Genomic DNA, 52681 nt, shown 5'->3' with positions numbered 1-52681 from the left:
TCAATGAGTTGATATGGTTTTAATAAATAAAAGTGTAACGAATGACTCATGAGGATGAATAGTTTGGCACTGTTTTCTCTTAAGTGAGGTGGAGGGTTCCATCTTTATAAATGAAGCAAATACTTGATGAAGGTATATAAAATTTAAAGGCTTTCAAGTTACGTTTTGAAAATGGTGAGACACATATGTTGATTTTGACATAATTTAAGGACTCATTTTCATTTTTCCTGAATAGTAGATTTGATTTAAATAATTTATTTTTAATTTCAAAGTATAAATAAAATAGGACCTATCAGTTCACATAAATAATTCGAACCAAATCAATTTAGTTCGATTTTTCTATTTTAGCTACTTTTTACCTCTTAGCTTATTTGAGTTCAAAATTCGATTTAGGTTTTCAATTTTACATAATTAAAAAAACTAAACTAAAATATTCAACAAAACTATTTTTTAGAAAATTATATACCTTAAAAATCAAACTAACTAATTTCTCATTGATTTTTTTGGTTCGGTCTATTTATACTCGGCCCTGGAAACAATGAAAGTAACAAGTGATATTGTATTAATATTCTTTTTACTCTAGCAATATTAATTTGATTAATGTCACTAAGTGAATTGTAGATGTCTTCAGTAATTTCATAAATGAAATGGGAAATTTCAAATTGCACCTTTGTGAGAGCTTAGAGGGAATCCTACATTTGTACGAGGCATCATTCCTTTCAAACAATATCTTACCTTGCAAGACCTACATTATTGACATTGACAATCTTGGATATGGCCTTTATGACAATCTTGGAAATTTCAAACCGATTACAAGTGTCTCTTTTTGCTTGTAATAATGGCTTTCGAGGCACTGTTCTTGCTTATGAGGTAGAGTTTGGCTCCTTCACTAGCAATGGCTGTGAAACACCCCGTAATTTTATTTTCAAAACTTTTAAATTTTTATTAAAGCAAAAATCAGAAATTTTGATTACGTGGGCTACAAATACTGTGTAATCTTGTCTGCGTCCGAATTCGCGAGTTGGGCCGAAGCCCAAAGTATAGTATCGCAACTCCTAATCGAGAATTTTCGAAACTTCTTAAGAATTATATTGGGTGTTAAATTATAAGTCAATTAAAATTAATTAACCGGACCCGTAAACCAGTTTGAAAGTCCTGAAAACCAAGTGAAAAATCTGTAAACCAAGCAAAAATCGAATATAATCACTAAATCGAAACAAATGAGTTCGAATTGAACTAGAATGGTCTAGAAGCTTTGGATTTTCCCTTCCTTTCTTTTTCTTTCCTTCTCTTCTTCTTCTCCGGCAACACACCCCCTCCTTCCCTCTCCTTCCCTTCCCGTTTCCGGCCACCGAAGCTGATCGAGCTCACCTTCTCGCCGTCGCATCACCCCTGCGATTGCTTCGGCCTCCCTTCCCCTCTCTCCTTCGTTCCTGGTGAGCATAGCAACTGCAGGAGGGGTCACGATTTCGCTCGACAGTGAAGTTGCTCCTCCAACTCGATTTTTCGGTGATTCCAAACCACGAGTCAAGTGTGACCGACCTTATCCCTTCCCCTGCTTCTGTTTTATGGCGTCAGTCTTGAGTAATGTCATCTGGATCAGAAGAACCCAAAGAAAGGTTGCTGGCCGAAGGTTTAGAGGCAATTTTCGACCAAACGGGGCACACTCAACTCAAATTGGTTATATATTTGAGGTCCTTGCATGATTTTGAGCATTTTGTGTGCGGGTTGCTCGAATCTAAGCTGTTTGGATTTCTCCGACCCTTGTGGTGGGCAGCGGTGCTCCGGCGATCTGCCGGCGACACTCCGGCAAGGTCCCAATAGGCAAAAACATCTCCTCTTCGTGCGAATCATGGAATCATAGTTCGATTTTTGAATGGTACGCTCTAAAACATAGTTTGCATTGGTATTGTGGTTTCCGATTATATAATTAGAATTGCTTATTGGTATTGTGGTATATAATTAGAACTGCTTAGTCACTTAATTCTTTGCATGTGAAAACACAGCTAATAGACTAGAATAGTTAATTGAATACGATTTGTGTTAGGGAACTTCGATAGATAGACTTATTTAATTCTGAAAATTCGAAATATAAGTTATTTTGAATATTTTAACCTTTAAGTTAGGTTAATTGAATATTGAAGTAGATATAATTAAATAACAAGAACTTAAAATATTTGAATAGCAAAAAGCGTGACAGTAGAAAGACTTAGCCAATTGTTTAGATAACTGTTAATTTAGTTTAACTAGGATCCATTACCTGGTATATATGAAAAGATAGATAACTATACATGTATACAACATCACTGATGAATTTGAATTGGAGTAAAATTTTAGCAAATGACGGAATGCAAACGGGTGAACGTTGAGTTATGAAGATGGCGGTTGGGGTATGATTGATGAATATGATTATGGCGGATGAGAATTTAGTTTGATTAATTGCCCGATGTATGAGCTTTGAGAATTGTGGTTTAGTCAAATTTTATTGGAGGTTCTATCGTAATTTCGATAGAATCCAGGTTAGTCGTAATTAATAATAAAGTTAATAGGTTTATTTAGATTAATTCTTTAACTTGATATATAATAAATAAAGTTCTTTATTTATTTTATTATTGTTTATTTATTTATTTATTTATTTTTCAAGGATCAATTATTATAATATATTGTTAATTACTACTCCCTTTATTTAATTTTAACTGAATATGAATGTCTAATTGTGCATTTGCATCATTATATTTAATTGCTTGATTTGCTAGCATTTAATTACAATATTTGATTATTTGTATTGTGGCATTGCTATGCTTTGTTTGGGCGAAATTGGGATGAAGTGGATTACCATGGGTTTGTGAGGACAGTCCTGAAAATAATGAAAATATGGAATTTGACCTTCAACCAGGTATGGGGAGATCGGCGCCCCCGTGTGCACCTGATGATATGATATGGGTGATACCTGATGATATGGTATGGATAATTTAGAAAACCACAGGGTGGCATCCTGTTGGTATGGAAAAGAAAAGAGGGTATAAAAGAAAGAGAGGGCTAGTCAAGTGAGGATTAGACCATTCGGCCATGTCTGGGGGATCGGCTCCCTGGTGCGCATGTCATAAGAGGATGGACCATGTGGGAGGATGGACCATGTGGGAGGACGGCTCATCGGGGGTTTCGGTGACGCCACAGACCAATTTTCACGTGATGTGATTATGTGAAGGGGTTAATGCTTGTGAGTGTTGTTGTTATGCCAATTGTGTGACTATCTGCATGACCATATAATTAGTCAGATGACTAGATTGACATATTTACATTTGTGTGAATGCATGTGCGTGCAATAATTATTATTCCTTATAAACTCACATGTCGTTGCTTAACTTTTCTAGGAATTAGATACTTTCGTGTTCCGGTTAAAGCTCTGTCTCTTTCCCCGTAGAGCTAGACAACTTTTAGAGTTAGCAGTTATTTAAATTATATAGCTATATATATTAAAACTTGTTTATGTTTATCTGTTAGTGAACTTCGTAGTTGTAGGAATAAAATCAATAAACTGATGCAGATGTTTAAACAATCATTTATGAGAATGTTTGAATTTGTTAGCCTACATTATAAATGTATTGTATTATAGTTGGGTCCGAGCTATAAAATTGTATAAGATGTTAGATTTGGACCAAAAATATAATATAAATATGTGACTTATTTTGTATAGTAATTAATGCTTGAAATTTACATTGACATAGTTGAATTATGTAGTTAGGCTTACTATGGGCCTCGGAGACCTAAACTTTATTCAACTCTTTATTCTCTATGGATTTTAGATATGCTTATTCAACTTAACTTTACTTTGTAATTAAGATAGTTTTTTTTTTTTTTTTTTTGAGCATTGTGAAGAGTTGGATGAATTTTCTTTTTGAGTAGGTTGATAAGTTGAGTCATGCTTGAGGACAAGCATGGAATAAGTGTGGGGAATTTGATATGTGCATAATTTGTCACTTTTATTCTCAATATTTTTGGTATTTCTGAATTATTTTTAAGTTTAACTTAGTTGGTTAAACTATTTTAATCAATTAGACATGATCTTAGTTATTTTTTGAATAATATCATTAAATTAAGAAATTTCTAGCATTTTTATTGTCTTGACCTTTGTTTGGTTTTTCAGGAATATTTGAAGTTGTAGGCCTCCAAATTGGAATCTGTTTGATTCACTGGAAAGATGAAACAAAACTCTACAAATGTCTAAGAACAATCAAAATAATCCATTTTAGCCTCAATGTTGATCAAAAGTAGATCTGAATCTAGGAGAAATGTTTAGAATGAGCATGCACAACAGGTTTCAGTGTTTAATTCATATTTGGAGTTTTACATGTCCAAATAAACTCAGCCTAGGCCCATTTGAACCTTAACAGCCAGATCTACAATTGTTATGAAGACTACTAAGTGAAATGACGTTGTTTTGAGTGTTAAAAATGACAGACAAGTTGATCATTCTGCTGTAACGTATGTTGAAGACCTATTTCGGTGTTTTTACCATATCTTGAGCTGTGAGTATCCATTTTGGGAGAATGATAGCTGGTTGGAAAGCTGAGAAGGAGATCTTCAAGTTTATTGAAGAATTAGGGAGAGATTCGAAAAGAGAAGGGCTGAAAAAGGGAGAGAAATTATAATGAGAAGATTTTCAATTGATTGCTTTCAAAATCCCTAATTAATTGGGAATTTTCTGTTGTCTTTAAGGCTATAAAAGGAGTGATTTTGGGAGCAGCAAAATATTAAGGTTTTTACTTAGCTCATCATCTATTTTGAGTATCTTTCTTTATTCTTTTGTTTTAGTGATTGTATGCCATGGGCATGAGTGGCTAATTTCTTAGTTCAATTCAAGGGCTTCAACATCCATTTGTATATTTGTGAGACATGTTCTTACTTTAAATTGATTCTCTTTGAATATCTATTGTTTCTTGCATTTAAGGTGTTAGTTATATTGAATGACTTGCTAAAAAGACCTATTAGTCAATTATTTTGTATGATTAAATGTTATTTCATCCTCATAATCCGTAATTGTTGTGTAAGATTGAATGTTAGTAGCAATTAGGTTTTACTGATTATGTTCCAAGTTTTCGGTAATAATCTAAAGAAACAATAGGGTTGAATTAAACAATTCATGTTTTTTAAATTGTTATGCAAGTTTAACTACTTTCCGTTCTTAATGCTTTTATTAGATTGAAAATGATTGCTTAATTCCGATTCATTTAAAAATTAAAGTTAATGAGGGTGCTGGGCTCAAATTAATGATAATAAGGAAGTCAAGGAATTTATCATGCTTGTTGGTAAGTTTCAGTTAAGTATTCAAAGAATAATTAATTCATAATTTGTCTGTGATCATTTATGCATTGGATTACAAATCACCTTGAATTGAATGTTTGTTAAATTCAATTCCAAATTTAAGTTTATTAGTTACTTTACTTTTGATTACCTTGATTGAATTTCCACAAAACAACCCCCTTTTTCTCTTACAAAATAACACAAAATTTAAGATTTCAGTCTCTGAGATTCGACTTGAATTCATCACTTCTGCAGTTAAATTCAATAATTAATTTTTGGTGGAATCGACAAAAATCACTGCTAGTTCAGCTTCTATTTTTGCTTTGGGACTATCTCTTCTTGTTTACGTGTGAAGGGTTTCTATTCAGCATTAAGCCGTCCTTTGTTGCATCTAATGTTGACTTTGTTTGAGTGTTGGCATATGTTACAATGGCACTATTCTTTTCTTGTATAATTAACTTTACAAATACCATGTTCAAGAATATCATAAACCCAGAAAGTTTTAAAGCTCAGATTCATCTTCTAATCAAACGTACGACTTAAAATGAAAATAATATATAGATCGTAAGGTCAATTATAATACGATAATGCCCTGGTAAGTAAGGACCAAATAAATCAACAAATTAACAATCAATTGTGGAGGTGGAGAAAGAGATCTTACCGTGGCAGAGGAAGAGGAAGGTGTTAAAACTTGTGATCTATTGCATTTGTTCACAGTTGTTTCTCGTGCCAATTCATTTATAATCCTAATAAATAAGGGTGAAAATTCGGTTCGTTTATGAGTGTTAATACAATTAAAATTACAAGCCTATTTAGTTGAAATTTGCCTTAGTTCGTCATTAGTTGTATTCTTTTCTCTAATTATTTTGATTTTTGATTTTGATTTGCTCCAAGATGGACATGGACTAGCTTGACCAATATGATGTGGCAGATTTAAAGCTTTAGGGATTGAGAACTTGAGGTTCTTCAATGGAGGTGGAGGAGGATTTTGATACTGGAAATCTAGGGTTTGAGGTGGAGGTGGCTAAGAAGGATTGCATATTAACGGGGGCGAATATAGTATTTTTATTTTTAATGTTAAAAATTGAGCAAAATGGACGGAAAGATAAAATTATATAACAAGGTAAACTTTAGGGATTTTGTAGTGTATTTTTAAAAAATGCAAGGACAAATTAGTAATTTGTGGCAAACTATAGAGACAAAATTATAATTTTTTCTAAAATTAATTAAAATATAATTAATTATAATTATAGCCCTTCTAATATTCACTTGTAGTAAAACTAAAATACAAGTACTGACATTTTAATTATAAATTATAAATAGTATTAAAGTCAAAGTTATATTAAAATTAGAGATTTTTTTTTGAAAAAATTTAAGCCAATAGAAAGATAGTATTATAAGTTTAATTTTTCTAAATATGAGTATGATAATTGAACAGTAAAATTATGAATTTATATTTAACGTGCTTTACATAATCTTATTCAATGTTTTAATTTACAATTTTTTTTTTCTAAATATTCCATTTGTAAATCACCAACTTTTATGAGAAAAAGCCACTTTTTACAAAATTTAGCAAATATTACAAAAGTTTTTCAAATCAAACCTATTATTTTGTAAACCACAAACTTTTACAATAAAAAGCTGGCTAAACAGATATTTTTGCCCTTCAACTTTAACAAATTTGCCAATTGCATCATTTTTTCAAACATTTACCTATTGCGACCTCGAACTTTGTCTGTGATGCACACGCGCTCCTTTTAAAGAAAGTTTTACAGAGCGTGCATTTGGTTCACAAATTGAGCACGTCTGTCATTAGTTCTCCATTACTCTTTAAAACGTCATCGGTTTGTCATTCTTTGTTCGCCTTACTCATCATAAAACTGCACTGTTTCACTAAAAAAATTCAGCCCCGTCCACTATCAAAATGACGCTGGCTTGACATGAAAGAAACCCTAATTAAGAGGATGCAATAACCAATACTACGATGCTTTCATATTTGAGAGGTTGACAGACTAAGACAAAAACCCTAAAATATCTTTCCCTTTTCAACTTTATGTTTATTCTCTCTCAAGCGACAAAAAGGGTAGCTCCAATTTCTTTATTGCAAACAAGAAACTGGGATAATCAGTTACGAACCTTTGTTTCGAAGCTTTAATGGTGCAGTAACCTATATGTGGAGAGATCTTTTGGCATTGGTGGACCACAAGCTGCAGGGTTTTTGCGAGAAAGAGGTCAGGTCATTTTTTAATGGGGTTTGTTGACATTTGAATGTTTGTTTATTGTTTGTTTGTGAAATGCTCTTGGGTAGTTGCTAGTTATTTCGCGACATTATGATCCATACAAAGCATTGATTCCATTTCATTTTTTGCCAAAAAAATAATATTAACTTGTGTTTGTTGGGATCTCAAAAGAATTTTTTTTATTTTAAATTTTTTGTTTTCAATGTGGTTACAATAATATATATATGTGTGTCTCATGCAAATGTAAGGCTAAGTGGTGCCCGTGCAAGTAGAAAATATATTTGAATGCGTATTTGAATTGTGAAATTGCTGTGTTTTGATTTTTTACAACTTGTTGAGAAATTTCATTATTGTAGTGCTTGGTTGTTGTGTTTGTGTTTATTTATGCAAAATGGCAAGCATTAATGTGAAATTGGTTATAAACCACAGAGGTAGGTTTATAGTAGAGCCAATCAAATGGGTTTATTTGGGGGGGAGAAGTCAGTGTGGTTAGTGAATCATTTGATGTGGATTTGCTGTCTTACCCAAACCTGATGTCCTATGTCAAAGATTTAAGTTATTATAGGATATATGGTCTATATCACAAAGGGTTAGACAACTCAAATTATGGGTTACTAATGAATGATGAAGTAGCATCCCATATTGAGTTATCTGCTTGCGATGGTGACACAATAGAGTTATAAATTGAACATATAGGTGTTTTAGGGATTGCTCAAGAAAGCTTAAGTCGCTTTCAAGCTCAACCTTTTCTGGTTATTGTATCTCACAATTATAGTGCCTCAAACAATGTAGCTATGGGGTATGGTTCAAGGGTGAATGAGTATGAGCAATATGAGGAGGCTGAGGAGGATAATGTCTACGAAGTTCCTGTTGAAGAGGACAATGGATTGAGTGATGATGATGATAAGGAAGCAGTGGCTGTTACGAAAAAATTTAGGGAGGTAGTTTTAAAAAAGAAAAGAGTTGAGGAGGAAGAATGTTTAAATAAGGGAGATGAAAAAGATGATGCACAAAATGAAGAGGGTGAGGATGATGAGAATTGTGAAGTTGAAAACACTATTCAAAAGGGGGTAGGGATGAGGGTAATAATTCAGAATATTATGAAACCTCAGACTTGGGTAGTTATTACAGAGAGTCCGATGATGATTGTGTTGATGATGGTCTTAAGAAAAAAATCATTAAACCTCAATTTGACCCTGCTTCTGAAATCCCTAATTTTTGTCTAGGCATGGATTTTGCAAATGTAACGTAAGTTAGGGAAGCTATTGCTAAGTATGCTATTAAGAAGGAGGTTAGGATACGCTTTACAAAAAATGAGCCAAAAAGGGTTAGGGTGAAGTGTAGAGAGAAGTGTCCTTGGCATTTTTTTGCATCTAATGAGAGCAATGATGACACCTTAATTGTTAAGACATATAGGCCACACCATAAATGCTATAGGGTGCAAAAAAATACATTTGCCAACTCAAATTTCCTAGCTAAGCAACTGAAGAATAGGGTAATGCAACAACCGAACATTACTCTTAGGGGACTAAGAAATGTTTGCAAGACTGAGTTGAGGGTTAATGTTACTATGACTATTTCTAAAAGGACTAAGGATAAAAAAATGAAAGAGGTTATAAGGAATTACAAGACTGAGTATGCATTATTGCATAATTATGTAGATGAGATTTTGCTGTCTAATCCAGGTTCAACTTGTGTCGTCAAAGTTATTAAAAATGAAGAAATAGGAAAGAATTAGTTTTGTAGATTCTACGTTTGCTTTAATGCTTTGAAAAAGGGATGGTTAGTTGGGTGTAGGCCTATCATTGGCCTTGATGGGTGTTTCTTGAAAGGCATTTATAAGGGTAAATTATTGACTGTTGTGGGTAGAGATGGAAACAACCAAATGTTTCCATTCACTTTGACTATAGTTGAGATAGAAAATAAGTCAAATTGGGGTTGGTTTTGTAAGTGTTTGAAACTTGACTTGCCATCTTTGAAAGATGGAGATGGCTACTGCATCATATTAGACATGCAAAAGGTATGTTATTTATAAATCCACACTTATTTTTCACAAGTTTTTGTTTCTTAGTGCACACATGTAATGAGAAGGTACATACTGACATTCCTCTCCCGTTATAGGGTCTTGACAGTGCACTCAAACAAAAATTTTCAATGGTAGAACACAGGATGTGTGTAAGACATGTCTATGCAACCTGAGCAAAGAAATGGAGAGGTCAAGAGAGGAAGTTGGCTTTTTAGGCTTGTGCAAAGTCCACCTTCATTCTACAGCTGAAGTACAACCTGGATGAGCTGGACAAATTTGGGGAGGGCATATTGGATGATGCACTACACCACCCATTGCATACATGGACAAAGGCTTTCTACCAAACAAGCTTCAAGTGTGATGTTATTGACAACAACTTATGTGAGACCTTCAACGGCTGGATCCTTGAAGCAAGGCACAAAGCTATTATTACAATGCTAGAAGAAATTACAATTGAGGTGATGAAGACAGTCCTGAAAAAAAGGAGTGCAGCAAACTTAGATTAGTCATATTTCTCCAAAATCAATGGAGAAACTAGAAAAGAACAAGGCTATGTCTTTTGATTGGTACATTGATCCCAATGGGGATGATGGATATGCGGTTTGCGACATTGATTGTGTGCACATATCCAAGAAAACTTGCACATGTAGAGGGTGGGACTTCAGAGAAATCCCCTGTACACATGCCATATGCGCAATGTCTTCAGAAGATTTGGAACCAGAATCGTACATTTCTGAGTGGTATCACAAGGAAACCTACCTAAAAGCATACCAAAACTCAATGCAACCTGTTAGAGGTAGAGTATTCTAATCATAGTCAGGGGATGAGGTGATTGAGCATGCTGAAATTAAGGTCAAGCCTGGGAAGAGAAGGACTATTAGGAGAAAGGGGCTTAAGGAGACTAAGAAAATTATATATAAGGTTAGTAGGGTTGGTAGAGTAATGTATCGTACATCATGTGGTGGTAAAGGCCATAATGTTAAAGGATGCTCTAAGAAGAAAGGACAACTAAAGGTAATGTTAAATGAAAACTTTAAATGTCAATTGACATTTCTATACTTTATACTAATATGGTGTGATTTATTGTGCAATCTGCCTCTAACTTAAACCCTAAAGGAAAGCAAAAGGGACAACACTCCACGACTCAAAAAAAGAGAAGCAGGAGTGCCTCTGCTGCAATAGTTGACTTAGGGACACCATACCACAGGTTGCTGCTCCTCATTATGCTATTTTGTGCTTCAAAAATATTTGAGTTAAATGTTTTTATTTATTTGTGTGCCATAAATGTGTTGAATGATTTAAGTGCAAATCCAAAGGGCAAGTAGAAAGGGTTTGCTAAAGGGACAGATGCCTCAAGCAAAAGAACCACAGGCTCAATTGGAACCATTGACCCGTTAGAGAGAGTACCACAAATGAGGAACAACTTCATCAAATTTGGAGGACAGTAGCATTGCACGTGATGCAGAGAGCGCCAGAGACTCTAAATCAAAGACTTATTCAAGAAAGATCTGAAAACTTGAGGAATCACATCAGTATTGGAAGATATGACTTGGTGTAGATTGTAAGCATTGGCTTTCTTAATTTGACATTTTCATGTATTCTTGTAAGATGTTATTAATTAAAATGCTTTAATGGATCCAGGCAATGACTGTAGAAAGTAGCAGTTTGGCTACAAAAGAAAGCCTATAATGTGGAGGGGAAGGCTTGTTGTGACATCTTCTCAAGTATAATTGCTGACGAATACAAGAGCAGCATAGACCACCAAGGGCAAAGACAAGTACAGAAACTTTAAAGCAACTCAGTGAAAATGACTTTCGTGTTATGACTATGTTTTGCATTACGTTAGCAACACATTAACTAAAAATGATATTGTTGTACCTATTGCTACAATAGGAAGTATAGGTTTTTATTGCATTTGCATGTTACTGAAATGTGCAAAGTAGGGTACTGTTATTGATGTAGTGACTTTGGCAGGTTTTATGGAATGAGTGATATTATACGTTATTGTCTATTTTTACAGCAAATGTGCACTTCTTATATTAAAATATAATCATTTTTGTATATTTCAAAGGTAATAAAATTGTATCATTTTTGTCATTCAAAGCCATTAAGTTGCATTTATAATAGAATCACACAAAAAAAGATTAACTAATATCTTTAAACCAAATATTCAGTAATAAACCAAAGGTAGCAGTAGGCAATACAAGCCAGAACATCCATAAGTGCTCAAATAGTGCAAATAGCACAAAAAACACCAAAACCTGAGGCAACATCCAAAAGCAAGACAACTACAAGGGCTAAGATCTACCTAAGTGTCCAAGACACCTACAAACAAGCCTGCTGCTTTCTAAAAACCTTTTCACCAATACATGAGACAACCCACAGCAACGAAGCATAGAGGGAGTATGACTTCTTTATGGTTCCACCCACCACTATCCATTTTGAGCTGCTTCTTCACTTCCAGCAAATCCCCCTTAAGTGATGCAAAGTGGGTGGCAAACTCTTAACTCAAGGATTCCATCCTCTCCTCCATCTCATGCTTGGTAACAGCAATAGCAGCAACTAAACCCTCTGACACGTACTCTTTGATATCAGCAATATCATTCCTCAACTTCAAATTCCCGTAATCATCTGTTCCAGCTACACTTTTCTCCACCCAAACATACTCTTGTGCTAAAACCATGATTTTTCAATTGTTGTGGTTGAGAACCTCATCATCCCATACCCCAAAATCACAAGCTCTATCTTCCAAAGAATAAAAGAAATTAAAAAAATAAGTTCCATTTTAACGATCTCAGCAAATAAAAACCCTACAATGCAAACTTACCCCAATGTCAGAGCATTTATGCAATATACGACCTGGCCACTCGACACTCTTCGATACAAAGCTTACACAGTGCCTCCTACAAAGACAAAGAATGATGCATTTCTTCTTCCCTGCATTTGGAACATTGGAGGACGACATCTTGATAATGCCCTAAACGTCAAAGAAAGGAATGTGGTTGTGCTACAGGGAATTTGCTTCTAGGTTATGGAGGATGAGTTTTCTGTCTGTTAATGGAGGGATAATAGCCAATTTAGGGTTATATGGTTTCATCTTGGGAAAATAGCATCGTCTTCATAATGGAGAGGGGTGAGGTTTCTAAGTGAAACAGGGTCATTTCACTTCTCACTGGAACGAACACTCAATCACAAAAAATGGCGGAGTTTTAGACGGTAATGGACCCTTAATGACAGGTGCGCTTAATTTTTGAGCAAAATGTCACGCTCTGTTAAACTTTCACTAAAAGGGCCGTGTGTGTATCACGGACGAAGTTCGCGGTCGCAATAGGTATATTTTTTGAAAAGACGATGCATTTGGCAAATTTCGTAAAGTTCAAGGGCAAAAATATGTGTTTAGCCATAAAAAGTTTACACAATATTAGAAAATATTACTCCCTCTGTTCTCTTTATTTAGAGAAAAAAAAAAAGCTCTTGGTTTAACAAAGTTAGCTAAATGAAGTTTTCTCTTTAAAATGCCCTTCATTTCTTCATTAACTATGGGAATAATAGCTGACACAGAAGGCAGTCTCAAGAAGTGCATTTATTGCTTATTTGTATCATTTGGGCATCACTTTCAATCTTATTTATTAACTCCATTACATAATGGAGATATTTTAAGTAATATGTTCCCAAAAACGAAAAAATTTTTGAAGCCAAATTAAAGGCCAAATCTTTGAATTTATTCATTTAAGGCCATAAATTTCAAAAAATTTAGATGAAAATAGAGGGAAAACTTAAATTTTGACTCTAACTTATTTAAACTTGAGTAGTTTTTCAATTTAAATTCAAAATTAAAAGAAAAAAAATTTGATTTCTCCAAATTTTAATGAAATTCAGAAAGTAATGTCCAAATGCAATACATTGCGGCCAAAATGAAATCGAATTTGGAGCCAAATTTTTTGAGTTTACAATCAAATTCCTCGACTTCTAAATTTTGGCCACGTATAAATGAAATCACAATTAATGATATGATTCAAGGAAAATCTATTCACTTTTCCGTAACATCTAAATTGGTCACACTATATCCAAAAATGGCCACTACTTTGCATCTTCCAGACTTGAAACATATACATAATGAAGTAGAAATGACTATGGTTGTCCATAAGATGAATGATCCCTAAAATTTTATTCAAAGTAAGATGAGACGAGAGAACAAATGGAAACATGTAGCTGATGATGTCAAATCTATATGAGCTGCCAGGGACTTTGTTCTGGATATACATTTGTTATGCCAACCACCAAACAGTTTCTATTTAAATGTGTTTACCCAAGGTTTTTTTAGAGCCAAAATTCAATAAAGGAGAAGAAAGCTCCAAACACGATTGATGAACTTGTTGATGCTGTTATTCAGTCATATGATGAGTTCTCTACTATTTCAATGAATAAAGTTTTCCTAACGTTGCAAAATTACATGATTGACATTATGAAATGTAATGGTGGGAACAATTATCATGTCAAACATATGTCCAAAGATAAATTGCTTAGGAATGGCATGTTACTAACCACATTTGAAGTTGATTCACAACAGATGAAGGATGTAGCTAGTCCTGTTAACCATCCAATTGCAATTTTTTTTGAGGATTGATATACTTTGAACTTATGTCTTTAAATGGTTAGCCGTATTTCATTTTAAGAGTTTATTCTTTAAATATGCATTTTTGGTTCTTTTTTTTTAGTTTTTACCCAAGTTTCTTGAGTCTAACATAAATTAATGAGATTAAATGTCTTCTCAATTTGTAATCTTGTTATCTTGTCCTATCAATTTATATTCATATAGTTACGTCTTCCTTAAAAATGACAATTATTATATCTGGCCTCTTAACAAGTTTTAATTTGAAAATCAGTACTAAAATTCGAGTTTTAATGTGATTTTGAAGGCACAATTTTTTAAAAAAGTGCACAATCTAGCAAAATGTGTGACAACTTCACATTTTGAAAAGTGTACAACGAATAATATTAAGATCACAAAGTGGATTATAAAAGAGTACAACCATTATAAGGATTGGAAAAAGTCCACAACTAATAATAACAAGGTGACAAAAATGGCTTAAAAAAGTGCACGACTAATAATAAAAAAAGCCACAAAGTGGCTTACAGAGGTTCACAATCATTAACTAACACAAAGAAACAAAAACCATTGAAAAATGCACAAGTACTAAAAATAAAACACCACTAAGTGTACAACCATTATAAGTAGGTTACAAAATAGTACAACCATTATAAAGATTTGAAAAAGTGTACAACTAATAATAGCAAGGCTACAAAACAGCTTACAAAAGTTCACAACTGTTACCTTACCAAACTCAAATTTCTCCCTCTTTTGAATAATCAAAACACACCCGCACTTTTAAAAACAAAACATTGCCGTTTTCAAAACTTAACTGAGCATAACATATATTCGTTCTTGACGTCAATCGTTGTGGCCAAATTTACAATCATAAAAGTGGACATACATTCATCAAAAATACAAATAAGGGCTAACTCTGTAATTTTGTGACCATTATTTTGACTTTTAATATCAGAACTTTAATTTTGTGGCCAAATTTATAAAAATGATTACTATTACTATAAAACGAAATGAAAAAGTGAGCTGATAACTTATTCCTTTAAGCATGTATGCATTAGATGTTGAGAATATTTGTGTTTGCCACTTTCCTTGATTGTTGAGCTTCAATCTTTAAAAAAAAACACATAAACTCTAAGGGCTGTTTAGTCTTTTTAATTTGGCTTGTATCCCAAAGTTACAATTTAGAGTAAAATTCTCTATATAAAAAATATACCTAAAAATGAAATTTTCTCTAAATAAAGAGAACAGAGAGAGTACTAAATTTTTAAAATTAAACCTACATTTTGTAAAACACCAATTTTACGAGAAAATACAATTTTTACAAAATATTAGAAAATATTACTAAATTTCTAAAATCGGACCTATTATTTTGTAAATCACAAATTTGTACAAGAAAAGGCATTTTTTACAAACTATTAGGAAATATTACAAAATTTATGAAACCGGATCTATTATTTTGTAAACCACCAACTTTTACAAGAATGCACTTTTTACAAAGTATTAAGAAATGTTACAAAATTTTTGAAATGATAACTATTCTTTTTAAAACGCCAACTTTACAAGGAAAATACATTTTTTACAAAATATTATGAAATATTTCTAAATTTTTGAAAGGGGATTTATTATTTTGTAAACCATTAATTTTTATAAGAAATACTAATCTTTTAAATTCCTTATTGTCTTACTATATATCGACAAAAGTGTACGTTATTTTGTAATCATCACGTTTACAAAATATATCAATGTTTTACAAAATTTTTCCATCGAGTTACAATATATGAACAAAAGTATGTTATTTTATTGTAACATGTTGTAACATATTTTTTTACAACATGTTGATGAAACTGCACAGTATTTTGTAAACAATTAATATTTTACTGCAAATATTTATCTTTTACAAAATTTTGATTCTTTTCATAAAATGTTTGAATATGAACATATTATTTTGTAATACTTTGTAATACGCTACATAACAAAAATTAAAATGTTTTCTATTTAAAAAATTTCTCACCACAAATTATAGACACCTCTTAGCATATTTTTTTTCTGATTAATAAAAATTTGATTATCAAATTTGCTTTTTTTTTTTTCAAATTTTATTAACACGAAATTTGGGATACACCATATTTTTAAACTATGAGAGAAAAAAAAAAAAAAAAAAACATAGACCAGATGGTCATTTATAGAAAAAATATATGAATTCGTCAACTTTCAATTTTTTCTAGAAACATTTGTCAAAATTATAGTTTTATTAACGGTTAATTATAAATTTACTGTCTCAACTTTTTAAAATTTTCTATTTTAATGTCTCAACGGAAAATGTTTGAAGGGAAAGCGCAATGGCTTTCTCTTTTCATGATATACCAATCAGAATGGAGGGCCTACCTATTACATGATTGATAGAATCACTACATGGGGGTGGTAAACTTGATGCAGGAGAGGCATGAGTGCAATTCGATCTTGTGGTGTATTCATTGTAGCCTCTTTGTAACACCCTCCACCAAATTCCGTAAGACCCGACGACGGATGCCACATTCGGTGTCGGAGACACCGTCTTAACTTAACATATAAATCATAAAATAAGATTATGAATTAGAAGTAATTGAGTATTCACAAGTTTAACGAGTAATTTGTTTTTTTTTTATTAGATAATCATTTCATTTCGTTTTCATCTCTTTTTCTTTTTTTTGAAAAATAAATTGGGAAAAATCCTACAGAAATACTGTAAGAATTTCCTTTTAAAAACTGAGCTCGCCAAACATGTGAATACAAAATACTCCCAATTAAACTCCAAACTCCCAACATCTCCAAATAATCATCATAACACAACAACACATCTATATTTTCATAACTATATAAATCCTCAATAACATTTTAATATTCATCAATTAATTGCATTCAGTATATATCAAGTCTTAATAAACTAATCATGCCAACTCTCTTGAAATATTTTATATTCAATCATTTAATGAATCTTATGTCTATCTTCGAATATGTACACCAACATAATTGTTAATGACATGCTTAAGTTATAATTCAAATAACATAATCTTCGAAAATATAATACTTATACATGTCATAATTCTTAATTACATAAATCTCACTCTACTACTACCACAATAGTCACTTCTACTCTGATGCTTCTCTTCTAGTCTTCAAGTAGCAACCACAGTCTTTAACCTACGCGTGATAAAAATCAACGCGCTGAGTATAAAACTTAGTGGTGCTCATAATTCACATACTTACTAAAGTTGCGATGACAACTTACTTAAAACACAAATTACATAAAATCATTAAATTTCAACATACATTTACATTTATAACAAAAGAAATATCAAACAAACTATTAATTAATAACATAAAGAATTTAATTCTTTCAACTCATAAATTCATTACTTGCACATTTATTATACCAATACATATACTATTTATTTTTAAAACCATGTACCGAAATATCATGCTTTGAAAATTCATTTGATAACATAATCATTAATTTTCACAGTAAGTTTACTAAAATAATATGATCTCATTCGTTTAATTGCTTTACAAATATTTTCCAAGGGGCTCACATACACTTAGGAGAAAGAGAATATAAGCAGATTTGATCGTGGCCTATGTTAGCACCACCCCCATCACACAATCGTGGCCTATGAAAGCGCCACCCCATCACACAATCGTGGCCTATGAAAGCACCACCCCCATCACACAAATAAGCGCGTCCGCCTATTTATAAGGGCTGATAACCCTAGCATATGATCATAGCTTCTTATCATAATGGCATCAAATGCCGAGCATGCTCATCATACATGATAAAATCAAATCTCGCATCAAATTCACGCCAAGTATATTAGAGCCCAAAATCCGTATTTTAATTCTTCATTCATAGTACTTCTCATAAAACTTGTCTTATTCTTTAGTCTTCTTAAATTCATAATGTAAGCTTACTTTAAAACATAAGTAACTCATGAAAATTTCTTGACATAGAAAATTTCTTATCATATGAAATCATACATGTAAGCTTACTTTTGAACTTAAGTGACTCGTGAAAACTTCATACTTAAACATAATTACTTAATATAGGAAACTTCTCATAAATTCCTTTTCTTTTAAAACTTTCTTAAAGTCATAATGAAATTTATCATAAGAAACTTCTTATCATATAAAATCATACTTTCCTTATTCAAAATTGAAAGCACATACACCTTAAATACCCATTTTTTTAAAACTCTAAACATATGAAAATTATCAAAATAATCATACTTATGTCATATATAAATACATAGCATACCATACAAACAAAATAATTAAGTAAGCCTTACCACCCTAGAGTGGTTTGGCCTCTTAATGAAAACCAAGGGGAGGAATTTCCTTCTCCAACCAAGCATACTAACTGATAAGTGTTATTTTTATAGTATTTTTATTGTGATTTTGATTAAAATTTCTATTACTTTTAATTTATTTAAATTAGTTTTTTATGTAATATTGATATGTTTTTATTTAAAAGCTTCCTTGAAACACAACTCACTTGATTTTGAGGAAAAATGCAGGGTTTTGCAAGAAAAAGATAAAAATGAGGTAAAAATTCATTAAGCACGCCTGCTACAGTACCCGTGCTACAGTGCACGTCCGTGCTACAGTGCCCGTGCTAATCAGCACGCCCGTGCTGTTACTACATAAGACTTCCAGAGGAGTGCACGCCCCAGACCGTGCTACAGTGCACGCCCGTGCTACAGTGCACGCCCGTGCTACAGTGGGAAATCCTAAACTTAGTCAAAAGTTGCCAACCAACTTCCACCAATTTATGGAGCTAATCTTGGACAACTTTCTTCACATACAAATCAAGCCTTAATTTATGCACATGGAAGACATAATTGAGAGAAATTGAAGGCTTGATTGAGAACTTTATTCCATAAACAAGGTGGAATTTATTCCCTAACAATGTAGAAGTTCTCTCCCAAGAAGTCTATATAAAGAGAGGAAGGATGCATTATAGAAATCCATCTCACACACTACACTCCACTCTTTCTTTCTCTCATTTTATAGTCTTGTACATAGTTTTATTTTCTTTAGAAGTTAAGTATTCAAGAGTTGTGCAAAGTTTCAAGGAAGCCATCCAAGCAATTCATCACTAGTTCTTATTTCTAAACTCTTAATCTTGTTTATTTCTTTCATTATCTTTATTGATTATGGAATATTTATCAAGTATTATTGAGTTTTATTTAAGTACTATGTGTAACTAAACTCTTATACTAGGGGGTTTGATGTAGCTTAATCTCTTTTCCAATTTATGTAATTAGATTTATTTTTCCTTATTCAAGTTATGATTTATTAATGAACTTAATGCTTCTAGGCAGAATTTTCCCCTAGATTGATTTATTTCAATTATCACTATCGGAAGAAGGATCTTTGATATGAAAAGGTTAATAAAACACATGAGAATAATAACTTGATGCGGAAGCTATACGATTTGACTCATGGGGGGTTTTCATAAGTTAATGACCTTAATGATTTAATTCATGTTTGATTGCGCTATTGGAAGATAGGTAATTAGACCGGGTTAAAATAGCTAACAATACATCGGGAGAGCTTGTTAGTGATTTTTGGGTTGTTTCCCCTACTTGAATAATTAAATTGATCAATGAACTAATGAAATAAATTGGATAGAGTTAAGTGAAATCAAAACCCCTAGTAGCTTTACTTCCTTGATTTCTTTTAATCAATTTTTGTTTACTTGACTCTTATTTATTTTACATTTCTACAAACAATTTCCTCAATCATCGTTTAAATAATAACAAGATAACATAATTTTGGTACTTAGATTACAATCCCTGTGGATACGATACTCTACTCATCATATATTACTTGTGGCGATTCGTACACTTGCGAATAAGCTGTCACTAACATAACTCTTATGCACCAAGGTATCCATTTCTATCCTCATCATGCATTATCTAAACTAATTCCACACTTTATCCTAAAATTTCCAACAATTTTGCCCATTTGTATCCATTTAAACATATCTACAATGAAATCAATCCTCAAACATACAAATAATCAAGAGAACCTCATCACACATGATTCATACATACATTTATCCAAATAAACCTATGATTCAAGGCATAGGAAATTTCCAGCATTAAAATAACCTTGACCTTTGCTGTGTTTATAAGACATAACTTGAGTTATAGGTCTCAAAATTGAATAAAATCAGATTTATTAGAAATATAAGACAAAATTCTACAAATGTTATGAAGGGACCACAGCCCAGATCAATTGGTAAGATAGCAAACAAAAGCTAGGAACACAGACCAACAGATCAGACCTGATTCAGTAGAACCTAGTCCAATGTTTATTGCATTCCTACTCAACTAAACACTCAAATTAAACCAATCCAGAACGAGAGAAGTCTCAAGACACAGGGAAACAACTTTTATGAAGAACTCAGAATCTAATCTTGTCATTATAGTGGTCAAAATGAGCACTCAATTCAGTGATGCATGTGGCCCGACACAACAGAGTCAGTTTGGGTGTTTCAACCATAAGTTGGGCTATGTATCTCCAAATTGGACACAAGAGGATGGGTTAGAAAGCTAAGAAGCAGACCTACAACTTTCATGAGGGACTCAGGCACAATTGAAAAATAGAAATGGCCGAAAACTAGTCCTTAATCTCACCCAATAACACTTTTTCCCAAATTCAGCTTACTTTAACCATGAAAAGAACATGAAAGACAAAGATACAAGGTAGAGATTCCTACCACATACTAAATACTCATCAAACATCATCCTAAGAGCATAAACCAACAAAGAATAATAAGAAAACTTAAGGCCTTATTCATCAATAGATTCTGCCACTCTTGGAAGACGAAGAAGAAAATGTTTTCCTCATCAATTCAACATATAGGCATGCTTAGAAATCTCCCAAGAACACAGTTATACCACCAAAATTCAATAATCAAATCATTTCATATAAAATTTCCAAATTTTCACAAAATAGTATACACTTCACAAAATCAAAATTTTAACAAAGGAATTGTGTTTATGAACACTAACCTTAAAAACAAGCTCTAACAAGCTTAACTAAAACTCTTTAAGCCTTAGCTTGCCCTTCTCTTTGGTAGAAGATTCTCCACCCTTTGACCCAAGTAGGAAAATCTCCAAATTTCTTGAAATTAGTCACCAAAAATCACTTCTCTAGCTTCACTCTCAAAGATTAATTACTTAAATAAAGTTGGATGAGGTGAATTTGGTGGATTTAGCAAGTAGAAGTTGAAGAAAAACTAAGAGAAGAAGGAGAGGAAGTTGGGGTTGAAGAGAAGAAGAAGAAGAGAAAAAGTGGTTGCTCAATTATTGGAGTTTATCTTTATAAAGCAACTAAGGGTATTTTGGTCTTTTCCCACAATTGGATGGCTAAGATTAAGTCAAAAGTAATCTCATCTAGTGACTAAAAATATTCTCCAATTCAATTCCTTCAAAATATTATTTATCTCCACAAATTTCTCAAATTACTCCATAAAAATAATTCCTCAAATTTTCTTAATTAATAAAGCATCATAATTCACTATTCACTAATTATCTAAATTCTCCAAAAACATTCATTACTTACTTTCTACCCATAAAAATCATGCATACATACTCCAAAAATATTAAAGAAAATATAAAACATATATAGTAATTTTTCCAGATCAAAATAATACCGACTCCCGGACCAGTAGTACTAGTCACAGACCGGTCGTACTATTCATAGACCGGTAAATCACTATCCACTCATAGTTAATTATACTCAATATCTTCCTCGGATCTAAATAAAATATTATCCCCCTCTCTGTAGCATCATTCATGACCCGATAAAATAATATTATTTTAAGATTCCAAAATTTTGGGGCGTTACACTCTTTCTCGTTGATCAGTTCGTCTCCGCTTTTAATCAAGTGTTTAAACTCTAAAAAAATTTTCAATCACCTGTCTCCAGCTTACGTGGCAAGCCCGAAATACAAATAGGACAAATGTATTGTGCCAAGTGGATATTTTTGCTGCCGTGGAAAAAAAAAATGCTAAGTTGTTAACTATTGATTAGATATTATTACTCGATTACGAGGCCACTGAATGAGCCAGAACTCCATAGAGTTGGTCAATACAAAATTCAACAAGAGATTCCCTCGAATCTTCTTCAAATCCCACATCTGGCCTACAGTGCTCCTCCTCAGCAACATCCAATGAACTCCATCTCCCTTTTCTATATTCACTTCCTAAACTTGACTGCGTATCTAATAAAATGAGAACATGAAGCAATTCCTAGAATTTTTCATATTTACAATAACACAAAAGTTACACTGATACGAGAAGAGAAATTTCATATTTTATTGCCTAAAATCTATAAATAAACTAAGTGGATAAATCGATAATCCAAAAGCCATTCATCGAACACCTTCTGAACAGACAATCACCACCTTTACTAATTTCACAAAAATTACAGTATTTCACTTCTTTTTTTAATTTTCTAATCAGAAAATAAGTTCTAATAACTGCTTAATTTTTCTTGTGTAAATTAGAAAAGAAAAGGCACATCTCCAAAGAGAGAAGAACAAAAATTATTAAAAACAAAAGAGACATGATATGTGAGTAAGAAAGAAGAATACCTCAATGGAAGTGCTACAATGTTGAAATAAAATGTTGGATTGTGTTGGGGGTAGTCATTGAACAACAAGCTTAAAGAAACTAAACCTGAATGATCTACACGTGTTCAGGACCATTATCCTTGTACTTATCACTTGTGACACATTCATAGGACACACAGGGATCGTAGCTTCAACCCTTGAAAGATCTGCACATCTCAAGGAAATTTCCACACACAACTTCACAGAGCAAATCAAGATCGGTTTTCTTGTTGTGCAAACGCGCATGATTTGGTCTCTGGGCTTCACATCAATGAGGTCGACAGTCATCTCTTTATGGAGATGTGGCGTCGCGGTGGGACTTTTCAGGAACAGAACGAGAGAAGTCGAACCACTAACCTCATCCCTACTCCTACATATTAACAGGTGTTATTATTATAGTGTTTTTAATACAGTTTTTAATAGAATTTTTATAGTTTTTAATTACTTTGATTAATTTTTATTTATATTTATTTATATTTTTAATAAATGCTTCCTTGATTTTTTTTACTTGATTTGAAAGGTTTTTAACATGAAAATAGCTAAAATTTGCATCAAAGAATATTGGAGTTGAAAATTAAAGATAAAAAGCTCAACATTGCCAAGGCCAAGTAAAGTATGCAATCGGACATTATTGAGCCCGTGTAGAATTGAAGCATGGGTGTGTCTTGTGCATGGAGCTACATGAGAATAATAGAAAACTCCTAATTAGGAAGAAATACAACACAAAATCAGTTTCTTATTCCAATAATATTTTTTCCTAATTAGGCTAGTTAGTTTCTTACTCGGATTCAAAGATACTGTACGAGAAGTCTATATAAAAGGGAGATCACTACAATAATTAAAAAAATCAAAAGAAATATTGAAGCTTCGATCTTTGTTCTATTCTTTCTTAGTTTTCTTTCTTTTAAGATTTCGAGCATTCAAGTTTGTGTAAAGAATCAAAGAAGTCATCCACGCTATTCGTTTACTAGTTTTTATCTCTAAACTCTTAATCATGTTTCTAATTTTGATTATTCATATTGTCTATAGAATTATTTTCAAGTTTAATTGAGTTTTATTTAATTACTATATCGAATTAAACTCTCATACTAGGAATTCGATGTAGCCCAATTTGTATTCCAATTTATAATATTAGATTTGTTTTTCCTTGTTCAACGTTTAATTTATTATTGAACTTAATGCTTCTAGACAGAGTTTCTCTCCTAGATTGATTTATTTTATTAATCACTCTCGAGAGAAGGGTTTTTTATATGAAAAATGTAATCAATTACACAGGAATAGTAACTTGATGCAGAAGCTATATGGTTTGACTCACGGGGATTTTTATAAGTTAATGACATTAGGTTATGAATTTATAAACAAACTATAAAACTTAATGATTTAATTCATGTTTGACTGCACTATTGAAAGATAAGTAATTAAACCGGGTTAAAATAGCTAATAATACATCGGAAGAGCTTGTTAACGGTTTTCGGGTTGTTTCCCCTACTTGCACAATTAAAATTGATTCTCAAACTAATAAAATAAATTCAATAGAATTAAGTGAAGTCAAAATCTCTAGTAGTCTTTAATCTTTTATTTCTTTTCATCAAATTGTCTTGTTTGATTTCTTATTGCTCTCATTTATTTCTTTTAATTTTCAATATTATCTCCTTATTGTCTCTTTTTTTTTTTTTATGAAAGTGATTCTTTTATTTATATCTCAAATATGAAGTCCCCATGGCCTCCAATAATACAATACCTTTAATCAAATGAGGCAAAGAATTAAAAGAGGTAAAAGAAAGAGAAAAATGATGCAGCCTTTGATGAGTGGCCAAAAGTTGTGCCGCTTGATTTCCTTCACGATATATGTGATGAATGGAAGAGGAGTGGAGATGCAATAGGTCAGCAACACGTAGCAAAATCGAAGGACCTGCTCTAGTCCATTGTGCCCGATTAGCTCGAGCAACTAGATCCTGACAATTCATTTCCACCTAGATGGGATAAAATCCTTTATCAATGCTTCAGGAGAGTCCCCAAATTAATGCTTCAAGCTCTGCATCATCAGCTGTCCCGGCAGCAAACGTAAAACAAGCGGCAGCAATAAAGTTACCATGGCTGTTTCGGAGGATAGCACCCCCCACTGCTGAAAATTTGTTGAAAGACGTAGCAATATTTAGTTTATAGCAATCCTGCCTAGGTCGAATCCAAGTAATAATCATTGGCTTTAATTTTTGTTTGCCGAAAGAAGCCGAAATGAAGTGGCAATCAGTTTTTGCCGACCAAGTTATTGTAAATCTTTTACCAGAATTGGCAATGCTCCAGTTTAATAACATCCTACTGATGTTTTGTATAAGGAGGTCTGGAAAGCAAGCTTCATTACCCCTATTACACTTACAATACATTTTCCACACAGACCATACAATTACCTGTGGTACCAAGCGCCTAAGCTTACCCATAGCCGAATCTGGTCTGTTACAAAGCCACCAAAAAATCAACGCTTGCCGCAGAGAATTTTGTGGCTCAAGAGTATCTAGGAAAAAAGAGCCAAAATAATTTCAAATTTTGGCAATGATGGGGCAGAAATAAAAAAGGTGGTCCGCAGTTGTCTACGACTCGAAGCAGAATGGGAAATGGGATGGACCATATATCCCGAATAATTGAAGACGTCTCGGTAAAGGTAAAGCTTCCCTGAGGAGTTTCCATGTAAAAATGGAAAGCTTAAGCGGGAAAGATGAGTCCCAAATAGCAGTGCTTGTTAGGCAAGAAGCTTTGCTCTCTCTAACACAATCGTAGGATGAAGCAAGAGTAAATTTGTCATTCATTTCTCCTCGCCACACCACATTATTATCTGTAAAATCAACAAGAGGATAAGCAAGAGAGTGTACTTCACAAATTCGTTTCCAAGTGCAAGAGTCAATGAGTTGATATCGCATTTCTCCCTACCGATGATATTTCTGGAACATATAGTTAGCCCACAATGAGTTCCTCTGCATATAAGTCCACTAGATTTTGAGTGAATAGGCTTGCTGTAAAGAGTTAAGAGATCTTAACCCCAGCCCTCCTTCTTTAGTCGGAAAACACACATCATGATAACTGACCCAGTGATATTTTGAATGATCCACATCATTACCCCAGAAAAAGTAGCCATTTTTCACTCCAATAAGCTCAATATTTTTTTGGGCAACGCCATGGCTCCCATTATGTGCAAAGGAATGGAATTTAGAACATGCTTGATCAATAGTAGACAGCCACCTGGAGAGAGGATCTTTTTTATCCAAGCCGTGAGCTTTGACTCGATTTTCTGCAAAATGCCACTGCAGTAGGGAGCCCTATTGATACCTTGATAGATTGGCGCACCAAGATACGTGAAAGGAAAAGGCCTCCTTTTAATGCCCAAATCATCCTGAAGACGAGATATCTTGTCCGGAGAGACTTTCTGAGAACAATAGAAAGAGCTTTTTTCGAAATTGATCAATTGCCCAGAAGCTTCCTGATAAGAGAGCAAAAATTTTTTGAGATTTGAAATGCTTCTGACGTCCCCTTTAAGAAAAATCAACAAGTCATCTGCAAAAGAATAATTTTGATACTTTGTATACACTCCTTGTGAGAACGATACTCAACTCATGCTTTATTACTTGTTGTGATTTCGTAGACTTGCGAATTTGCCCTGCCAAATTTTTTACACCGTTGCTGAGGATTGGCTTTATCAATATCAATACCAATTAACCTATTATTAATTTAGACATTTTTTTGTTAATTGAAATATTTATTTATATTATTTGCAGTTTTTCTTTGTTTTTATTGATTTTTATTTTCATTATTTTCTTGCAAAGTATTCAGAGATTTTTCATCAACAAGTAGTTGCATATTTTAGTCAATAACATTCGGAGTCATTTTATACCACTTGGGTAAGATTTAATGATTTGTTGAAGAGATTTTCTTATCATAATTTTACAAATAAATTTTTCACTTATATATTCTACTTTGGATAGATGAAGAAACAAGAACTTGGATAGATAGTAGATTTTTGACAACCAGTGTTCACCTTCCAGGAAGTAGCTATGAAGATATACTTTATATGTTAAATGATATAGAAAATTTTGATTACCATTGGCATTGAGATCCTTCACTACATGGTTGGAATCACCAATACCCTCCAAATTTTGAGTTTGATGAGAAGCAGAAGAATTTAGAGGATTTGATTGCTGCCCTTTCTAAATCTCATATTAAATTCATGAATGAAACTCAAGAGAATCATACAGTCTAACAAGACATGATCAAGAATTTAGAGGTAAAAGCAGCGCAATTGGCAATAATGGGCTAATAGACCTCAAGAGAAGGAATGTAAGTTAGATTGATAACTTGCAAATCCAATTTTCTTTTATTGTTATATTTGTGTTGATTTGGTGTCATTTTGTGCTTAAAAGAGTGGTTTAACTTGATTTATTGTTTTTATGCTAGGAAAAGTTGGATTTGATATGAATGAAGCAAAAAAAGAGCACAATTGAAATGTTTTGGAGCAAGGAAGGAGCTGCTGGAATTTTGGAACACAAATGCAAGCTGTTAGGCTCTTAGCCTTGGGCAAGACTAAGCAGGAAATCAGACCAGCGGGCTGATTGTGACATTATTGGCTGGTCACGACTTCTTCAACTAATTCCAGCACGTTTTACAGCCACATGATGATATTAGACACAGTTTTTAGTGGGTATTTTTATTGTATTAGTGGACCCCACCTTCTAGGGGCTATTTAAGTCGAAATTAGGTCTTTTTGTGGATCATCTTTTGCCTCCCTGGGGTTGTGACGAATTTGAGAGAATTTTTTGAGAGATTTTTGCCGAACTTTCAATCCTTTAGATGATGTTTTCTTCTATAGCCATGTGTGGCTAAACGTTCTGTTCAGTTAAGGCTAAACCAAGGTAGAAGTTTGATTTCGATTGTGAGATTATATTAAACTTAATTGAATTTCTTTATTCTATTGCATTTATATTCTTTCTGTGACTTATTGGGAAAATATATCCCCTAGCGAAATTTTATTGAATGATTTAACAGGGCCCGTTATATTGTTTGGTAGAAATTTTCATAGCTATTCGGCGTAATCAAATCCGTAATTGTTTGGTTAGGTTGATGCAGTAGTAATTAATATAACCTAATTGGGTAGAATTTTTAGGTTGTATTAAGAAAGATTATAATCAGATTTAAATGGATGCTCGTAGTTTCTGTTAATCTGGGCAGGGTTCTATTAGATTTTAAAGCGGTTAATAGTTAAATCCTTCATCGTACTTAGGATTGCTAGTTAATTAGGGGTTGTTATTAGATCGTATCTTAGCAACCTATTCCTACGGTAGAATTGGTTGGGTTGACGTTCTTTCTGGCTATAACTTGTCTGTAATATGAATTAAGGAATTAATCTTGAATCAATGATCACTCGAATCAAATCTTCGAACCGCGGTATGCCTTGGCTGAATTTACTATCAATTGTTCAGGTTCAATTTTTAATTTTATTGCATTTATTTCTTTGATTTAATTTTAATTCGTTTAGTTCGATTATTAAATTCCCCCGTTTCAATATCTATTTTTAATTTTATTTTCAGTTCTGGTTTATTTTCGACAAAGCTAATCCCTAGGTTCGACCCTTCTCACCATATTTACAAGTTTTATTTTGTAGGAGAGCAGGTTAATTATTTTTGGCGGATTCGACGCCCGTCAAATTTTGGCGCCGTTGCCGGGGATTAGTTAACTTTACTGTTTGTTGTCTTTTTGAATGACCAGGTCTGAAAATTTGCCAATATTATTTGATCCTGAGATAGAGAAAACAGCCCGCTCACTAAGGAGACAAGCGAAGGAGCGAAAGTGGGCTGAATCGATTTCCGGAACTGAACCGAAAAGTCCAGCAGCTGGTCACCTTGATTTTACAGCTGAAACCGAAGAAGAAAGTCTTGAGCAGGAAGAGATTCTTACAGAAATTGACCAAGAGGAAGTTATGGCCGAAAACCGCACTGTTCGAGAGCTACAGGCTGCCCCTGTAGAGCAGCAGCCTATGTGTATTACTTACGCGGAGTTGGAAGCGCCATTTGAGCTTAAATTAGGTCTTATTCATCAACTTCCGACTTTCCATGGAATGAAGACCGAAAACCCGCATAATCACTTGAAGGAATTCCATGGAGTTTGTTCTAGCATGAGACCGCAGGGGGTAACTGAAGAGCAAATTAAGTTGAGGGCATTCCCGTTCTCACTTAAAGATGCCGCTAAGGAGTGGTTGCTTAATCTACCTCCAAGTTCCATCACCACAGGGCCTGATATGGCCCGAGCATTCTTGGACAAGTATTTTCCCGCTTCTAGGGCAGCCATCATACGAAGAGAAATTTGTGGGGTTAGACAAAAGGCTGGAGAGAGTCTTTATGACTATTGGGAGAGATTCAAGAAGTTATGTGCAGCCTGCCCGCAACATGGGATGTCTGAGCAGTCCCTAATACAGTACTTTTATGAAGGGATGCTTGACATGGGAAGGAAGATGGTTGATGCAGCTAGTGGGGGAGCACTTGTTAATAAGACTCCATTCGCAGCAAGAGAGATTATTTCCACTATGGCCGCCAATTCACAATAATTTGGCCAAGTTGAAGAACCCTCCAGGAAGCTATATCAGGTATGTGATTCTTCCATTCAGTCTCAACTGAACGAACTAACCTCTATTGTTAAATCTATTGCTGCAGGGCAACCTGTGAAGAGAAGTGTGTGCGAGGTATGTTGCAGCGATCACCCAACTGACACATGTCCATCATGGTATGGTGATCAAGAGCAAGTTAACGCTATGGGAGGATATTCTGGGCAGCCCCAAAGACCGATGGGTAACACCTTCAATAATGCTTGGAAGAATCATCCTAATCTTAGCTATGGAAGCCACAACCAAAATTTCCAAGGATACCAACTAGCTAGACCACCTCCTCAACAAGCTCCTCCCCCAAAAATACCATTGGAAGATATTGTGAGCTCACTTGCCACTTCTCAACAAGAATTCCAGCAAGAAACGAGAAAGGGAATGCAGAATATGGAACAACAAATTAGTCAACTTGCATCTTCCTTGAGTAGACTGGAAACACAAGGGAAGCTTCCTTCCCAAACGGTGGTAAACCCAAGGGAAAATGCAAGTGCGATCACTTTGAGGAGTGGTAAAGAGCTAAACACAGCAGCCCCTAAAAAAGGCAGTAGCAGTTCTAAGGAAGAAGTTGAAAAGGAGGTAAAAATTCACCGAAATGGGCCTTCCGAACAGGCTGAAGTACGGCAGCCCCAAACCTTTACTGTTCAACCTCCTTTTCCCGAGAGATTGGCTAAAACAAGGAAGGAAAGTGAAGAGAAAGACATTTTGGAGACCTTTCGCAAGGTGGAGGTGAATATTCCATTGTTGGATGCTATTAAGCAAATACCCAAGTACGCAAAGTTTCTCAAGGAACTTTGTACCAACAAAAGGAAGGTAGATAGTGTTAAGAAGGTGAAGATGGGTGAAGTTTGCTCCGCCATGATTCAAAGAAAGAGGCTCCCACCAAAGTGTAAAGATCGAGGTATGTTTGCTATTCCTTGTAAAATAGGCAATGTAGGGATTAAGAGATCTATGTGTGATTTAGGAGCTTCTATAAATGTCATGCCTTTATCTGTTTACTCATCTTTCAAGGGTTGTCCCTTGAAAGAAACACGTATTATTATTCAATTGGCAGACAGGTCTATAGTGTATCCCGTGGGATTGCTAGAAGATGTTTTGGTTCAGGTTGGTGATTTAATTTTTCCAGCAGATTTTTATGTACTTAATATGGAGGATGATAAATCCTCGACTGTAGCTGATTTATTGCTTGGGAGACCTTTTCTCCGCACTGCAAGGACAAAAATTGATGCTTATGAAGGCATATTATCTATGGAGTTCGATGGTGAGAAAGTCGAATTTAATGTTTATGAGGCTATGAAGTACCCTAGTGATGTGTCTAGTATTTGTTCTATTGATGTAATTGATCCTTTAGCATAAGAAATGTTTGAATTAAATGCTGTTGACGAGCTTGATTTAGTGCTTTGCAGGAATATTAATATGGACAGTATTAAAGAGATTGAGGAAACCTTCTTAGTTAATGAAAATGTACAGGAAATTGTGTGCGAGATGGAGACAAATCAGCCCCTAACAAGCAGCCGCAGCCATATTGTTTTGCCTTCTCACCATGAGAAGCTTTTACCATCTGTTTTGCAGGCACCCAAGTTAGAGTTGAAACCGCTGCCCGGCCACTTAAAATATGCATTTTTGGGGAATGGAGACACATTGCCTGTTATCATCTCCAGCAAACTTAGTGAGGTTGAAGAAGAGAGCTTGGTTCAAGTTCTTAGGGAGTATAAAGAGGCCATAGGATGGACAATAGCAGATATTAAAGGGTTGAGTCCATCAACTTGTATGCACAAGATTCTTCTAGAAGAAGGCAGCAAACCCACAAGAGAAGCTCAAAGGAGGTTGAATCCACCTATGATGGAGGTGGTGAAGAAGGAAATATTGAAGTTGTTAGATGCTGGTATGATTTACCCAATTTCTGACAGCAAATGGGTAAGCCCTGTACAGGTAGTGCCTAAGAAGACAGGAATTACTGTAGTGGAGAATGCTGAAGGAGAGTTGGTTCCTACAAGAGTTCAAAATGGGTGGAGGATGTGCATAGATTATAGGAAGTTAAATGCAGCCACAAGAAAAGATCACTTCCCACTTCCATTTATTGACCAAATGTTGGAAAGATTAGCCGGTCGTTCTCATTATTGTTGTCTTGATGGTTTTTCAGGTTTCTTTCAAATACCAGTGGCACCCCAAGACCAAGAGAAGACGACTTTCACTTGCCCTTTTGGTACATTTGCTTATCGACGGATGCCGTTCGGTCTTTGCAACGCACCAGCCACATTCCAAAGGTGTATGGTTAGTATATTTTCAGATTTTGTAGAGGAGATTATTGAGGTATTTATGGATGATTTTACTGTCTATGGTAATTGTTTTGATGAATGCTTAACTAACCTTACAAAAGTCTTAAAGAGGTGTATAGAATCAAACCTAGTGCTAAATTATGAAAAATGCCATTTTATGGTAGACCAAGGTTTGATTCTAGGACACATTGTTTCATCAAGAGGCATTGAGGTTGACAAAGCTAAAATTGATGTAATTAAATCCTTACCTTACCCTGCAAGTGTGCGGGAGATTCGTTCTTTCCTTGGCCATGCAGGTTTCTACAGACGCTTTATTAAGGATTTTTCAAAGATAGCTCAACCGCTTTGCAAGCTTTTGCAAAAAGATGTGTCTTTTGTGTTCGATGAGGAGTGTAGAAAAGCGTTTGATATGTTGAAGGAGAAGCTCATTTCTGCTCCAATAGTCCAACCATCGAATTGGAACTATCCTTTTGAGATTATGTGCGATGCGAGTAACTATGTTGTAGGGGCTGTTCTTGGACAGCGTATTGAGAAGAATCCTCATGTCATATACTATGCATCAAGAACACTGGACAATGCCCAATGCAACTACTCTACCACAGAGAAAGAGCTTTTGGCGATAGTGTTTGCTTTGGAAAAGTTCAGGTCGTATTTGTTAGGAACAAAGGTGATAGTTTTCTCTGACCATGCAGCATTAAGGTATTTGTTAAAGAAGAAGGATTCCAAGCCCCGTTTGATTCGTTGGATTCTTTTGCTTCAAGAGTTTGATATAGAGATAAGAGATAAAAAGGGGTCCGAGAATCTTGTTGCTGATCACCTTAGCCGGTTGATTTTGAATGAAAAGCCGTCACCATTGGACGATGATTTTCCGGATGAGCAACTCTTTAGCTTCCAAAAAGTTGTTCCATGGTATGCTGATATAGTGAATTATTTAGTTGCAGGTACTTTACCAGAAAACTTAACTAGAGCTGCAAAAGATAAAATCAAGAGAGATGCTAAGTATTTTGTTTGGGATGATCCATACTTGTGGAAGTTTTGTTCTGACCAGGTGATTAGAAGATGTGTTATGGATGTGGAAGTGCCATCCATTCTGAAATTCTGCCATTCATCAGCTTGTGGAGGTCATTTTGGTCCTCAACGAACAGCTCGCAAGATTCTGGAGTGTGGACTTTTCTGGCCATCAATGTTTAAAGACTCGTACATTTATTGCAAATCTTGCGAAAATTGCCAGAAGACAGGTAATTTGAGTCGTAGAGATCAGATGCCCCTTACCTCTATTCTTATTTGTGAGATTTTTTATGTGTGGGGTATAGATTTTATGGGGCCATTCCCGTCATCATTCGGGAACAGCTACATATTGTTGGCAGTGGATTACGTGTCCAAATGGGTTGAAGCTAAGGCAACTCGGACTAATGATGCGAAGACAGTAGTGAATTTTGTCAAGAGCCATATTTTTTCTCGGTTTGGAATTCCAAGAGCAATTATAAGTGATCGAGGAACTCATTTCTGTAACAAGATTATGGAGAATCTGTTCAAGAAGTATGGTATTACGCATCGTGTCTCTACAGCCTACCACCCGCAGACAAGTGGACAAGCAGAAGTTTCGAATAGGGAAGTGAAGTCTATACTGGAAAAAACTGTGAGTCCTAATAGAAAAGATTGGAGTGTCAGGCTCGACGACGCTTTATGGGCTTATAGGACAGCGTATAAGACACCGATAGGAATGTCACCTTATCGCTTAGTTTATGGCAAACCATGTCATTTGCCTGTCGAGTTGGAGCACCGCGCATTTTGGGCTATTCAGCACTGCAATATGCAGTATGGTGAAGCTGGTGATAACCGAAAATTACAATTGCAAGAGCTTGAGGAAATTCGCAATGAAGCTTATGAAAACTCCAGAATATACAAAGAGAAGACTAAGGCTTTCCATGATGGCATGATATCCAGGAAGAGCTTTGTAGTTGGTCAAAAAGTTCTATTATTTCATTCTAAACTCAAATTATTTCCTGGTAAGTTAAGGTCCAGATGGACTGGTCCATTTGTTGTTACTAATGTTTTTGCTCATGGTGCAGTGGAAATTCAAAGTCTAAAGACCAATAAAATTTTTAAGGTGAATGGGCATCGATTGAAACCATTTTATGAAGGTTTTGGAGCTACTCAATCGGAGAATTTGAGGCTCGAAGAGCCAGGGGAATATAGCTGATTAGCTCAAGAACGTCTAGTCGGAGACGTTAAAATCAAGCGCTTACTGGGAGGCAACCCAGCATTTAGTTTCTGTTTCATTTTATTTTATATTTTTTTTTCTCTCTGAATTTTCATTATTATTTTTTTTTCTTTATTTATTTTTTTTTTTTTGAAAAAAAAAAACAACAAAAAATTGCATGAACAGTGTCGTCCCTAACCTGGGGACACTATGTTTTTCTGGGTTTAACTTCTATAGAGTTTTTAAATGGCATGGTTAAAGTTGTTTTATTTTCTATTTTGCTGTGTTCGTTGGGGTGAGTATAGGGTGTTTATTCATTTTAGCAACGAGGGTATATTTGACTTAGAGTTTTTTTTTTTCTTTTTCTTTTATTCAGCTACTTTGTTATTATATTGGGTAAAAAAAAAAAATTAACAACTCCTTATATTTGTGCGGCAACTGTAAAGAAAACAAAAAGGAAAAAAAAAGAGAGAATAAGAGAACCCAAACAGGGGCAGCAGGCGCTCTTTGGACGAAATCTGCGTTGGCTGAGAGTCTTGAACGATGGCAGGAGTTCTGAAGAACGGCGACAAGAATTTTGTCACTCCGATCGACGACCTAAAACCCAAACAGACTTTCTTTTCGTCCTTAGCCCAATCCTATGTCACTCTATAGCGCGACGCAAAAACCCAACAGCAGCGTCTTCCTTCCTCATCTGATTCCTCTCCGTGCCAACTTCAGCAACAGGTTTTAATTTACTTCCTATTAGAATAGAAATCGTGATTTAAGATAGTGTCTGTGCTCCAATTTACTGCATTGTCATTGATTTCAATTGGGTTTTTTTTTTTAGTTAATCAATTGTTGCTGAATTTGAATTAGGGAAGAACTTAGCTATATTATAGATTGTTGGCTGAAGCTATTTGAGCACATTATGATTTATGGGTTTTGTTGTTTCGCAAGTTTTTATTGGGTTTTATTGTTTAACTTTGCAATGCTTGCTGAAGGGGAAGTTTTTATAATTTTCTTGCTTGTTGATAATTCGAATTTTGTTTAAATTGGAGTTGGAATTGATAACTGAGTGGAGTTCGATTGGTGAATATTATGAGTTGGGTTTAATTCTAGGCTTTTATTGACTAACTTCAGTGTTCAATGCGATTTGGGATCAATTTATTGGGTTTAAAATTAATATTCTGAATATGAGCTCTTAAAACTTAGAATCTGTTGTCATTGTTTGAACTAAGTTTGCTTGCCTATTTTGCTATGTTGTTTTAATGCCATGTTCAGTATTGAGAGTAATAGGTACAACATCAAACCCAATTAATTGAATTGCAGAAGTTGGTGGGATTGGAAATTTGCCATGTTCAGTATTGGAAATTTGAATGATAGTTGAGCAGAATTGTTTATTAAGTTGAACTGATTTTGCTTTGCTGGCTCTTTGCTTGGTTAACATCTTTGAGGTGATAGAAAGCTGAATAACATTTGCAGACTAACAACCATTTGGTTTGCATTTTGTTCTTTTGTTTTTCTTTTGGTTGTGTTTTTGTGTTTTGAGTTGCATTTCAGGATGAGCAAGAGCAATATTCTTAATGGCTAGAACAGGGCAGTTTCCTTCACAACAGGGCAGTTTCCTTCAACTTTACCTTTTATTTACATTTTAAGCCTTGAGTCCACATTGAGGACAATGTGTGGAGTAAGTGTGGGGAGGGGAATGTGACCATTTTTGCTGAATTTTTAATTTTATTGCTGAAACTGCTAATTTTGCTGGAATTTGTGCTTCAATTATGGATATATGCTGCTGCCATGTGCATATTTGGTATGAAACTTGACCGGTTTTGACTGTTTTGTAAAAATGCTCCTAGAGTTTTTATTTACCACTTATCCCATGAATATTTTGAGTAAAATTTTTTATTTTTGAGCTGCATTTGGGATTACTCTGGGACTTAATTGTGTCTTTAAACATGATTTAGAATTTATAGGATATCTAGAGAGGAGAACTTTGCTTTTGAAACTTGGTCTGACTGTTGTGAGAGCCCTAGATGAGAAGACTTAGCGAGCGAAAACCATAACTTGAAATTGACCATCATTGCACTCGTGAATCTTGGTTTAAATTGCTTACACTTTGAATTCTCAAATCGGGTTTTCGAAACTTGGCCTCTTTTGATAAGTGTTTTTGAGAGCAATCGTCGAAGCAAAAAAAAAAAAAAAAAATTTAGGATAGCTTCCTGTTGCGTCTCTATTGAGTTCCCGCAAGTATACGGATCGCAACGTAGTAATAAAAGATCAATCCCACGAGGAACGGGTTGAATACACTTTACTACTTTACTCTTAATAGTGTGTTTACAGAAATAAATACAAAAGTGATTGATATCTATTTATACTAAGACTATTATTTAATTAAATTAAAAGACAAGTGTATAGTAAAATATTTAGAATAATTAATTATAAAGACAAGTGTGTAGTAAAATACTTAGATTAATTGATCATACACAGGATTTTCCTTCTCTATGCAAAAGCTTGTAATATGCAATAAAGAATTCTTTAATTACACATGGTATGATATAATTCAACTTTTCAGTATAGAATTATACTATCTATTATAAGTACTTATACTTATAATAAAAACCTTACTTTGTTAAATATTAAACTTAATTCTTATTCTTTGATTATTTCAATAAGATAGATTTAATTCCAACAGAAATAAGTGAAACATGCATATGTAAATTCAACTCAATGAATTAAATCTCTTTGATCTTTACTAAATTATTTCCTTTTGAGAATATAATCTAGTAACTTTGATTAAACAAAGACCAAAAGATAACTTAAAGAAATTTTATTGAATACTACCAATTAGATATTGTTGCTTTGCATAGAAGAGTTATGAAGAACAACATACAATAAGTCTGTAAAACAAGAGAAAGAATGAATCTAACTCAGGCCTCTTGGAGGGAGTCACACCTCGAGGGACTTCTTGGTGTTTCTTGGCACAATCAATAACAAGTGACTCTCGTCAATCTTGTTCTAAGTACTACTAACACACTCTCTTAATACAATCTAAGTATTTTGTGAATCTAATTCTGAATAATAATCAATTCTCGTATATCTGGTGTAGCTTCACTTTGATTGCCATTTATAGAAGAGAAGAGTGATGGTGGTGTTGATTGGCCAAGAGGTGCTTAAGGTGACTTCTCATGGGAAGAGTCCCGACCCCTGCATAAAAAGATATGATTTTCTGATGAAAAGGCAGCAAACACGTCTCCTGGAAATCTCGACTCGCGCTCGCGCTGTTGAAAGTCGCGCTCGCGACTTATGCTCCAGATGCTTCTGCCTCTCAAGAGTGATTTACGCGCGCGCGAAGATGAAAGTCGCGCTCGCGTCTTTTGCTGGAAAACCTTCTGGCTCTCAAAGGTGCTTTCTCGCGCTCGCGTCTTTTGGTCCAATCGCTTCTGTTACTCAGATCTGCTTGTCGCGCCCGCGTAGATGCATATCGCGCTCGCGACTTCCTTTCCTGGGTGTTAGTTGCACGCGCGACTTCTGGTAGCGCTCACGACTTGGGCGTGTTTTCTTTGTTGCGACCTGCTCCGCGACGTGAGGGCTGGATTTAAAGGTTTCTTCCATTCTTTCAACTTGTTTTGGTCTTCTTTTGTATAAAACAAAGCTTTGCTTCAACTTTGTACTTGGAAATTACTTTAAAGCAAAACAACACGAACAAACGTAAAATATAGAAAACAATCATGCATTCATGCAATTTATATTGAAATAACATAACAAGATTTGCCCGCTTTGCGAGGCTATCAATTCCGCCACACTTAGCTTTTGCTTGTCCCTAAGCAAAAATATTCATCTTTCTTTTTGAACTTCATGTTCATCTTGTTTGTTTTTATTCGTTGATTTAGACTTCTTAAGTAATCTACCAAAGATAAGAGATTATATATATTTTATGAACCAAGTAGTGTAATTGAATATGACATGTAAAATTTAAAAATAGCAAACAAAAATCTGAAGTATAATAAATCTAGCCATTTTTTAAGAAATGAGATAGACAATCCTCCATCCTTAGAATGCAAAGAATAGGAAGTATTTTAGATAGCATACATGTATCTTTTCTTATCTCAAGGCATTTTTAGGTAGTTTTTATTTCTACCTTACTCAAGTGGTTGCATTTTATGCTCCATACCACTTTTTTTTTTTTTTTTTTTTTGTGGTTGCATTTTATGCTCCATACCACAATTCTTTTCTTTTGCTATTTTTATTGAAGATATGTGGGAATGTAAATGATAAGTGGTTGCATTTTATGCTCCATACCACTTTTATTTTAAAACGGATTTTCCGTTATTCCCCTATCTTATATTTTTCTCTCTTGAACATACCTTCATCCTTTATTGACTTGAAACATACAAGTATTTAATTTTCATTTGCTTCCTATTCTTCATTCAAGGTAGGATTCAAGCTTCTCTAAAACAAAACATAATGTCTAGATAATTAACTAAAGATTAAAATGTGCTATTTGAAAAGTTTAAAATGTCATATGTAAAATATCAATACTTAAGTTCATATAAACATTCAATCTCTCTAACCATGGTATATTATTCAAGACTTCTATTTCAACAAGCAAAATACAAACAAATCAACATGTAGAGACTTAAAGCAAATGAACTAAGGCAAAGAAGTTGACTTTTTTAATTGTGCATTTTTTTTTTTTTTGAATCAGAGAAAATAAAAGAAAATGTAAGTCTCCCCCACACTTAAAAGACACAATGTCCTCATTGTGGGATGAGAAATGCAAGAAAAACAAATATCACATGCAATTCACACAATACTGAAAAAAAAATATATAAAGAAAACTAAAGGGAAACAGAAAAACCTTAGGCCTCCGGAGAACCTGGAGGCGATGGAGTGAATTCGATGTTTTTATGGTGGAAATATTTCATCCACTTCCGTTCCATCCGCTCGTGGTTTTTCTCCATCCGGCAACGTCATCTTCTTCTTCTTCCGCATGAGAAGATGATGCGACTGGCGCTTTGCCTTTCCGCTGTCTTTGCGTTTGTGCATCCGAGGTTCCTTCATCGCGCTCGCTGTGCCCAACTCTTCTTTCCCATGGCTTCCAACGATAAAGAACTGTGCTGCCAGTTTTTACTTCCTCAACCAAACCTGTTTTTTTCAAGAATGCTCCATCCATATACCGAAAAGTATCTGTAGGTTGGGGCTGATAAGGTGGAATAGGTATTCGAGCAATATGTACCAAGATAGGCGCCAGACTACCTACTCCGAAAGTAACTTTGCCTTGATGACGAGAGGCGTTGTATAATGTATCAAGCATAATTCCTGCAACATCCACTTGTTTCCCCTGCAAAATACGATCTAAAATAAACAAGTCCCTTGTTTGGACTTTGGATGCTTCCACCCGTCCAAACAAGGCATAACACAAGTATTTGTGCAGATATAAAATGCTCTCATCTTTTATCCATTTATTCCCAGAATTGCGTAGGGTAAAAGCTGATTGCCCTGTTAGTTTTTCCCAAACGGAAGAGGCACTCCAGTCTTTCGGTTTAGGAGGACTTAAACTTTTGGGAAATCCTAACCGTTCATGCAGTTGATCATATCCTACAGTTAATTCTTCTCCATCCACTCTAAATTTTATGGCTATTTGATCTTCATCCACCCAATCAACGGTAGTGAGTAATTCTAAACTTAATTTAGCATTCTCAGGAATTTGCAATTGACTAAATTTTTCAAAATGTAAAATTTTCAGATATTCCTGTACTTTCTCTAGAATACCAGTATCTTGCAAAAAGGTTGGGGCAAGAAGATACATACCTGTGAAAGTGCATTTGGCTAGGCGTGTGTAGCGTTCGCCTTCTGCTACAGTATATATGGGGAAAGGAGCCTTAAATCTGGTGGCCAAATCCTTTCGTGCAGGTGCAGAGGATGAAGATCCTTCCTTGGTCTTCCTGGCCTTTTGCTTGAATGGCATGGTGTGAGTGTGGATGGAGATATTTGTTGTTTAGGATATGCAACGGCGCCAAAAAACTTGTTACTGGGAATTGGGTTTGGAGTGACAAAGTTTGGGGGTTTGTGAAGAAGGGATTGAGTTTCTTATATAGATGAATCGGGGGAAGGATAGGGTTAAGTAGTTAATGGGGAAGTTAAAAAGAAAGAGTTTTGATTGGATTTGAAAGGGTACTTACAGTTTTTGCAGATTTGAATGCTTTGGGAAGGCAAAGAATTGAATGGAATATGAGAGGACAGTTGAGAATTTCTGACCGTTAGGAAGTTGCGCCAAGAATTTGTAGAATCGCGCCAGGAATTTTGCTAGAGTCGCGATTGCGTTTGCAATTTCGCGCTCGCGAATGATTCGCCTCTGTCCTCTGTTTTGCCCTAATCGCGCTCGCGCTTGGTGTTATCGCGATCGCGAGAGTGAATCTCTTTGCTTCTGACTGATTTTGCGGAGAACTCGCGTTCGCGCAAATAGATGTTGCGATCGCGATTGGGGATCTTGAAGCTTCTGACTTGTTTTGTGTAAAACTCGCGCTCGCGCTGATTAATGTTGCGATCGCGAGTTTTGTTTAAAAAGCTTCTGTCTCTTTTTTGCGATAGTCGCGCCCGCGCAGTTTGTATTCGCGGTCGCGAATTTTGTTACCTGCAAAATAATTTCCCTGCATACTTGACTTTTGATGAGTTTTTCCCCCTTTTTTTTTTTTTTTAACTTAAAATAAATAAACAAATAATACGTTTGTAATAAACAAAGCATTTTAAGTAGTTATTGAAATTTATTCATACTTAATGAAATTGATTCAAAATGTTACCTGTGGTGGATCATCAATCCTATTACCTAAATAAAGCTTACATCGTTGTCCATTTACCATGAATGTAGAACCATTAGATAGATTCTTCAATTCTAATGCTCCATGTTCTGCAACTTTGATTACTTCAAATGGTCCACTCCATCTGGACTTCAATTTTCCAGGAAATAGGCGTAATCTTGAATTAAATAATAGCACTTGGTCTCCTTCTTTAAATGATTTGATTCGAATATGATTATCATGCCATTTCTTAGTTCTTTCCTTATATAACTTGGTATTTTCATATGCTAATAATCTTATCTCATCAAGTTCATTTAACTGAAGTTTTCTCTTGTAACCAGCCTTGCTTAAATCAAAATTCAAAGACTTTATTGCCCAATATGCTTTATATTCCAATTCTAGGGGTAGGTGACATGCCTTACCATAAAGCAAACGGTATGGAGACATCCCAATCGGTGTCTTAAATGCTGTTCTATATGCCCACAGTGCATCATCGAGTTTAAGTGACCATTCCTTCCGTGATGAATTGACTGTTTTTTCCAAAATCCACTTAAGCTCACGGTTGGAGATTTCCACTTGTCCGCTAGTTTGTGGATGATATGGAGTAGATACCTTGTGATGTACTCCATATTTTTTCAAAAGGCTTTCAAATGATCAATTTAAAAAGTGCGTACCTCCATCACTTATGACTGCTCTTGGAACCCCGAATCTTGTAAATAATGCTTTTAAGAATTTGACCACTGTGTTGGCATTGTTTGTGACACATGCTTGTGCTTCCACCCACTTGGAAACATAATCGATAGCTACCAGGATATAACTTTTACCTTGTGAAATAGGGAATGGTCCCATGAAGTCGATTCCCCATACATCGAATATTTCTACCTCGAGTATGTTGGATAGAGGCATTTCATCTTTGCGACTTATGTTGCCAACCCTTTGACACCTGTCACAACGAGAGACAAAAGTACGAGCATCTTGGAATAGAGTAGGCCAATAAAATCCACTTTCCAAAACCTTCGAAGCCGTTCTATGTGCTCCATGATGCCCTCCATATGGACTGGAGTGACAATGCATGAGTATATCTTGTATTTCTGTTTCCCCTACGCACCTTCAAACCATACCGTCCATACATATTTTAAATAAGAATGGTTCATCCCATAAGAAATTTTTAGCATCTGCATAGAATTTCTTCTTTTGTGCATAAGTCATTTCTGGAGGTATGATGTTAGAGGCCAGAAAATTTGCAATGTCAGCATACCAAGGTGTGTGAACATGTTGTACTAACATTAAATTCTCATCTGGGAAATTTTCATTTATAATGGTAGTTTCTCCTATTGGTCCTTCTTCATTTTCCAAACGTGATAAATGATCAGCAACTAAATTTTCAGAACCTTTTTTGTCTCTTATTTCAATGTCAAATTCTTGCAATAATAATACCCATCGAATAAGACGTGGTTTTGCATCTTGTTTAGCAAACAGGTATTTCAATGCAGAATGATCAGTATAGATTATGACTTTGGCTCCTAGTAAATATGATCTGAATTTATCACATGCATATACCACAGCCAACATTTCCTTTTCAGTAGTTGTATAATTTATTTGAGTGCTTGTTAGAACATGGCTAGCATAGTATATTACATGCAACCTCTTCTCATGTCTTTGACCCAATACACAACCAACAGCAATATCACTAGCATCACACATTATTTCAAAGGGTAATCCCCAATTGGGTTTTGCTATAATAGGTGCACTTACTAATGCATTCTTTAAAGTATTAAAAGCTTCCAAACATTCTGGAGAAAAATCAAAAGATGCATCTTTAATAAGTAGGTTAGTTAGAGGTTTAGCAATGATAGAGAAATTTTTTATAAATCTCCTATAAAATCCTGCATGGCCTAGAAAAGATCTTATACCTTTAACCGTAGTAGGAGGAGGTAACTTTTCTATGGCTTCTATCTTTGCTCTATCTGTTTGGATTCCTTCCTTACTTATTTTGTGCCCTAAAACAATGCCTTCATCAACCATGAAGTGGCATTTCTCCCAATTCAAAACCAAGTTAGCACTTTCACATCTTGATAATACAAGATCTAAATTTTTCAAACAACATTCAAATGAATCACCATAAACAGAAAAATCATCCATGAAGACATCCATAATTTCCTCTATATAGTCATTAAAAATTGCGGTCATGCAACGTTGAAATGTTGCAGGTGCATTGCATAAACCAAAAGGCATGCGCCTATATGCAAATGTACCAAATGGACAAGTAAATGTGGTTTTCTCTTGATCATTTGGAAAGATATAAATCTGAAAATATCCCGAATATCCATCGAGAAAACAATAGAAAGCATGACCAGCAATTCTTTCTAACATTTGATCTATGAATGGTAATGGAAAATGATCTTTTCTTGTGACTGCATTGAGTTTTCTATAATCAATACATACCCTCCAACCTGTAGTGGTCCTAGTAGGGATTAGGTCACCATTATCATTTTTTACTACAGTCATTCCTCCCTTTTTAGGCACACATTGAATGGGACTAACCCATTGGCTATCCGAAATTGGGTATATTATTCCGGCATCTAGTAATTTGATAATTTCTTTCTTTACTACTTCTGTCATATTAGGATTAAGTCTTCTTTGTCTTTCTGCTTTAGGTATATGTCCATCCTCAAGATTGATGTAATGCATGACTCGATTTGGACTTATCCCTTTAAGGTCAGAAATTTGCCATCCTATACTCTTAATCATATTTCTAACAATTTTTAATAAATCATTTTCTTGATCCTCAGTTAATTTGTTAGAAATAATAATAGGAAGTGTGTGATCTTTTCCTAAGAAAGCATATCGTAGATGACTCGGTAACTCTTTAAGGTCTACTATTGGTGGTTTTTCTATTGATGGTGGTAAAGGCTCATGTTCCCTAAGTAACATTTCAGGTCTTAAATGTGAAAACTCCTCTTTTTCCATTTTCATATTTTCATCCTCGAATTTTTCATTATCTCCCAAGGCAAATATTTCTTGTATGCATGCATCAACTATATCGATTCTCATACAATTTTCCTCATCCATAGGATATTTCATAGCTTTATCTATATGAAATTCAATGATATCATCACCTATCCTAAGGACTAACTTTCCTTCTGAAACATCAATTAATGCCCTTCCGGTGTTCATAAATGGTCTTCCTAAAATAAGAGGACAATTTTTATCATAAACATAGTCGAGTATGACGAAATCAGTTGGAAAAATAAACTTGTCAACCTTAACAAGTACATCTTCAATGATACCATATGGTTTTTTAATAGTTTGGTCAGCAAGTTGTAAAACCATATTAGTTCTCTTAATTTCATCTTCTAATCCTAATTTCTTAAAAAGAGATAATGGCATCAAATTAATACTTGCTCCTAAATCACAAAGACATCTAGGAAAATCTACTTCACCTAATTTGCATGGTATAGTGAAACTTCCTGGATCTTTAAGTTTAGTAGGTAACTTACTTGAGATTATGGAACTGCAATCCTCAGTTAGAGTGACTGTTGACACATCTTCCCAACTACGTTTCTTTGAAATTAATTCTTTAAGGAACTTACCGTAATTTGGAATTTGTGTGATAGCTTCCATAAGTGACATGTTGATATGCAAATTTTTCAGTTTATCAATAAAATTTAAGAACTGCTTATCTTGCTCCTGCTTCTTGAGCCTTTGCGGAAAAGGTGGCCTAGATTGATAAGCTTTAACATTGTCCTTCCCTTTATCCTTTCCTGTTTCTTGTTCTTTGGATCCTGCATTATTTACTTCAATGCTCGGTTCACCAACCGGCTCCACAGTTGCATTATTCAAAACATTAGCTTCAATACCCGAAGGAACTATTTTATCTAATATTTTTCCACTTCGTAAGGCAATGGCGCTCACATTCTCCCTAGGATTCTTTTCTGTATTACTAGGAAGATTTCCTACTTCACGTGAGGAAATAGCATTGGCAAGCTGCCCTACTTGTACCTCCAAGTTATGTATAGATGATGAATGATTTTTGAATAACTTGTCAAATTTCGATTCTAACCATTTAAAGCTATCATCCTGACTATTCATCTTTTGGTTAAATCCCTCCAGAAATTTATCAATTTTATTGGTCAATTGTCCTAGTCTATCTTGATATTGACTGCCCTGATTTCCCCTCTCGTGATTATCATGATTTCTCCAAAAAGAATTATGATAATTACGATTTTCAGCATTATAAGTATTCGGATATGGGCCGCGAACTTGTCCTTGGACATAATTTACTTGTTCCTCCATAACCGGATGCTTATAATTGCATTCATTTGAGACATGCCCATTTTGACCGCAATTGTCACAAGTAAGGGATGTTGATTTACTTATGTTTAAGTTATCAATTTTGTAGGACAAAGCAGAAATTTGTGCTTGCATCATAGTTAAAGGATCTAATTCATGCATTTTCTTAACTGAATTCTTTGAAGAAGAAGAAGACTCATTGCTAACAGTAGAATGACTTACCTGAGTTCTTTTGGTTGGCCATATGCTATTGTTGTTGGCCATCTCTTCTAGTAACTCAATTGCATCATTAGTAGTCTTCTTCATTAATGATCCTCCTGCCATAGCATCTATAGTTCCCCTTGTAGAAGGTGTCACTCCATTGTAGAAAGTTTGAATCAATATATTTTGGGGAAGGCCATGGTGTGGACAAACTCTTTGGAGCTCTTTATAGCGATCCCATGCCTCATATAGGGATTCATTTTCATGCTGAGTAAATGAGGTTATTTCTTTGATAAGCCTAGCGGTTTTTGCTAGTGGGAAATATTTGGACAAGAAGGCTTGGGCTAGTTCTTCCCAAGTAGTGATAGAGTTTGGTGGTAATGAATTCAACCAAGCTTTTGCCTTATCTTTCAATGTGAAAGGAAATAGGCGTAATTTGATAGCATCTGCTGGTACTGAATTCATCTTAAATGTATCACAGATTTCAAGAAAACTGGCTATATGCGAATTAGGATCCTCATTTGGTAATCCGTAAAATTGAACACTATTTTGGAGCATTTGTAATAAAGCAGGTTTAATCTCAAATTGGTTAGCATTTACCGGTGGACGTACTACTCCCGTTTGTGAACCATTTAAACTTGGAGTCACAAAGTCCATCAACCTCTGTGGCGGATTTCCATCACCCATGATTCTTGAATTTCTTCTTTTCTTCTTCTTTTTTCGTTGTGAAAGGAATTGTTCAATCTCAGGCTGATAATCCTCCAATTCACTATTCGAAGATCTAGTACTTGGCATATGAGTATGTAAGCTTATGTGTTCCTGCAAAATTTTGAATCAAATATAAGTATGTGACTTTAATTAAAATAAGCTGCAAATCACATATAAGAATATTTCGTTAAATGACAAAACACCGTTCCCCGGCAACGGCGCCAAAAACTTGTTGCGTCTCTATTGAGTTCCCGCAAGTATACGGATCGCAACGTAGTAATAAAAGATCGATCCCACGAGGAACGGGTTGAATACACTTTACTACTTTACTCTTAATAGTGTGTTTACAGAAATAAATACAAAAGTGATTGATATCTATTTATACTAAGACTATTATTTAATTAAATTAAAAGACAAGTGTATAGTAAAATATTTAGAATAATTAATTATAAAGACAAGTGTGTAGTAAAATACTTAGATTAATTGATCATACACAGGATTTTCCTTCTCTATGCAAAAGCTCGTAATATGCAATAAAGAATTCTTTAATTACACATGGTATGATATAATTCAACTTTTCAGTATAGAATTATACTATCTATTATAAGTACTTATACTTATAATAAAAACCTTACTTTGTTAAATATTAAACCTAATTCTTATTCTTTGATTATTTCAATAAGATAGATTTAATTCCAACAGAAATAAGTGAAACATGCATATGTAAATTCAACTCAATGAATTAAATCTCTTTGATCTTTACTAAATTATTTCCTTCTGAGAATATAATCTAGTAACTTTGATTAAACAAAGACCAAAAGATAACTTAAAGAAATTTTATTGAATACTACCAATTAGATATTGTTGCTTTGCATAGAAGAGTTATGAAGAACAACATACAATAAGTCTGTAAAACAAGAGAAAGAATGAATCTAACTCAGGCCTCTTGGAGGGCGTCACACCTCGAGGGACTTCTTGGTGTTTCTTGGCACAATCAATAACAAGTGACTCTCGTCAATCTTGTTCTAAGTACTACTAACACACTCTCTTAATACAATCTAAGTATTTTGTGAATCTAATTCTGAATAATAATCAATTCTCGTATATCTGGTGTAGCTTCACTTTGATTGCTATTTATAGAAGAGAAGAGTGATGGTGGTGTTGATTGGCCAAGAGGTGCTTAAGGTGACTTCTCATGGGAAGAGTCCCGACCCCTGCATAAAAAGATATGATTTTCTGATGAAAAGGCAGCAAACACGTCTCCTGGAAATCTCGACTCGCGCTCGCGCTGTTGAAAGTCGCGCTCGCGACTTATGCTCCAGATGCTTCTCCCTCTCAAGAGTGATTTACGCGCGCGCGAAGATGAAAGTCGCGCTCGCGTCTTTTGCTGGAAAACCTTCTGACTCTCAAAGGTGCTTTCTCGCGCTCGCGTAGATGCATATCGCGCTCGCGTCTTTTGGTCCAATCGCTTCTGTTACTCAGATCTGCTTGTCGCGCCCGCGTAGATGCATATCGCGCTCGCGACTTCCTTTCCTGGGTGTTAGTTGCGCGCGCGACTTCTGGTAGCGCTCACGACTTGGGCGTGTTTTCTTTGTTGCGACCTGCTCCGCGACGTGAGGGCTGGATTTAAAGGTTTCTTCCATTCTTTCAACTTGTTTTGGTCTTCTTTTGTATAAAACAAAGCTTTGCTTCAACTTTGTACCTGGAAATTACTTTAAAGCAAAACAACACGAACAAACGTAAAATATAGAAAACAATCATGCATTCATGCAATTTATATTGAAATAACATAACAAGATTTGCCCGCTTTGCGAGGCTATCACTTCCGAACACTAGAACTCTCTTCTACGTTCCCTTGAGGCGAAATCCTAGGTGAGTCTCGACTTTGGAAATGATCTAGGCATTCTTTGGTCGATCTAAAAAAAAAAAAAAAAAAAATTTCTACGTTTTCCCACCTTGACGTTACCATCCTTTTTACCCCTTCTAGCCTACGAAGCATGCTAAATGCGTGTTTCCAAATTCTTTTCATAACCCCCAATATAACCATATAACCCAAAAAGCTCTTTGCCCACCACCTTTGAACAAGGAAATGCTCTTTTTAATCGTTGTTGAGCATGCATGTTTAAGTTTCAAGTTTTGGTGCGAATGCATTTTTGTTTTGTGTTTATGTTTGTGTTTTGGAATAAATAGTCATAGCGACTTATATGTAATTAGTCGTTGTGATGTCGAAAAAAAAAATTCCAGAAAAAAAAAGGGGAAAGAAAATCAGAAAAGAAATAGAAAAAAAGAAAAAAAAAAAGAAAGGAAGAGAGAATAAATAAACAGCAGCCAAAAAAAAAAAGGGAAAAATAGAGGAAAAGGCTGCAATGTTATGTTTTGTTTTGTGAAGTTGCATTTGTTGCCATCTAAGCATTAAAGTTAATAACGTGCATTGCTCTTTGAACCTAATGTGAAAGACTTATTTTCTTATTATTCTCTAGCCTTACATTATCCTTTTCTTTTGTAACCATTACCCTAGCCTAACCCATATAAAAGACCTAATGATTCTTAGTTGAGACTTGTCCTACATTAGTGGAGAGGGAACCGCGAGGAGAGCTTATGGTTGTTCATTATCTTGTTTTCTTGAAGCTATGAAAATGTATTTTATATGCCTTGATTATTGCTCGACAAAACATTTGTTGATTCAAGCTTCGTATGTGTGCGTGAGTGTTTTAAGAATTCTTAGTGTAACCTTTTTCGATTGAGTTCACGATGATGGGATGATTTTGACAGCTTGGTATCCAATTGCGATGTTGCGTTGTTTGCGGTTTTTGCATATGTTGAATCGAGTTTCGTTGTGAAGTTGTGGTCTCCTATATAGATTAGATTTCGAATTCTAAGTCATGCTTGAGGACAAGCATAGGATAAGTGTGGGGAAATTTGATAACTTGCAAATCCAATTTTCTTTTATTGTTATATTTGTGTTGATTTGGTGTCATTTTGTGCTTAAAAGAGTGGTTTAACTTGATTTATTGTTTTTATGCTAGGAAAAGTTGGATTTGATATGAATGAAGCAAAAAAAGAGCACAATTGAAATGTTTTGGAGCAAGGAAGGAGCTGCTGGAATTTTGGAACACAAATGCAAGCTGTTAGGCTCTTAGCCTTGGGCAAGACTAAGCAGGAAATCAGACCAGCGGGCTGATTGTGACATTATTGGCTGGTCACGACTTCTTCAACTAATTCCAGCACGTTTTACAGCCACATGATGATATTAGACACAATTTTTAGTGGGTATTTTTATTGTATTAGTGGACCCCACCTTCTAGGGGCTATTTAAGTCGAAATTAGGTCTTTTTGTGGATCATCTTTTGCCTCCCTGGGGTTGTGACGAATTTGAGAGAATTTTTTGAGAGATTTTTGCCGAACTTTCAATCCTTTAGATGATGTTTTCTTCTATAGCCATGTGTGGCTAAACGTTCTGTTCAGTTAAGGCTAAACCAAGGTAGAAGTTTGATTTCGATTGTGAGATTATATTGAACTTAATTGAATTTCTTTATTCTATTGCATTTATATTCTTTTTGTGACTTATTGGGAAAATATATCCCCTAGCGAAATTTTATTGAATGATTTAACAGGGCCCGTTATATTGTTTGGTAGAAATTTTCATAGCTATTCGGCGTAATCAAATCCGTAATTGTTTGGTTAGGTTGATGCAGTAGTAATTAATATAACCTAATTGGGTAGAATTTTTAGGTTGTATTAAGAAAGATTATAATCAGATTTAAATGGATGCTCGTAGTTTCTGTTAATCTGGGCAGGGTTCTATTAGATTTTAAAGCGGTTAACAGTTAAATCCTTCGTCGTACTTAGGATTGCTAGTTAATTAGGGGTTGTTATTAGATCGTATCTTAGCAACCTATTCCTACGGTAGAATTGGTTGGGTTGACGTTCTTTCTGGCTATAACTTGTCTGTAATATGAATTAAGGAATTAATCTTGAATCAATGATCACTCGAATCAAATCTTTGAACCGCGGTATGCCTTGGCTGAATTTACTATCAATTGTTCAGGTTCAATTTTTAATTTTATTGCATTTATTTCTTTGATTTAATTTTAATTCGTTTAGTTCGATTATTAAATTCCCCCGTTTCAATATCTATTTTTAATTTTATTTTCAGTTCTGGTTTATTTTCGACAAAGCTAATCCCTAGGGTTCGACCCTTCTCACCATATTTACAAGTTTTATTTTGTAGGAGAGCAGGTTAATTATTTTTGGCGGATTCGACGCCCGTCATAGATTATGAGGACACTTCATAGGAAGTTGCACCTTTAGAAGAAGTAAAGCCTACACATGAAGAATGCAACTCCGTTAAAGACGGATTAAATCTCACTTTCTTGTTTTTGACACGATTATTAATGACATTGAAAAAAATGAGATATAACTAGAAAGGGCATTAGGAGAGATTTTAAATGAAGACAAGTAGAAAGCAATATTGGTGGATGAGGAGATAATTGAGGCTATTGATTTGAGCTCATCAATGGTTTTTATACATACACTACCAGAAGATCCTTTCTTTCCAATAATACCACCTTTAATAAATTGTGTTCTCTATGATCTAATATAGTTCTTTTCCAAGTTCATCATTCGAAGCTAGATGTTGTAGATAAGACAAACATAATTTTTTCTAAATTAGTAAATTTTGAGGGCATTTTCAACCAAGACCCATGTGTGATGTTATATGATACATACTATGGGCGAAAGCCGTTGTTTGAGGAACTTCTCAAAATCAAGCATAAAGACTTAAAACAAAGCATTAATGGGAGGCAACTCATACTTCTTTACCTGTTTAGTTTTCAAATTTTAGTTTTTATATTTTTTTTTAGTCTATAATATTAACTTAGAAAATTTCTAAATATTTAATTAGCTTTTTAAAACCCAAACTTAATCAAGTTTGCAGGCCTAGAGAGCAAATTTTAGTTTTACAGTAGAATACACGGCATGATCGTGTTACATAACACAGTGGTATCAAAATGAATGTATCCAGTATATAAGTCAGTGTGGTACACGGTAAAGTCGTGATTTGAAGCACGACCGTGCAAATACCAATTGCTTCTTCACACTTACGGTGTCACTTCATGTTTTCTTTTATGATTTTGTTTTCTTTTCTCTACACGTGTGATGTAATGTGATCATGCTCCTCATCATGGGTCACTTTATTTTAAGGGCTTTTGACAAAAATAATGCTCTTCACAAAACTATATCCCAATCTAATACCATTTTAAAACTATTTACCAATCTAATGCTTGTCCTGACATGGAGAGAGTGTTGCACTAAAACCACAAATTGAGTTGGTGGTTTCAGTGCAATAGAAAAAGTAATTCGTATTGACAAGCAGTCAGCAAAAAATAGTTATATGAATAAATAATCATTTTTATTTTGTATTGAGACCACCAATCTCATTTGGTGGTTTCAATACAAGATGAAAATTTTAAGTTATCAATTTGCCTTTTCACTAAAACACATAATTCATTTGGTGGTTTTAGTGCAACCATGGGATGTGACCACTAGTCAGAAAAAAGTACATGGGAAAATAATGTGTTGTTAAGAGTCCACCTGATTAATTATTTGTTTCAAAAAAAAAATAATTGTTCAGAAACAATATTTTTTCATCAAAACACATGTATGATTTAGTGGTTTTTGTGGGCTGGATAATTTCAAATGAGTCTATTGCTCGGATACCCTCATCATCTCAAAGAAATTATTAAATGAGTGCCTAACATGAGATTAAATTCATCACGTGTGCCAAAACACACGGCAGACGTATTGAAAGCAGATACTATATATTGAAATGGCATTGCCTCGCCTATTTCGGAAAAAAAAGTATTGGTTTGTTGGGTTGCCAACATCAAAGTGTAATGAATGTTCAATAGCATTTCTAATGCTGCAAATGGTACACTCCACTTAGGTTGTGGTGTAGAAAATGATGTGTTGGGCATATTAGCGTGATGGAGGGGCAGGTTGAAGCATAGGATGAGTTCTGGTACGAATTTCTTCATTCATTGCACTGAATAGGCTAAATAATCTTCGACGGAATGATGGATTTCTACGTGTTGGTGATGTTGAATTGTGATATATATGTTGGAGCCCATCTGCCTGTATTAAAAAATATTATGAAAATAAGAGCAAAATTTACTATTCAATTAGATTAAGAAATTATAAGATAAGATAAAAAGATATCGAATAATAATCATAGCTCCAACTTCTGCACCTCGAAATGAAATCCAACATCTAGTTCGTTGCACATATCAAATGTATTGCACCAAAACCACCATATTATATGTGTGTTTTGGTGAAAAAATATTTTAAGTGAATAAGTATTTTTTTTTTTATTGAAACCACTAATTAATCTGGTGAACTCTTAACAAAATACTATTTTTGTATGTACTTTTTGCTGACTAGTGGTGATATCTTATAGTTACACTAAAACCACCAAACGAATTGTGTGTTTTAGTGAACAGGCAAACTCAATACAAAATAAAAATTATTATTTATTCATATAATTGTTTTTTTCTGACTGTTTGTCAGTATGAGTTACTTTTTCTACTGCATTAAAACCACCAACTCAATTGGTGGTTTTAATGCACCACCCTTTCTTCATATCAGGATAAACATTAGATTGGTAAATGGTTTTGAAATGGCATTAGATTGGTAAATAGTTTTGAAATGACATTAGATTAGAAAATAGTTTTATAGAGAATATTATTTTA

The 52681-nt window shown here is 34.5% G+C and overlaps 1 protein-coding gene, 2 non-coding genes and 1 pseudogene across 4 annotated transcripts; 3 read left to right on the top strand and 1 right to left on the bottom strand.

Annotated features, from left to right (window-relative positions):
• The first annotated feature begins 8338 nt into the window (after positions 1-8338).
• LOC149497772 (uncharacterized) lies at positions 8339-11555 on the top strand (annotated as a pseudogene). The gene is made up of 6 exons (XR_016320099.1): positions 8339-8678; positions 8798-9573; positions 9666-10584; positions 10687-10777; positions 10874-11131; positions 11212-11555. The product of XR_016320099.1 is annotated as an uncharacterized LOC149497772 (transcript).
• Positions 11556-29163: 17608 nt separating this feature from the next.
• On the bottom strand, positions 29164-29270 carry LOC149497771 (small nucleolar RNA R71). Its single transcript, XR_016320289.1, has one exon. It is a non-coding gene; the product is annotated as a small nucleolar RNA R71 (small nucleolar RNA).
• Positions 29271-29625: 355 nt separating this feature from the next.
• LOC149497770 (uncharacterized) lies at positions 29626-30828 on the top strand. The gene has a single exon (XM_089719283.1). The coding sequence runs from the start codon at positions 29626-29628 to the stop codon at positions 30826-30828; it is 1203 nt and encodes a 400-aa protein (XP_089575409.1).
• Positions 30829-45420: 14592 nt separating this feature from the next.
• On the top strand, positions 45421-45527 carry LOC119370175 (small nucleolar RNA R71). Its single transcript, XR_005177751.2, has one exon. It is a non-coding gene; the product is annotated as a small nucleolar RNA R71 (small nucleolar RNA).
• The last annotated feature ends 7154 nt before the right edge of the window (positions 45528-52681 follow it).

The sequence above is a fragment of the Jatropha curcas genome, chromosome 3, assembly GCF_041381405.1.
Source record: "Jatropha curcas cultivar XTBG-Jc1 chromosome 3, XTBG_Jcur_1.0, whole genome shotgun sequence".
NCBI lineage: Eukaryota > Viridiplantae > Streptophyta > Magnoliopsida > Malpighiales > Euphorbiaceae > Jatropha > Jatropha curcas.
This window is presented reverse-complemented; position numbering and strand designations above follow the sequence as displayed.

Coding starts and splice junctions, on each gene's coding strand:
- LOC149497770 (XM_089719283.1), top strand. CDS start 29,626: ATGGGAGGATATTCTGGGCAGCCCCAAAGACCGATGGGTAACACCTTC.